The sequence below is a fragment of the Spinacia oleracea genome, chromosome 3 (genome assembly GCF_020520425.1).
Source record: "Spinacia oleracea cultivar Varoflay chromosome 3, BTI_SOV_V1, whole genome shotgun sequence".
Lineage (NCBI taxonomy): Eukaryota > Viridiplantae > Streptophyta > Magnoliopsida > Caryophyllales > Amaranthaceae > Spinacia > Spinacia oleracea.
This window is the reverse complement of record NC_079489.1, coordinates 135,561,500-135,632,629: the sequence shown is the minus strand read 5'-3', so window position 1 is coordinate 135,632,629 and position 71,130 is coordinate 135,561,500. Positions and strand designations below refer to the sequence as shown.

Genomic DNA, 71,130 nt, shown 5'->3' with positions numbered 1-71,130 from the left:
AAATAAAATTCAGTCCTATTAGTTGCACGAGCGAACTGACCACTCTCATTATGCTGACTGCGACTCCTTCTGAAGGGGTTGAAAATTGCAAACTGATTGAGATCTGGAAAGTATTCCCATAAAAGCTTAGGAAAAGGTGACATTAGCATCACTTGTTTTGAAAAATACTTGGCTGATAAAATTGGTTTTCGAGTGTATGCAAATAAATTTATTAGCTGTTTCTCAACTCTCAATATTCCTGGCTCTTTATTTTTATTTTGACAGTCTTGACTCTTGAAGCCTACACGTAAGAATGTTAGAGATCTTAAATATTCATAGCAGACCATGTTACACGAATGTATACCTTAATCCGTATCAAAACCTTCCTGTACTTGCAGGCTGCAACAAAGGCTGGAATGCCTTGTGTGATAACTTACACACCATCCACTGCTAACCAGGTGAGTTAATTGCTTTATAGAAATTTATTGGAATCGGAATCCTAGCTTATAGCTTAATCTTTCCTGCTCTGATAAAAAAAACCATGAGCTGAACTTATCAGTCTTTTTTATCTAACTAGTAACTACAATAAAAATAATTTAACTTACTCCATATTAATTAGAGGCTCCCATCTTGTAGGATTTTACGGATGCAATTGCAACTTACCCTGACTTGAATTCTATAAGGTATGGTGTTCATATAAAATCGAATTAAGTTGAGTGCTTAACAAGTCTCTTCGACACTCATGCATATTACGTGTGCCAACCATACAGATTGAGTGATTTGGAGGCACTGCTGTAAATGTTATTGCAGCTGGCTAGCTATGTAAAAACAAGGGGGCTTGGAAACAGTACATAATGTATGATAAAATTCCAATTGATTATACACGCATTTACTTCAATTCATTACCATATTATTATTTGATTGCGTAAGATGTAAAAAAACGTGTTGTATTTAGTTATTTTGAAAATGTTGCTCAGATTGCTGATTTTCTTCTGCTACTAGCTGCTGATAAGTATTCGGGCAGGGGGGTTGTGGCAGCAGTCTAGCTTAATGCCGTAGGCCCGAAGCCTCAGACGTAAACGGGAACAGACCAAATGATAAATTTAGGCAATATATGTAAGATCAGAACTACAAACAACTCCGTATTAGAAGTAGTAGTAGATGCTACTACTTGTACATAAATGCATAAACTGTTATTGAAGTAGCACTCCATGTCTCCATCTGTATTCCCTTCAGATCGACTCCTTCGTGACTGGTAAACATGTGCATGCATGTGTATAATTAAGGTTAAGTTTCTAGGCAAAGGGTTAGTTGCATTATGCTAAACATCTTGAGAAATGAGTAATTTCCTGATTTTATGTGAATAATAATAACCTGTATTTAGTTTGAAAGAACCCTAAATATTATTCGTCTTCCATATTAACAGAGCACCTGATAAAAAGAGAGTACACCTAATACTTTGTCAACAGGTCATTTCATGAAAGATGAGCAAATTATCCGAACGAAGGATAAAAAATCATTGTCTACATACTCTGGACATCCCAAAATTATACTCATGTTTCCTTATTTGGACATTACTTTTTCCACTTTCCCATACACTTTCCCACTTTCTATACACAATATTCTACTCCCTCCGTTGTTTTTGTTCTTTACGTTTGGCATTTTACACGTTTATTAACGACTAATTAATGTACATTGAGATTACTCTATTTTTTTTATTTAAATAAGAAAAAATACGTTAACTTATAATGTTTTCACTCTTATCAAAATTCAGATATTGGGAAAATGAGAAAATTTTATTGTCCCAATAGAAAACTGTTAGAGATTAAATGACCTAATGAATTTAATTGGTTAAAATAATCGTTTGACACGAATTTTGATAGAATATTAAAACATTTATGTGATAATATAAAGGAAATGTGAAAAAAATATTTTGAGACACTCAAAAGGAAAAATTTAAAGAACAACAAGAAACGGATGGAGTACTTTTTACACTTTCCCCTGCACTATATTCTACTTTTCCACTTTTCCCTACACTGTATTCTACTTTTCCACTTATACACTTTCCCACTTTCTTATACCCTATATTCCACATTTCTTAAAATCCGTTTCTTTAGTCAAACAAGACTATAATTTTGGGTGGGATGGAGTAGTGTTTGTTAGAAAAATGCATTGAACCGGTCACTATATCTTTTAGAAATGAATGACCCAATGGCCAATACAGTTTAGCCTTTTTTTTTTTTTTTTATAATCAAATTAATTCATTGAATCAAATAAAAACTTCCTTTCACCATAGCTTCGATCACAGTATATTAAATAGTATGTATACACTCTTTTATATCGCTGTGATTTACAGCCTTATTCGACGATGGGGTCTATAAATCTATTGTAGTCGTGACAAATATGATTTCTATCTGGTTCGTCTGATTGTAGTCGAAAGATTGACCTCCTCTCCGACCCCGCACAAATCTTTACTAAATAAACAACCTGAACTAAATTAAACACACAAAACTTTACTAGAATCAAACCCACCATCGGGTACTTACTACACTGAAAATATATAGCTTTATTGAGATCTAACGCAAAAAAAAAAAAAAAGGAATTGAAGAGAAAATGGGGGGAAATAACCAAATTTTCGAAGAAATTTGGCTATTTTCTCCCTAGAAAACCCTAATTTTTGTAAACCCTAAAAAGAGATAAGAAAAGAGGGAGAAAGAGGGGAAGAAAATAAAATGCAAGCGCCAATATAGTTTAGCTTATTCTCTTCATTATGGGGACCATACATATCACATTTATTTTTTGCTGACGATGCGATGGTTTTCTTCAAAGCAACTCCTGCCTCACGTGTAAGTGTAAGTTCCATTCTGGGTCGATTCTGCAACGTTTCAGGACAACAACAGAATCTAGAGAAATCTTTTGTCAAGTTCAGCCCAAACACGACACCAAAAAATCAACAGAGTTTTAAAGAAATATTTAGAATGAAACAAGCTAAGTGTCAAACTTCAAGGTACATTTGAGGGCACCGATTCATATTGTGGGAAAGAAATCAACGCATGCATTTTCATTTTCTCATTGACAAGGTTGTTACTCTCCTCACATCTTGGAATATAATTCCTCTGTCCCAACAACATAAGCTGGTTTTGATAAATTCTGTAATCATAGCCATGATTTCCAACATTCTCAGCGGTCTCGAAATTCCTGCAGGAATTGCGAACAAGATTGACTCTATGATTGCTTCTTTCTTCTGGGAAAAACAGGGAGCTAGACGAATGCATTGGGTTCCACGAGATATTATTCACTTACCAAAAGGAATGGGGGGGTTAGGAATTAGAAAGGTATCCGCTTTCAATTCTGCGTTTTTTATGAAACAAGCTTGGTGAATCCAACATCACCCTCAACTTCTGCTTTCGAAAGTTTATCAAGCTACAGGACGGTCTTCGCTTATTTCATGGATTCAGATCCGAATTATTGTCATGATTCGTGGAGTTTTAGAGGGATTATGAAGGCTGGAGAAAAGCTTGTGGAAGGTTGCATTGTGTTTGGAAAATCGGTTCAGGATCAACTATTGTGGCAGGTAGAGATAAATGGGTTGAGGGTCGAACACCAATTTTGTCTTCACATGTGCGATTGAGGGAGGCAAAAAACCTGGAAGGTAAGTGATTTTATGCTCCATGATCCTCGACGATGCGGAGAAAGTTCAGGGGAATATGGAGTGGAAAGATGCTCGGGATATTTTATATATGGAGCTTCCCGAGGACTAAAAATCAAACCGACTTGTTTGGCATGGACGACAATCTGGGCGGTTCATTATTAAATCTGCTTACACTTATTTATGTAGTCTACAGGACACCTCGCTCCCACGCCAAACACCCCAGTTATCAACGAACTTCTTCCCCATGTTATGGTCTCAATATTCTTGCTAAATGAAAATTGTTTCTATGGAAGATTTTGATGCAGGGCTTACCAGTTTCTGCCAGTCTATGTCATAGAGGAATACATGTTGACATCATTTTCTCGCAGTGTGATGCGCAAGAAGAAGACATGCAACATCTATTTCGGTTACGTCCATTGGCACAACAGTTGTGGAGGAGTGGATTTTTAGCAATCCATTCCAATTTTAATGATGATCTTTCCTTGCAAGAATGGATTCTCTATTATGTCCGTTTTTTCATTATCTCAGATGGGAAACACAGGCAAAGAATGCACTTTTTCATCAGTACATTATGGTCTCTTTGGCTTACTAGAAATAATAGGATTTTCAGAGATGCACCTTGGATGTTGGTATTGTTTTTAAACATATTCAAGATGGGTTGGAGTAGTTGGGAATTTTAAAAAAGGTTACAAGCCAGGACCTCCAATTACTGCAATCATCAGGAACTAGTACAGATTATCCACCAGGGTTTTGGGGTGTCAATATTGGAAGACACCGGGAAGGCGAAACATATTTTCATTTACAGGTTGGCGCAGCTGAAGGAAATAATGCCCTTGGTCCAAGTATGCATTCAATGTTAAGTCTAATAAATGCGGTTCAGTATTAATTAACAAGTTAATAATTCAGTGAGATCAAGTGAGCTGAATGCCTAGCTAGAGGCCGCTTCAATTCAAGTGGAATTAATGATATTAATCCACAGCTTACTCTTGACTAAACCCGTAGGGTCACACAAATAGTACGTAAACGGATCAAATATTTAATGGCATTAAATACTCTATCTATGGATATTCGGAATCGACGGATCTTGGTTTCAGTGAGAGCTGAGATCGTCACAAGCAAGAAATGAATACTCCGGAAACGATGATATTGCCGGAAACGGAAATATGGATCGTATCGGAAATATAAATATTATCCAAGTCGTAGATATTGCCGGAAAAGCAAACATGGTATGTATCGGAAAAATATTATCGGAAATGGAAATATTGCCGGAATCGGAAATATTGCCGGAAACGGAAATATTGTCAGAATCGGAAATATTATCGGAATCGGAAAATAGTTCCGGAAACGGAAATATTAAATATTTGTTCGAAACGGAAATTAATTCCGGAATCGGAAATATTAAATATTGTTCGTATCGGAAATGAATTCCGGAACCGGGAATTTAATCGGAAGCGTATCGTACGAATAAGCATCGGACGAGGCCTGCCGGACGAAGGCCCAGCACGAAGCCAGGCCATCGCCCAGCAAGCAAAGACGCGCGCCAACGCCCAGCCCAAGGCAGCGCCAGGCCCACCGCAAGGCAGGACCAGCGCGCCAAGGCAAGGCTGCCCAGCGTGGGCTGCTTGGGCCGAGCGCACGCGTGCGGGCGCCCTCGTGGCTCCGTGCGTGTGTGTTTGTGTCCACGCACAATTCCTAAATCTATTAGGATTTGGTGTATGATTAAACTCCTATTTCTATTAGGATTATTTAATTAATTAGAGTCCTTGTAGGATTCTAAGTTTAATTAAATCGTATCCTACTAGGATTCCAATTCCCTTTCCAAACCTATATAAATAAGGGCCTAGGGTCATAATTTATAAACACGATTGAAGTATTCAAAAGGGTAAGTTTTGAAAGAAAATTCAGCCACACTCTTGCACAATAATAGCCGAAAATTCCTAAGCACCTTAAGGGCGATTCTAGTTGGTCAATCTTGAGGCGGATCCGGACGTACTGTGGACTATCTACGGAGGGACGACACTTGGAGTCCTAAAGACTTGTTCTTGTTCGGTTCGGGCGCAGCTAGGGAAGGCACGCTACAAAGTGTATGCATCTATACTATGCCAAATGATTATGTGTAAATAATATGCTTTCCTGGCTTTATGGTTTTTCCGCATGATTTATGTATTGTCATATGTATCATAACCTAACAGTGGTATCACGAGCCTCTTATTATTTTCATAATCTAAATTGCATAAACATGGTTAAATATTACAAATTTGCAAGAATTAAAAGGGGTGATTAATTTTCGTAATTGTTAATTAATTGCAAATTGCGTTTATTTAATTATATGTACGCAGTTTTTCGGCAGTTTCTTCGTTACTCATCCAAATCGAGTGATTTTTGTGTCAATCGGCATGTAAAAGGCATTCTAAAATTTTGACAAACATAGTATTTTTCGGCCGAACCCAGAATTCTCAAATTCGAAGCCTAACTATGACTTTTCGGAGGTTTTAGTTTTTCGAACGCAAAATTTTGTAAATTTAAGATGTTAAATTAAATATTTGAGATTCTTGTTGATAAATCTTGAATTTTTGATTGACCTACTGTATATGTTTAACAAGTTTGAATGCCTAGCCTTGTTAATTATGCAATCTAATTTGTAATTATGATTAATTTGTTGAAAATTGGAAAAATTTAGAATTAATTTGATTTTCATAATTAGTTAATAATTTAATTAGATACCTATGATTAAAAAACACCATAAAATTGTAAATTTGTGTTAAAATTTAAATTTTTATGACCTAGACTTGAATCCATGTTAATCGGAAATCAATTAATTAATAAATTTTCGATTTTTCGCCCTAAAATTATGAAATTAATATGATTTATTAATTTGTCATTAATTTTGAAAATAAAATTTTAATTTTTATGCGATTCGCTCATATAACTTTCACGCACAAAGCAATGGACGCTACGTGTTACCCTTAAGGGGTGTTGTATAGTGCGGGCATGCGACGACGAGCAAGGGAGCTCGTCGCCCATGCGGTACGAATGCAATGAGCAAGGCTATGGTGCACGAGCACAAGGCAGCATCCCTGCCTTGTGTCGTGTGCTGTGAGCGATGGGCGAGTGGGCAAGGGCGAGAGCAAGGCAGCGAGCAGTCGCGTGCAACGCGCACTGCCTCGCGCAAGCGAGCGATGCCTCGCGCGCAACGAGCGCTGGCTCGCGTGCGACGAGCGCTACGCCCAGCATCGAACGACAGCGCGCAGCGAGCGATGGCTCGCTTGCATCGAGCGCTGGCGCGCAGCGAGCAGTTGCCTCGTGTGCTTCGATGGTATCTTGCGACGGTGTGCAGCGACGAATGCGACGCAACACATAGGCTGCGCGCACATGGCCAGCGATGGCTGCGTGCGTGTGGCCTATGGCTGTGCGTTGCATGATGATGTTGCGCACCTCATGTTACGATTAGATCGTTTTAAAATTTTAATTTGAAAATTTCAGTTTACGTAATTTTAATTAATTTTAAAATTAATAATTTAAATTATTTTCTTGGATTTTAATTTTGAATATTATAATGATAATAAATTTCATTTATTCTAATTATTTTACTAAAATTAAAATCATGAATTAATTTAAATACGACTGAAAATAAATTAAATATGTGGATTCAATTATAAATTTATATGAGCTTTAAATTTTAATTAAATTTGTATGTTTCCGGTTAGACTAGAAATACATTTTTATGTTTAAAATTAGTAAAGCATATGAATTTATTGGTTTAAGTGGGAGCCCTTTTAGTCATAAACTCTTGATTAGGTCTACAAATCCTTAAGGTTAAAACAACTTGATTAGAATTAATAAGGACTGAATAATTTGTAGATTATTGGTGCCCTTGATTAATTGCTGCAAATATTTATGTGATGCATAACGTGTTTTACTAACCAGCTATGTGGGCCATTCATGATAATGAATGGGTGAATGGTATATATTGTATATGTACTGTTTTGCAGGTTATGAAGTGACTAGTATGGCCCAAATAGGATAGAAAATATGGTCTGCGTACCATTAATTTGAATGTAATTGGTCTAAAGTACCAAAATTGTTTTTCAATTCAAATATGGTCTGCGTACCATCAAATAGTTGTAATTAGTTTAATTATTGCTTATCCTATTTGAAGAAAATGGTGCCTCCCACGGAGATTTTCGAGACGGACTTTGAAGTTGAAGCTTCAAGATGAAGTCGGGCCATACTAGATCACATTTATCTTATGCATGCTTTAAGTTATTTATTGCTTTAAATATGTCTTAATTATGCATGAGATTGTGGCTTGATTATGTTGCATGATTAAGGATTTTAGTTCACTTAAAATATAACCAACATAGTAAGAGCCTTAAGTTCCAAACTTAAAAATTGAGTTAAAAGGTGCCATGCCAAAATATACACTTGCTTGGATATCCTTTACATCAATCTAGTAATAGTTTTCGCTCAGCGAGGTGTTACTTATTGGTCCTAAAGGGGCAAGGTACACAAATAATTGTGAGTACATGTTAGTTTTGGTGAAACTCAACGATATAAGTAAGGAGTCATTTTATGTCGTGGCAAAATCGATATGTTTACCTAATAAGTTCTTAGACGTGCCTATCAACCAAGAATAGTTTCTAGACTATTAGCAAAAGGTTTTTTCTTACCTAAGATGTTTTAGGATTGAGTCGACAAACTGTGCTTAATTCTTCAATGGATTTTAGGATCTTGGAATCATTTTATTCACACCTGCCGGAACACATAACTTGAATAAAATGCTTAATGAACATTGAATTATGCATGTATGCTAGAATTTAAGTTTATTAAGAGAAACTGTGAATGGTTATTTATTTGTTTATTCTTTTCAATTGTAGTTTTAATTATGGCAAACAACAATTCATTCAACATACGATCAATTCTCGAAAAGGAGAAGTTGAGCGGGAAAAACTTCCTTGACTGGCAAAGGAACTTGCAAATAGTTCTTATGCAGGAAGAAAAGGAGTATGTCCTGGAAGAGGCGATGCCCGAAGCCGCAGGCGACGGGGTCACTCAGGCAGCCCTCAATCGTTGGATTGATGCCAACAAGGATGTGAAATGTCTAATGCTCGCCACCATGAGTGCAGATCTGCAGAAAACGTTCATCAACTCAGATGCTTTCACGATCATCAGTGAGTTAAAGAACATGTTCCAAGATCTGGCTCGAGTCGAAAGATTCGAGACTCATAGGCAAATTCTTGAGACCAAGCTTAAGAAAGGCGAGCCCGTAAGTCCACATGTTCTCAAAATGATTGGACTCATTGAGAATATGAGTCGGCTGGATCAGTAATTCTCTCAGGAAATGGCTGTAGACACCATCCTCCATTCTCTTCATAACGGGTATGATCAGTTCAAACTGAACTACAGTATGAATAGTCTGGACAAAACTCTCACTGAGCTTCACGGTATGCTGAAGAACGCTGAAAAGACGCTCAAAAGTGATAAGCAAGATGTGCTTATGGTGCGTGGGGGCAAGTTCAAGAAATCTGGAAAGAAGAGGAATGCTAAGAAAGGTGGCAACAAGGCCAGCCCAACTAAGCAAACTGGCGCCAAGTCTGAAAAGAGGAAGGTCCACTAGTAGAAAAAACCCCTGTTGCAGCCCCCTTGTTGCAGCGTACATGTATAAATACGCTTCAACAACCAGTCGGTCAACGCGGGTCAAACCCTTTAAAGGGTTATCGCAGCGTACATTTTAGTTGTTCGCAGCAAATGTGTTTGTTGCAGCGTACAAAATAAAAGCCCGCAGCAACAACCCGACTTTATTGCAGCATACATGTTATTGTCCGCTGCAACAAGTCCGCGTTTCAAATTTTTTTACTTTCCTAGGTTGCAACAAACCGCGCTCAAACGTACGTTGTTCCTTTTCTGCTAGCTCCAAGCTTTTTCCCTTAAACAAATATCCAAGCAAGCCGTCGAACTCAGCCGTCGAACTCAGCCCTGCGTCGCCGTCGAACTCAGCCCTGCGTCGCCGTCGAACCCAAGCGTTGCTCAGCCCTGCGTCGCTGTCTTCGCCGGTGTGTGGTGTTCTCGCCTCATCTCCCCCATCCCGTTCAATTCTCGCGCGGCCTGTCACTGAAAGATATATTCTTGGTCGGCCGGGGGTTCAGCATCTCCCCGTCGCGTCGTGGTTCCGGTGGTTGCTCGGCGTCGTGGTTCCGGTGGTTTCGGTATGGTGTGTTCAATTTTTATTTTCGTTTTTTATTTTCGTTTTCAGATTAGGGTTCAATTTTAGTTTTTGATTTTCGTTTTGATTATTGTTTTTGATTTTCGTTTTTGATTTTCGTTTTGATTTTCGTTTTGATTTTCGTTTTTGATTTTCGTTTTGATTTTCGTTTTTATTTTGATTTTTTTGGCTGTTTTTCAATTATTAAACGATTAAACGGGGTCTTTTAAAATCTACGAAAGAACAAAACTAGGGTTTCTCTGCGATTTAAGCTTTATTTCAAGGTTTATTGCGGCATTCCCTTTGCAAGTTTCACCATTTGATCGATTCCCACAGATCCCTTCTTCGTATTTCCGTCAACATGGTATTTTCCATTTCTCATTCTTCAATTTCCTTTTAATTTGTGTGTGAAATTTCATAATAATTTTGGGTATTGTTGAACAGATCATGACTGAGCAGAACCGCCGTGAGATCAGCAAGTACCTCTTCCAAGGTCATCTCTCTCTTTCTTGATCTAAATTATGGGTTTCCTTTTTGTGTTTGGTGCAATTTTATATGAACAGACTTCCATTTCCCACTTGAATTTAATTTATTTTTATTAGTGAATAATTGATTAGATTATGGCAATATGATATGAATTTCTGGGTTTTTTCCAATGTGGTTGGTTTTAAATTTATATTACGGAGTATTTCATTTTGACAGTTGAAATGTGTTATCTTTCATTTATCCCAAATTTCAATATTGGATTGGGATACTGGGGTATTTAAGGAAGTGGTAACTCTGGGATATATTTACATGTCTGAGTGATAGGTGGAAGTGTGGAACAGTAACTTTTAGCACCAATTTGGTTTAGGCTTTGTCTTTCGTGGTCACAGATAGCCAGAGGTATGATTTGTGAACAACATATCTTAATTAAGAATTGCTTCCCAAGGTGATTAGATTTTACTATCATATAAATGTACGGAGTACAAACCAATGTTCTATTAGCTGCACTAGGTTGAAATCGTTGAATTGTTAATGTTGAATGTGGCTGCACCGCGTTACTGTTGTGACTTGACGGTGATACGGCTTGTGCTACTCCATTATTTGTATCTCATAATCGCATTGAGTTTTGTATGTTATTTGTTTGTAGATTTCCTTTTTAAATTAGCTTTTGTCAGTTATAGACTCATAGTTAATCTTTTGGAGTTCTTTAATCAGAACCATAAGAGATTTTTCTGTTATCAAAGTGATTCAGAAATGCAAGCTTTCTGTACTGATTTAGAACTGGAATGAATTTTGAACAGAGGGAGTTTGCTTTGCAAAGAAAGATTATAACTTGGCAAAGCACCCTGACATTGATGTCCCGAATCTGCAAGTGATCAAGCTGATGCAAAGCTTTAAGTCCAAGGAGTATGTGAGGGAGACCTTTGCTTGGATGCACTACTACTGGTTCTTGACCAACGAGGGTATTGAATTCCTTCGTACTTACCTCAACCTTCCCTCAGAGATTGTCCCTGCTACCTTAAAGAAGCAGATGAAGCCTGCTGGCAGGCCAATGGGCGGCGCACCTGGCCCACGGTAATGGCTTGCTCTTTTTTTTTTATAGTCAAAATGGTTAAGGTTGTCATAATTGTGATTTCCCTTCTGATGGTAAACACAAGTTTAATACGGAGTACAAACTTATCTTATTAGTGGCGCTCTGCTGATATTGTTGTTTTTTCAAATTGGATGTCAGCTTTCTAACTTGGTTGTTATGTTGTTGAATTTTTTACCAGTGGGGGATCGCGATTTGAAGGAGACAGGCCTAGATTTGGTGATAGGGATGGCTACCGTTCTGGACCTCGTGGTGAAGGTGATTCCGGTGACAAGGGCGGTGCTCCTGCTGATTACAGACCATCATTTGGGGTAAGTGTGAAACGTTGATAGTGCTAATTGAGTTTCTTGGGTAGCTTCTGTTTTTTAATAGTCCTAATTGCACTTGGATAGTACTCCGTATTAACTATTAAGACCCTAATATTTATTTTCTTTGATGATCTGAATTTTTATTACAATGTTGTTACGTTACATTCCGGTGATTCAGTGAAGCGAGCTATACCTAGTTATCTACTGAATGATATGCTGTACTACCTTCTGTAACTTAAAACGATGGAACTGATCACATTTGTGAAGAAGATATATGCAATAGAGTGGAATCCTACGTGTCATGTGTTTGTTGCCATTACTTTGGCGTTGTTGAATATCAGTGATGTGTAGAATTTGGATATAAATAATTCTACAATATTCTATGAACCTATTCAAGGGTTATGGATATGAGATTGGATCCTAGGCCCAGTTCAGCTGCTGAGATAGCTTTGTCCAGAATACCGGTACTTAGAAGACTTAGTTGATAATTCTATTTGGATCTGAATTTCCTCTATATAGTAGCATAGTGTTTGCGTGAAAGGTAAATTAATCTGTATGAATACAATGCTATATATTTCCCTTGTCACCTCCTGAAGGATGTGTAAACATGTGGATCATGGATAGAACCAGTATTAGATGGCTGATTTTATATTGCCTAAAACAGGGCTTACTCTTTGTCTGTGGTCGTATAAGGTGTGAGTTTGTGATTGTCTCCCCTCTCCCCATTGTACCAGATTCGTGTTTGATGATACATATTTTATTATTTCACAGGGTTCTTCTAGTGGTAGGTCAGGCTTTGGTCGTGGAGCTGGAAGCTTTGGTGCTGGACCAACAAGTTCAAATCTTTCTTGAAACCATAAACTTCTATGAATAGGACTATTCCAATTTTGAATGTCATGACTGTTTTTGATTGAGTTGAAGAGAAATACAATACAATGTTTTGCAAGAGGCTTCCTTAGACTAACTACATGTACTTTGACTTCTTTAATTTAGTTTTTTTTTCCCTTTGGTTGGTAGATGATGTGAATACTCAAGTGATCATCTGCTTGGCCACCATTTTCAGATTTTGTTTATTGATACCTTTTGCTTCATGGAAAAGTTTACATGTTAGGCTTTGCCATTATCTCCTATTTGTTCCTTGTCTGGTGTGCTGCTAGTACAAACGTGCCCATCTGCCTTAAGCTTCTGTGGCATTTCGGCTCTGTCTGGTGTGCTGCTAGTACAAACGTGCCCATCTATATTTGGTGCAAGGCACTCTAGGTATCCCTAAACAAAATTAGAATTTTCCCGCCAAAAGTGCTTTGTTGCAGCGTACATATATGTTGTACGCTGCAACAAGGGAAAAAAATTTCGCAAAAATTCAGACTTGTTGCAGCGTACAAATAAATGTACGCTGCAAAAAGTTGGGTCTGTTGCAGCGGGCTTTTATATGTACGCTGCAACAAGTCCAAAATTTTGCCAATTTTTTGGCACTTGTTGCAGCGTACATCTAAAAGCCCGCTGCAACAAATCACTTTTTGCAGCGAACATGTACGCTGCAACAAGTTCAGACTTGTTGCAGGCCCCCCAGTTGCAGCATACGATGTACGCTGCAACAGGGGTCTAAAAGCCCGCTGCAATAAGGGTTTTTTCTACTAGTGGTCAGTCAACCCACTTCTGAGTTCGAATGCTTCTACTGCAAGAAGAAGGGGCATTGGAAGAGAGATTGCTTGAAGCTAAAGGAAGATCAGAAGAACGGAACAGTCTTTCCATCTTCAGGTATTTTCGTTATAGACTGTATACTTGCTAATTCAACTTCTTGGGTATTAGATACAAGTTGTGGCTCACACTTATGTTCCAATCCACAGGGACTAAGAAGAAGTAGAAAGTTAAGCAAGGGTGAAGTCGACCTACGAGTGGGAAATGGAGCACGGATTGCTGCATTAGCTGTAGGAACTTATTATTTGTCGTTGCCCTCTGGGCTAGTTTTGGAACTGGAAGAATGTTTCCAGATTCCAAGTTTTACTAAAAACATCATTTCAGTTTCTTGCTTAGATGCTAAGGGATTTTCCTTTTTAATAAAAGACAATAGTTGTTCGTTTTATTTTAAAGAGATGTTTTATGGATCTGCTAGATTAGTCAATGGACTTTATTTATTAGATCACGACAAACAAGTTTATAACATAAATACCAAAAAGGCCAAAAAGGATGATTCAGATCTCACCTATCTGTGGCATTGTCGATTAGGCCATATAAACTTGAAACGCTTAGAAAGACTTCAAAAGGAAGGAATTCTAGAACCATTTGACTTAGAGGATTATGGTAAATGCGAATCATGTTTACTTGGCAAAATGACAAAGCAACCTTTCTCTAAAATAGGAGAAAGAGCAACTGAACTATTGGGTTTAATCCATACAGATGTATGTGGACCAATGAGTACAAATGCTAGAGGTGGTTTCAGCTACTTTATCACTTTTACTGATGACTTCAGTAGATATGGTTATGTCTACCTAATGAAGCACAAGTCTGAATCCTTTGACAAATTCAAGGAATTTCAGAGTGAAGTAGAGAATCAATTAGGCAAGAAGATTAAGGCACTGCGGTCTGATAGAGGCGGTGAATATCTGAGCTATGAATTTGATGACCATCTGAAAGAATGTGGAATTCTGTCAGAATTGACTCCTCCTGGAACACCACAATGGAATGGTGTGTCGGAACGGAGGAACAGAACCTTGCTAGACATGGTCAGGTCAGTGGTGGGTCAGGCCGAACTTCCAATAGAATTTTGGGGACATGCACTAAATACAGCTACACTCACTATAAATAGAGCTCCGTCTAAAGATGTCGAAAAGACTCCATATGAGTTATGGTTTGGAAAGCCTCCAAATGTGTCTTTTCTTAAGATTTGGGGATGTGAAGTATACGTCAAACGATTAATTTCAGACAAACTTCATCCGAAATATGACAAATGTATCCTTGTGGGCTATCCAAAGGAAACAAAGGGGTATTACTTATACAATACATCTGAGAACAAGGTGTTTGTTGCTCGAGATGGTGTCTTTTTGGAGAAAGATCACATTTCCAAAATGACAAGTGGGAGAAAAGTAGACCTCGAAGAAATTCGAGTCGAACAACAAAATCTAGAGAATGCTCAAGATGACATTCAGGATGAAACTCAGAGATCTTTAGAAGAATCTGGTGAGAATCATGGTCAATCTAGAAATGTTACCCCGCGTAGATCGCAAAGATATAGATCTCAACCGGAAAGGTACTTAGGTATCTTGACGAACGAGAGCTATGACGTTCTATTACTTGAAAGTGATGAACCTGCGACTTACAAACAAGCTATGACGAGCCCTAGCTCCAAGCAATGGCAAGAAGCCATGTAATCTGAATTAGACTCCATGTCTGAAAACCAAGTATGGGATTTGGTCGATTTGCGGTTTTCAAACTGAAAAAGGACAAGGATGGGAAACTTGAAGTTTTCAAAGCTAGATTGGTTGCAAAAGGTTACAGGCAAGTCCACGGTGTGGATTACGATGAAACCTTTTCACCAGTTGCAATGCTAAAGTCTATTCGAATAATGTTAGCAATCGCTGCATATTACGATTACGAAATATGGCAGATGGATGTCAAAACCGCTTTCTTAAATGGCGTTTTAACAGAAACTGTGTTCATGACACAGCCTGAAGGTTTTGAGGATCCAAAGAATGCTAAAAAGGTATGCAAGCTAAAGAAATCAATCTACGGATTGAAGCAGGCATCCAGGAGCTGGAATATACGTTTTGATGAAGCAGTCAGTGACTTTGGTTTCATCAAGAACGCAGACGAATCTTGTGTATACAAGAAGGTCAGTGGGATCAAAATTGCTTTCCTAGTATTATATGTCGACGACATATTACTTATCGGAAATGACATTCCTATGTTGAACTCTGTCAAGATTTGGCTTGGGAAATGTTTTTCGATGAAGGATCTAGGAGAAGCACAGTACATATTGGGCATCAAGATTTACAGAGATAGATCTAAAAAGATGATTGGACTTAGTCAAAGCACTTATATCAATAAGGTTCTTGATAGGTTCAAGATGGCAGACTCCAAGCGAGGCTACCTACCCATGTCTCATGGAATAACTCTAAGCAAGACTCAGTGCCCAAAAACACTTGATGAGCGTAGACGAATGAATGGGATTCCATATGCATCATTGATTGGTTCAATAATGTATGCTATGATATGTACACGCCCGGATGTTGCGTACGCACTCAGTGCTACGAGCAGATACCAGTCAGACCTAGGAGAGGCACATTGGACTGCTGCCAAGAATATTCGGAAGTGCCTGAAAAGGCACAAAGATGACTTCCTGGTCTATGGTGGAGATGATGAATTAATTTTTAAAGGCTATACGGACGCAAGTTTCCAAACCGACAAAGATGATTTCAGATCACAGTCTGGGTTTGTCTTCTGCCTCAACGGAGGTGCAGTAAGCTGGAAAAGTGCTAAGCAAAGCACCATTGCGGATTCTACAACTGAAGCGGAGTACATTGCTGCACATGAAGCGGCAAAGGAAGCTATATGGCTAAGGAAGTTCATAGGTGAACTAGGTGTAGTCCCCTCCATTAAAGGACCAATAGCCCTGTATTGTGATAACAACGGAGCTATTGCACAGGCAAAGGAGCCTAGACACCACCAAAGAGTCAAGCATGTACTTCGTAGATTTCACCTTCTACGAGAGTTCGTTGAAAGAAAAGAAGTCGAGATAAGCAAGATTGGAACTGATGACAACATATCAGATCCATTGACTAAACCTCTGCCGCAGGCGAAGCACAACTCGCACACTGCAGCCATGGGAATCAAACATATTGGAGAATGGCTTTGATGTCCTTATTTAATGTTTTAAAGTTTTAGAATTTAAATCTTTGTAAAACATTATTGGTTAATCATTCACAATAAATGAATAGAATTCATTTTTCCATTTAATTGTGGTTTATTAAATGATGAGTCCCTTCAATTTGACGATATATTCAGGATAGACTGTCAGGACAAGTCCTGTGACTAAGAAATGTCTATCAAGTGAACTTGAATGTCAAAAGTTGAAAATGGTCCCTGGTCGAAGTTTTCTATAAAATTGGACGCATAGAAAACATTAGACGACTAGAATGCAAGATGACTAGTAGTTCTGTTTCTTGAACTATGTGGACATGGAAATGTCATAATCATATGCATAGATACTTACTTTGGGAAGACTAGTATCGGACAGACCTATGAAACTTTACTGTAAGAGATGAAAATCTGTCATAAGTAAATTTCATTAAAATTATTAGACACTAAATCCTCAATACTTGAGTGATTTAAGATTACTTGTTTGAGAACTGGTTGCTTTGACGTTGACCAACCGTCGCACCGTAAAAGGAGGCTATAAAGGCAATGCTCAAGTAATCACCTATCAAACGAAGTCTAATCTCAAGATCGCAAGATTGGGATTGTCCTCCCATAAATCGGGATGAGATGCTTAAAAGTTGTACAAGGCCACTCGGAGAGCTAGAAACTGTGAAATGCATGGCCGTGCTCAGATGAATCATAGGCTATGATTATCTGCTTATTTGATCAGTTGAACTCTGAAACCGAGAAACACCTCTGGACATAATAAGGATGACAGCTCTTACCTTATGTTCAAGAGCAAGCATCGAGCGACAAAGGAATTAGGAAATGCACACTTGTCCCTAAGGACAAGTGGGAGACTGAAGGAAATAATGCCCTTGGTCCAAGTATGCATTCAATATTAAGTCTAATAAATGCGGTTCAGTATTAATTAACAAGTTAATAATTCGGTGAGATCAAGTGAGCTGAATGCCTAGCTAGAGGCCGCTTCAGTTCAAGTGGAATTAATGATATTAATCCACAGCTTACTCTTGACTAAACCCGTATGGTCACACAAATAGTACGTAAACGGATCAAGTATTTAATGGCATTAAATACTCTATCTATGGATATTCGGAATCGACGGATCTTGGTTTCAGTGGGAGCTGAGATCGTCACAAGCAAGAAATGAATACTCCGGAAACGATGATATTGCCGGAAACGGAAATATGGATCGTATCGGAAATATAAATATTATCCAAGTCGTAGATGTTGCCGGAAACGGAAACATGGTACGTATCGGAAAATATTATCGGAAATGGAAATATTGCCGGAATCGGAAATATTGCCGGAAACGGAAATATTGTCAGAATCGGAAATATTATCGGAATCGGAAAATAGTTCCGGAAACGGAAATATTAAATATTTGTTCGAAACGGAAATTAATTCCGGAATCGGAAATATTAAATATTGTTCGTATCGGAAATGAATTCTGGAACCGGGAATTTAATCGGAAGCGTATCGTACGAATAAGCATCGGACAAGGCCTGCCGGACGAAGGCCCAGCACGAAGCCAGGCCATCGCCCAGCAAGCAAAGACGCGCGCCAACGCCCAGCCCAAGGCAGCGCCAGGCCCACCGCAAGGCAGGCCCAGCGCGCCAAGGCAAGGCTGCCCAGCGTGGGCTGCGTGGGCCGAGCGCACGCGTGCGGGCGCCCTCGTGGCTCCGTGCGTTTGTGTTTGTGTCCATGCACAATTCCTAAATCTATTAGGATTTGGTGTATGATTAAACTCCTATTTCTATTAGGATTATTTAATTAATTAGAGTCCTTGTGGGATTCTAAGTTTAATTAAATCGTATCCTACTAGGATTCCAATTCCCTTTCCAAACCTCTATAAATAAGGGCCTAGGGTCATAATTTATAAACACGATTGAAGTATTCAAAAGGGTAAGTTTTGAAAGAAAATTCAGCCACACTCTTGCACAATAATAGCCGAAAATTCCTAAGCACCTTAAGGGCGATTCTAGTTGGTCAATCTTGAGGCGGATCCGGACGTACTGTGGACTATCTACGGAGGGACGACACTTGGAGTCCTAATGACTTGTTCTTGTTCGGTTCGGGCGCAGCTAGGGAAGGCACGCTACAAAGTGTATGCATCTATACTATGCTAAATGATTATGTGTAAATAATATGCTTTCCTGGCTTTATGGTTTTTCCGCATGATTTATGTATTGTCATATGTATCATAACCTAACAGCAGCCTGTAGTAAAGATTCTCACCGAACGGGTAAGGGTTGGTCACTTACAACAACTGCCGATATTTCAAGACCTCCCGAAGAAGGGTGTTCGTGAGGCATAGCTAGTTCTTGGGATCATGCAAAGGCTTTAGCATGTTTATATTGAATGAAATGGTCTCTTAGTTGCCGAATAGTCACACTTCTTATTTTCACGGACTCCGCTGTTCTAATCACGTGCTTACAGGGTAAACAACTTCAGGACGTACATCAAGAATTGATTATTGAAATAATAATTAAGGCATACTGGTGAGGATTTCTCGCGTTGTGTAATTTACAAAGTGGACCAAGCTCAAGTTCAGAGGGATCATGATCATGCGAGGAAAACAATTGAAGATGGGTTCGGAACAACAACTTTTGCTAGGGAGCTGGATTAGATCTTTTCCTCTGTTTTTATTTTTTATTTTTTTTCGCGTTGTTTTGTTTGTTTGATGAATGTCAAAAAACAGGTACATTTGCACATGAATTTTAATAATATTGTTCATCAAGGAACCAAAAGGTTGAAGAATTGATCTTATAACTATGACGTGCTATGAGATCCTGCCCTAGTAGTTAAGACAAGGAGATTGTGTATGGTAGGTGCAACAAATAAAGCATCGATGGAAACAAATTTGTTATAAATAAATTTTTATTTAAACGTAGTGTACAATAAATATTTTCTATCGGAGTAAAAGTTAAGTCAAAATATTTAAAATTTACCCCAATGTAATATAAAAGTTTCGGAGTATCTATTTTCTAGTGATAATATTATTCCTTCAAAACACTAATAACGTATAAAAGTAACTATTTAACCCTTTAAAATGTTTATCCGTAAAAGAAAAAGTAATATAAAATGTAATCAAAACGTGTTAAAAATTAACAAAAACTGGTTAAAAGTTACCCAGATGTATAATAAATTTCTAATACACCTAGTGCGTGCATGAGTGCAATGAGCCGATACGTTTGTGAATTACTCGCAAAGAAGCTCGGTCAAAGTTCGTTTAATAAGTTAATAAACAAGATTGAACAAAAAAAATTAAGATCGCGTGTTAAGTAAACGAGTCAAGCTCGAACAACTTCATGTTCGGCTAGTTGATATTCATGAACAACTCGTTTAACCTCTTTTGTAAACATGATAATGTTCGAGTATAAATCGTTAAATCTTTTTAAAACTATTTTAGTTTCTTCCTAAATCTTTTACATGAAATCAAAATTATCAATACGTATAATTTTTTTGCCATACATTGTTATTATAGTATGATTTTTAAAAACGTTAATAAAATTAAATGGATGCATAAACTTTTTTAGTTTTAAAGGTAATTTAAGGTTGTTTTAAGCTTGTTTAAGCTCGAGCTCAAACTCGAAATGCAAATAAGATTGTTCATGAACAAAGCTCGAACAACCTAAATTCTTAACGAGCCAAACTCGAACAAGAATTTCGCAAAGCTAGTTCGAGCTCAAGTTAGAACGAACACTAATAATCCTTATCAAGGTCAACGTAACTCGAACAAGTTAAAAGTCGACTAATTTACCGCCCTATGCATGCAAGATCTTTTATTTTTTAAAAGTGGTAATTGTTTAAACTTAGAGCCTAAATCAAGTGCGCTAATATTTGAAGGGTTCTTTAAATTAAGAGAGTGGGATCTAATTAAGTTTGTAATTGTGCTTAAGCTACGCAACTGGGGATCAAGCTAGCTAAAGTCGTAGCATTAATGAAGTCGTTGTCACGTGGATTTCACCATCTTATTCGCTGCAAGATCGCATCGCATGAAATCCAAGATAACTGAATTTAATGATTGTATTAAATACTGAATGTAGCCACGTACCTTTAACAAGATCCTCTTATGACGGATGACTTTTTCACTCTAACTTTAAGTATGCATTCATATTTAATCACTAATCACTAATCACCCTTTTTTACTATTTCCATCATGTGATTTACTGTATTCACATTTCCATTAGGAGTTTAATTAACCAGTGATTATCTCCCTAGATTGTGATAAAAAGGACAGCGTAACACCATATAAAACATAAAGATATTCGGTTATATTGGTGCAACTTACAGAGTACGTACATTTCTAGAGTGTAAGGAAGTTGGATTGATTGCACAAATATTAATAGAAAAGTTGGTTGAATATAATAAAATATAGATAAAGTAAGAAAAATGTGTAAAAATGTGGGTGAGTGTAAGAAAAAAAAATGAATAAAGTAAGATGAAGCGAGTGGAAAATTGTAAATATTGTGGGGGTAAGAGGGATAAGGTATTAAATTTTCATGTCTAAAAGTAAAATAAAGCTAAGTGTAAATAACATTATGAAACAGACTAAAACAAAAAGTATAAAGATCATCTAAAACGAAGGTAGTATGTTTTAAAACTCGAGATCGAGTCGAGTATACTCCGTAATACCTTAATCCATTTTAATTATCTCAAAAAAGGTAGGATTTGGCAAAATGTGAAATTGTCCTTCAAAATATCAATATAGATACCCTAAGATTCATAAATGGTCAAGGATATACTTCAATATTTTTACATTGGCGTATACTTCCACCATTCGTTTTTACTCGTAATGTTGGTAACTTTCACGCATGTTAATGCATAAGTATGATCAATTAATCATTAATATCTTTAATTTATTTTAAGCAAAAATTATAAAAAAAAAATGGTATTTTAAAAATACACGTTAAGACGAATCTAACAAGATCCACATGATTATGTTTTATCTTACATAGTAGTATAAATTACAAACAATAGCCAAAGTAGAATACTAAAAGTATGTAACAAGGATTAAAAGTCTTAACGTTGGGAGTATTAAAAAACAGAAGAAGTACGTAATAGGTAATACCACATACAAAGTATAACAAAAACAACACGAATACTAGAGAAAGGGATGAAAAATTAACCCAAAGTAAGAATAGTATAGAGAAAGTGAGTAATATGGAGAGCGATGCATGGAAGGAATTTCTCCCATAATATTGTGATTTGTGGATGCCAAGGAAGGAGGGGTTGACCTTGATCCAATTTGTCAGATTTATTTATTTAATTGATCCAATTTGTCAGATTTATTTATTTAATTGATCCAACTTACTAACAATTAACATAACTACGTTTATGTGGAGAAACTTACGACTTGGTTCCCATCATTAATGCTAATCTACAATTCTATATTCTTCTTACTCGAACTTCACTGAGTCCCTCCCTATATATATAGCTTACTCTTCCATTCAATTCCATATCTCACTTCGATCAATTTTATTTCTTCCTTCTAATTAGTTTTTCTTAGCCAATTGCCACTTACAATGGCTTTGAAAACTTCCTTCTTGTTTGCCTGTTTCCTTATCATATCCACTCAGGTATATAGTTTTCCACAATAATAAACGCATATACGTAGTATACATAAATATATATACACTACATCTTTTTTTTTTTACATGGGCATGTTTATAAGTAGTATCTAGTGTAGACATACATTTTATACCATACTCTTTAAATTGTAACCTATTTAGTATTGGCAAACAAGTGCAATGTGCATACATCCATGCAAATGGAAAGTGATTGAAATAGGGAGAAGTTTAATACGTAGTAGTGGTTACACACTTTGTAGTTATGTTAGAATCCTCTCCCTTTAATGTACATAGTACTCAATTGAATCAAAATGAATTACATAAATACTTGTCATGTATTGCGTATGAAATATCTTTCATTTCTCATGTAAACACGTTTTGTTTTCTGAATACTATTTTCATGAGTTGGTTGTTCCTTCTCAAATCTGTTAATTTTTTTGCAGGCATACGCTAATTGTCCTCCCGGCGCTGAAACACCTACCGGTTCTCCGCCAAAGTCTTCTCCTACCACTCCCCCGCCAACTGCTACTCCCCCAACCTACACACCACCAATGACTCCAACCACTCCTCCAACTGCCACTCCTCCAACCGCCACACCCCCATCTGCTACTCCCCCCACTCCGGTCACTCCACCAACAGCCACACCTCCTACCTACACTCCAACAACTCCGCCAACTCCCGTCACTCCGCCAACCGCCACACCCCCAACTCCCGTCACTCCACCAACCGCCACACCCCCAACCTACACCCCCACCACCCCCCCAACTGCTCCCCCAACTCCCGTCACTCCACCAACCGCCACACCCCCAACCTACACCCCCACCACCCCCCCAACTACTCCCCCAACTCCCGCCACTCCACCAACCGCCACACCCCCAACCTACACCCCCACCACCCCCCCAACTACTCCCCCAACTCCTGTCACTCCACCAACCGCCACACCCCCAACCTACACCCCCACCACCCCCCCAACTACTCCCCCAACTCCCGCCACTCCACCAACTGCTACACCCCCAACTCCCGTCAGTCCTCCAACTGCCACTCCCCCAACTTACACTCCAACGACTCCCCCGACTACTCCTCCAACTCCCGCCACTCCACCAACCGCCACACCCCCAACTTACACTCCAACCACTCCCCCAACTACTCCTCCAACTCCCGTTACTCCACCAACTGCCACTCCCCCAGCTACTCCTCCGACCCCCGTTACTCCACCAACTGCCACTCCCCCAACTTACACCCCAACCACACCCCCAACGACTCCTCCAACTCCCGTCACTCCACCAACAGCCACACCCCCAACTTACACTCCAGCAACTCCTCCAACTGCCACCCCACCAACAGCCACTCCCCCAACTTACACTCCAGCGACTCCTCCAACTCCCGTCACTCCACCAACTGCCACCCCACCAACAGCCACTCCCCCAACCTACACTCCACCACAAACTCCCACTACTCCTCCGACCCAACCTCCTTCCACTTATCCACCAACTCCAGAAACTCCTTCCGTACCACCTTACAAGCATGGTACGTTACTTTACAAACTTTTTCTATTTCAATTCGGCACATTTTTGTATTAATTGCTTTTGAAATTTTATTATTTCGGAGAACAAAACATGATTACCTATAATGTTATTACAACATTATGATTTATAGCTATCTACATTGAACATATATTTAAAAACAAAAAAGGTAACATGGACATGTATTTGTGTAATATGTTTAGGGTACTGCGTGGTGGAATGTATGAACAGATGCAGATCTTCACCAGCTTACGTCGGAAGGACAAGAATGTGTGTGAGAATATGCAGTCAATGTTGCAAAGCTAATGACAAGTGTGTTCCCGGCCCTGCCAAAACTTGCCCATCATGGGACTCCATTGTCTACCACGGTTACACCGTCCAGTGTCCTTAAACGCAAACTATTGATTAATTAATCCATCATCGATCACTACTTCATTTGTTTTAATACAAATACGTACTCTGTTGATTAACAACATATTTATGATATCCTTTAATGATATGATGTTTGCTAAGTAGTTAAATTATACTCGATCGGTGATGTTAATCAGGGTGGTGATGATATGTTCCCAAATCCCAATTAGTAATGCTACGGCAGTACGTTGTTACGCCCTTTGCTAGTTTGTTGTACTTGCTAAATTGAAACAATAATTGAATGAAGTGAGGCCCAATGAGGTCATCTTTCCTCATACTCTTGTCCAATTCTTATACTCTTAATATTTTTGTTACTTTTTATTTCATTTTTTCCCTACCTCGCTACGGGAAAACATAACCACAAAGGAATATACTCCATCTGTATTTATTTAAGGTATACACTTGTCTTTTCCGGCCGTATTTATTTAAGAGATACACTTGCCATTTTTAGTAACTTATTAACCCCACCATCTAATTAAATAATATATCTACACCCCACACCCACCTCCCATTCCCTAAAATGACATGGTCCCCACTTATTTTTCTTATTAAAATATCTACTCAACCCCACTTGTTTTATTGCTTTATTTCTTTCAATTCTTTTTCTTAATACCCGTACGCGGCCAAGTGTATCTCTTAAATAAATACGGAGGGAGTACCAAGTATAAAGGATCATGCAATTATAAATGACATTTATAATTTATTGTTCCTGTCGTGGTTCATTCATAATAAAAAATAAAAAATAAATAAAAACTTCGTTTCACAATATGTGTAATATTTCTTTTTGCACGTATTTCAATTTCCAACACACTTTTTTGGACATTAATGAAGTCAGTGGCAGGTTTAGAAATTGTACTAAGTGGGGTCACTATTACAAAATTACTAAAAATTAACTAAATTAGGTACTTTTTAATACGAATTAGTCGAAAATTAACTAAAAAATTATGCAAATCTTTTTGGCCAAGTGGGGTCAAGTGACCACTCTCCCCATACACTGGATCCGCCACTGAATGAAGTATTTCTAAATGCGTATAAGTAAAAATTACAACAAGTTGATGCTTGAAATTCTTGTAATGATACGAATTTAACAAGATCTAACTTGACTGTGTTTTTTCTTAAATAATCGGTCATTAAAAAAAAAGATTGTCGAAGTTGATTGATGAATGATACCCAAGTGAGAAATGATGTATTGCGAAATAGAAGTAGTAAATCTAAAAATAAGATTGATCGAAAATACATACTCCAATCTTAACCACTGTACTAAGAATTCATTAAGTATAGCTCCGTTTCAAACTTGTCTTTCTTTCTATTATTTTCAAAATAAATGTAATCATTGTCCATTATAAATAGCCAATCTAACCAAATGAACTATTCCTTCTAATTAACTTCAATCAAAGCCTTAAAATTGAACATACAAGAATTAAGAGATGGATGAAGCTAATAAAAAAGGGCATGTAGTATGTATAAGTTTCCCAGCACAAGGCCATTTAAATCCCATGATGCAATTCGCGAAGCTTCTCCATTCTAGAGGCTTCTACATCACCTTCGTCAACACCCACTTCAACCACAACCGTCTCATCAGGGCCAAGGCTGCTTCATCATCATCATCATCATCATCATCATCATCATCATCATCATCATCATCATCATCAATTAGCTTCTCCTTTCCAGATTTCAATTTCGAAAGCATGTCTGATGGATTACCACCGTCTGATCGTGATGCTACCCAGGACCCTCCCTCTCTCTGTTATGCTCTCCTTGAGAATTGTTTGCCTGCTTCTCGAGAGCTCTTGGCCAGGATAGGGTCGGCGGACGGTGTTCCGGCGATTACATGCGTGGTTTCCGATGGGTTGATGGGTGGTGCTATGGAAGCTGCTAAGGAGATTGGTGTTCCTGCTGTACAGTTATGGACTGCCTCTGCTTGTGGATTCATGGCTTATTTTCAGTATCCTCAACTTCTTACAAGGGGAATTATACCATTTAAAGGTAATTAAGCTCTGTTTTATGCAATTAATTAAATTTGATTCATTTTAACTTATCTCAACTTAATTAAATTTACTGAATTCATTTTTTCTTGAATAAGTAAACGGACTCTTAATTTTGAGGTTAATTCCATGCTTCTGCTTTTTAAATTCGATGAAAAATGGATACATGTTAGACTTTTAGAGGATGGATGACTCACGCAGATAACATATTCAATCTTGTATTTTGTTGGATAGCGCAATAGTCTTTGCAATTCGATCCACATTCATGATAAGATGCAAATTAAATGGTTTTAATAATAGTATTTGGAAATTTTTAATACTCAACGACTTAAAAGATGATTGCCAATCAATTGATAGAGATTTACCGACTTGGAAGCTTAATTGTAGTTAATTCATGACATATGACTATTAATATGAGAAACAATGTTATAGTGTTATTATGAAATTGACTAAAAAGAAAAATGCAAATGAAGATAGTCCTATTTAATCTAAAGTTGAGAAGGAGTCTTTATGAGACAATACTAGGTAAAGTCTCTAAAGACAATACTAAGCGTAAACCGGTAACTTTAACTCATTTAATAAGTTTGGCTTACCAAAAAAAAAATGCAACAATGACAGAAAACACATATATTTTTTATTTTAATCTTAGTATAATCTTTAAAGACAGTACCTAGTATTGTCTACCACTTCCTGAGTTGAGAAGTATGTAATCTATATGAAATTTATTAGATTTGATAACGAAATATAGACCAATGGTACTATACACTGGGCACTGGCGAATGCAATGTAGAAAGAAAGAGGTCCCTGACCTTACTTGCCAAAATAAATAAATTAGTTTTAGTTAAATTTTCATTCATCTTTTTTAAAACGGATTTTTCATGAAATACTCATGAGGTTTGACTTTATTCACCAAATACCCTCGTAGTTTCAGGTATTTACCATATACCCCTGAGGTTTCATTTTCTTACGTGACGTGACCCTGCCGTTAAGTAGTCGTTAAGTGAATGTTAGAAACTTTCATTTTTTTTACCCTATGCCCCTCTAATATCTAAAACTTTCACCATATACCCTGTTAAGCAACGACTAATTTTTCAAAAAAAAATAAATCTTTAGCCAATATTTCTATAAATTTTGAGAGTCTTAAGTGCTGGATATATTATTATATTTTTATAATATTAAAAAATCTTAGGTGCCTTGAAAAACCTCATTTTTTGTTTGTAAATTCTGAGTTGGCCTCAATCGATCTGCGGGCATTACAGTTAGCAGTTTGCACATCATCAGTATAAGCAAATAAATGTTATAAGCAAGGGATAGAAGGAAAAGGAAAGAAACAAAGAAAAAGAAAAAGAAAATGTTCTATGATGCCATATGTTGTGTTCCGAGTTCTATTAATGGAGGTAAAATTATTATTGATCACAGAGAATATACCTTTCGAATAAGTTCTTTCATGTCTTTACGGAACCTCTCAACTTTGGTGCATTTGCAAAAATTACGCAATCTAACAGCTGGTATAAAAAATAATTCGAAGAAAGCAACATTATAAAAATATATCCAGCGTTTAAGACCCTCAAAATTTATAGAAATATTTTAGAAATATTGGCTAAAGATTTTTTTTTTTTTAATGAAAAACTAGTTGTTGCTTAACAGGGATATATGGTGAAATTTTTAGATACCAAAGAGGCATATAGTGAAAAAAACTAACAGTCACTTAATGATCAGGCTGCGTTCTATTCACCTGATTTCCACTTATTTTTCCTGAACTTATCTTATCTGAACTTATCTGAACTTAATTGAACTTATCTGAACTTATTAGAACTTATCAAAACTTATTTTAGTTATAAATTGTACTTGGCCGACCTTTATTTTTCTTGAACTTATGTTATCTGAACTTATGTGAACTTATTTTTCTTGAAATAAGTGATAATAAGGTAAACAGAACAGCGCCTAAGGGTCACGTCATGCAAGAAAATGAAACCTCGGAGGTATATGGTGAATACATGAAACTACGAAGGTATTTGGTGAATAAAGTCAAATCTCGGGGTATTTCATGAAAAATCCGTTTTTTAAATATACATAGTTTTAGTTAAAGTTTCGTCAATTTTTATAACTTATAGATCCGTTACTAGTCAGATAGTGTTAATAATTTCAATATGTTATGGTTATTATTGTAGATGAAAACTTTGAGCACGACGGGACCTTAAACAAGCTTGTGGATTGGATACCGGGCATGGAAGAGAACATGCGCCTTCGAGACCTTCCTTCTCTTATGAGAATTACAGATCCAAATGAAATCCTTTTCACATTTCAAAGAGATCAACTCCAACATTGTCTTCAAGCATCCGCCATCATATTCAACACTTTCGATTCCATCGAACAAAAAGTATTAGAGGCCATTAAGTCCAATATCTCCCCTCAAATCTACACCGTGGGCCCACTTCATTTACTAGAGGAAAAACACGTTCCCGAAAGCCCATTAAAGTCATTCAGGCCCACTTTATGGAGAGACGACATCTATTGTCTTGAATGGTTGGCCCAAAGAAAGCCCAAGTCAGTAGTATATGTTAACTATGGTAGCGTTACCACAATGTCTAAGGAAAACCTTGTGGAGTTTGCATGGGGATTAGCCAATAGTAAGCACCCATTCTTGTGGGTCCTACGCCCGGATGTTGTCACCGTCGACGACGACGGATCCGATCTTTTGCCTGAAGAATTTAGTGATGAGATAACAGGTAGAGGATTGGTGGTGAGTTGGTGTCCACAAGAGAAAGTGTTGGTTCACCCTAGTGTTGGTGTTTTCTTGACACACTGTGGGTGGAATTCTTTGCTTGAGGGTGTTTGTGGTGGTGGTTTGCCCCTTATTTGTTGGCCGTTCTTTTTTGAGCAACCTACCAATTGTCGGTACGCGTGTTTGGATGATGAGTGGGGGTTTGGGCTTGAGGTGAATCAACAAGTGAAGAGGAAGGAGGTTGAGGATTTGGTTAGAGAGGTGATGGGTGGAGAGAAAGGGGAGAAGTTGAGAAAAAGGGCTTTGAGTTGGCAGCAAAAAGCTGAGGAGGCTACCGATGTTGGTGGTTCATCTTTTGATAATTTAAAAAAATTTCTCAAAGAGATTTTACATTTGTAATGTACTAGTTAGTATTGAATAAGAGGTGGTCAAAATTCGGTCCATCAGGTCGGATTTTACTTAAAAATCTCATATATCCAAACCCGTAAATTAATTGTGTTAGGTTTTTCAACTAGATCCAGTTTAATTTTTGGGTCGAGCTCAGGCCTTAAAACTCTCTTTTTAATTTATAGTTTCCCAAACTTGCCTGTTTTTTCGTGTCTATTCATTGATGATCAACTCTACAATTGACCAATTGGTCAGAAATAATAATGTAACAGGGTGGTAAGCAGCTTGATGTCGCTTAAGGGAGATATCGGGTTCAAGCCTCGCCGTATGCAGAAAATCTTGTTGGGAGACTCACCACCTTAAGCAAGGTGTGCGACACGAGTCGGATCCGAATATAATCGGAGCTAAGCTCCAGTGAACCGGGTGTGCTATGCGAAAAAAAAAAAAAAAAAAAACAACAAAACAAAAAAAAAAAAAAATACCAATGTAACATGGTGGATTGCTGAAAATGTTGATTTGTATCCAATTTTGTAAAATGTGGCTAGAGGGAAGGTATGTAATTTATAGTTTAACGTATAAGATATAATTAAATTTATCACAAGCCTGTAATATACTTCTTGTGATGATGTTAGCACTCAGTTTGAGATAGTTAATATATATACATTTAATAACATCAACAGGGGTGGTGGCGCAGTTGGCTAGCGCGTAGGTCTCATAGCTTCTGAGTAATCCTGAGGTCGAGAGTTCGAGCCTCTCTCACCCCAACTTTTTATTTTATTGTCATCAAGTTAATTTATTTTATTTTTGGCAAATCATCAAGTTGTTCACAAGTTATAATTACCTTATTTGTCTCTCAACTTTTAATTTTATTGTCATCAAGGGTAAGACGTGCCAGCTCGTAACATGTCTCTTCCTATTTAACATTAACATGGTGCCTCATCATCTTTTGATCGACATGCCATTTCTGCATTTAATCTATCATTTTTTATTCTCTGCATGATAACATGATCTATGAGAGGTGAGAGCATTGAGAAAATTACTAGACGTATGTCAAGACTTAAAAAAGTTAGATGGGCACGAAAACATAAAAACTGAAATTTTATTTATACATCTTATTGGTTTCTAAAAAATTTGCAGAAACTTTTCCATGAGACCGCCTCACGGGCGCGTGTAAGAAAGACCGGGTGAGACAACCACGCGCGCGTGGCCTCACGCGCGGTATAAATTGAATTATTTTGTACGGGATTCTCACTTTCCCCTTCTCTCTTCTTAACCTCTTTCTCTCTCCTCCAAAAATCTCTGGATCTCTGCCCCCTCTCTCCTCCAAAACTCAGGAACCTCACCTTCTCGTCGCCGTCCCTCCAAAACCCTAGCCACCTTCATTCTATCTTCTCCTTCCTCGATCTCTCCTCCTCGCTGCCGTTGCAAGATGTGCGACCATGGATTCCGACTATCTCAGCCTCGTAGTCTCCGCCGACAATGGATGCGCGGCCATGGATTCCGCTTGAGGTTTTTAGGTTTTCGGTTTTATTCCTTTGATTTTGTTGAATTTGCGATTTAGGTTTTGATTAATTTGGTTGATATTATTGATGTTTGATTTCATGACAATAGGTGGCGGCCCGTGACGGTGGTGGAGATGCGGCTGGTGCTGCTAGGAAGACGGTGGGTTTCGGTGATATGACAGGGAGATGGTGGAGGTGCGGTAGGATTAAGGATTAGGATTCGCTTCCACCGTGCTATTCAATAACAGCGAGCATATGACGGTGAATTAGGCGGCGGCGAGGAAGTTGATCGGAGGGAGGAATGGAGTTACAAGCCTCAATGTTGATGTATTCCAGTGGATTGCAAAAAAAATTAAGAATAGTTTTGTTTTGTATAGATTTTTGTTTTAGTTATAAATTTTTTATATTTAGTAATGAAATAAAGTGCTTTAGTTACCTTTTTGCATTTTATTTTTGGTTATAAGCAAAAAGTTATCAATGTTTTTTATGTCAGTTTTCTAAATCTGTGAGATTTGATTTAATAGATGAAATTATACACTTATATTAACTAAAACTCAAAAAAATTTAACTAAAATGCAAAATAACGAAACTAAAACCGCTGAATTCTTAACTAAAGCTCAAAAAAATTAACTAATACTCCTTCCGTTCCTAAATTCTTTTAAACTAAAAACATGTAACTAGAACTCAATTTTTTTTGAAATCCTAACTAAAACTTCAAAAGCGATAACTTAAACTCAAAAATTCCTAACTAAAACTCAGAAAATCTTAATTGGTTCAATTTCTTAACTAATTGAATTTCAGGCTTAACTAATTGGTATCATTGCTAACTAATAGGTTACATTACTTGACTAATTGAATTTTAGGTTTAACTAATTAGTTATAGTGCTTAACTAATTGGTTTCATTGCTTCACTAATTAGTTCCATTGCTTAATTAATTGGTTCAATTGTTTAACTAATTGGTTCAGTTGTTTAATTAATTGGTTTCATTGATTAACTAATTGAATTTCAAACTTAACTAATTGGTTCAATTGCTTAACTAATTGAATTTCACGCTTAACCAATGCTTTCTTTATATTTTTAAAGTAATTAGTTCAATTTGAACCAATTATTTTAATTGTTTAACTAATTGGTTTCATTTCTTAAGTAATTGAATTTTAGGCTTAACAAATGCTTTCTTTATATTTGTAAACTAATTGGTTACACTGCTTAAATATTTAGTTTCATTACTTAACTAATTGGTTGCATTGCTTAACTAATTAGTTTCATTGCTTAACTAATTGGTTTCAGTAATTAACTAATTGGTCACGGTGCTTAATTAATTTGTTCTAATGATTAACTAATTGATCATAGTGTTTAACTAATTTATTTCATTGCTTAACTAATTAGTTCCAGTACTTAACTAACTGGTTTCATTGCTTAACTAATTGAATTTCAAATTAACTAAAGAGAAATTATTTTAATTACAACAAAAATTTTCATAACTAAAACGAAAGTATTCTTAACTATAAGAATTGTAATCTTAACTAAAACAAAACTATTCTTAACTAAACTCGTCATAAAATCACAACTATTTTATAAAAAATCATATAAACCTCAAAAATTTATTGTTAACTAAAACAAATTTAATCTTAACTAAAACAACTTTATTCATAACTAAAAAAAGAAATAGTTTCAACTAATACAAATTTAACTTTAACTGCAATAAATTTCTTAACTAAAACGTAATTATTCTTAACTAAAACATAATTATTCTTAACTAAAGAAAAAATTTATAACTACATATTACAAAAGTATTGTTAACTAAAACCAATTTAATCATTTCTAAAATACATAAAATAAATCAAGAACAATGTTGTTAGCTTGGCGGCCTTAATCTCATGCCGTTGAAGTCTGTGACAATAACTCGTGACCTCGATCACCATGTCTTCGCATACATGAAAGGTGCACCTTGAGTACGTGTTGGTTGTGTTTATGAAAACCAATCTTCTACCAGATTTTTCAATTGCTTAAATGAAATGTTGCATTACTTAACTAATTGAAATTCAAACTTAACTAATTTATTCAATTGCTTAACTAATTGAATTTCAGGCTTAACTAATTGGTTTCATTGATTTAACTAAATCGCTCCATTGCTTAACTAATTAGTTCCATTACTTAACTAATTGGATTTCAAACTTTACTAATTGAATTTCAGGCTTAACTAATTGGATTTCAGGCTTAATTTTTTTTTTCGATCCTATTTTTTTTTTCGAAATTAAAATTTTCAATTAACTAAACTAGTGTAAAACATAACTAAAAGTAATAAAAATCATAAATAATTGAATAACAAAATAGTTAAGGTATAAAGACAAATAGTTAAACTTTTGAGTAAAATAGTTATTAATTTTAAACAAACTTATCATTAACTAAAACTCATGAAATCTTAACTAATTAGTTGCAATGCTTAACTAATTGATTTCATTGCTTAACTAATTGGTTTCAGTGCTTAACTAATTAGTTCCGTTGCATAACTAATTGATTTCGTTATTTAACTAATTGAATTTCAAACTTAACTAATTGGCTCTAGTGTCTCACTAATTGATTTCAGTGCTTCACTAATTGCTTCCAGTGCTTCACTAATTGGTTTCATTGCTTCACTAAGTGGTTGTATGGGTTAACTAATTTATTACATTGCTTAACTACTTGGTTCCAAAACTTAACTTATTAGTTTTATTTTATAACTAATCGATTCAATTGCTTATCTAATTGGTTTCAATGCTTAAAATTTTGTATCTTAACTAAAATTCAGAAATTCGTTATCTGAAACTCAAAAAATCTTAACTAAAACCAAGAAAATCGTAACTTAAACTCGTGAAATCATAACTAAAACTCGAAATGTCGTAACTAAAGCACTGAATTGAAAACTCAAAATACGTAACTAAAGCTCAAAAAAACTTAACTAAAACCAAGAAAATCATAACTAAAACTTAAAAAATATTAACTACAACTTATACAATTAAAACCCATAAAATTGTAACTAAATATAACAAAAATGTAACTAAAATGAAATTATTCTTGACTAAATGAAAATTTTTATTTACGTCTACAATATAGATTTAAACTAAATTACAATTCTTTGAATTTTGCCACCCTGCTGTCTGTCTCACTCCTCTCCATGCCGCCCAGCAACACGGCAGCAGAAGCACCAACAAAGCATCCACGGGAAAGACAAGCCTAGCGCCACAAGCAGCAACAACAACAACAACCACCAAACAATCACCAGTTCAACCGCTGCTCCACCACCATCTCCACCGTCAACCGCTTGCAATCCTCCAACATTGCAGCCACCGTCACCAACGCAACAAAACCAAAAACAAAAATCAAAATCAAAAGAATTAATTAAAAAAAAAGAAAACAAAGAAACAGTAAACATTACCTAAACTTACAATTTCAGATAAATCAAATTAAAAGGACAAACTCAAACGATTAACCTTAATTTGACATAAAAAATCATGCGTTCGGCCATACTTAGGGTTTGAGATAGAAATCAATACCTCAGATAAATTACAAACTAAATTATAAAAACTAATTAAAAAAAACTGATTCATTACCTCACTACAAAGACCGCCGCCGTCGATTCATGAACACCTACGAAAACCTCCGCCGATTCCACATTTCGACCATCGCCTTCACCGCGACTAATATCGACCGTAATTTGTGCTAGTTCTTCTGAATGACCGCGGCTCTTCAACTCCGACATAAATCATTCTCTATGACCGCCGCCGCCACCACTTTTTCGGTTTCTAAATCATCAACAACTTAGGTTTTCGGAAATAAAAATTAGAAAGTGAAGATATTCAGAGGAGATGAGTACCAGAGGAGAGCAACGACGACAGTGAGAAGTTGCCGGCATCAAATGCTCAACGACGGCGGCGAGAAGTTGCTGGTGGTAGATGATAAACGACGGCGGCGAAGAGAGAGAATGGAAAACCCTAATCTAATGAAGGAGGAAGAGAGAGAAATTTTTTGGAAGAAATGAAAGTGAAAATGAAAATAAATCATAAAATTGTTATATATATTTTCTTTTATTAATGCTGACGTCAGCAATTTACATGGCAGCTTGTGTGGCAGTCTAGTTGACAACAAGGCGGTCTTTCCCGTAAGACCGTCTTTTACAAAAGTTTGTAAAAAATTTGAGACATAAACAATATGGATTTTATGACACTATAGCAAAATAGATAAATTAAAGAATACTTAAAGCAATGATATTACAATCGAACAAATTCAATTTAAAATACACTCAAATCAAGTTAGTTAATAATCTCATTGATCCATTTTTTTAACTACATGCCAGGAAATCGCCATGCCATAACTAGTTTACTTGAAACTCTGTTTTCTTCACCTTATTTTTATTACTTGTTACTTTCTACTTATTCTTGTTAAAATAAGATCAGGCAATTCGTTGGAGAAAACGTTTATGCTTATCCACTTGATTTTTGTCCAACTTGTAAAATTTAAATAGTGTTGGGGTGTTAAAATGGGCATACCATTTTAACACAAAAGCCAATAAAATTCACTCAAGCCCAATATAACTTAAAATGTCTCAAAGGCCCAACAAGACATTATATATACCCCTCAAGGGGCAAGGTAAAAGAGGTCATTCTCTAACCCTAGAGAAGCCACCCTACTCTCTCTCTCCCCTAAACACTCTCATTTTATACATCGATTGTACTGACTTGAGCGTCGTCGAAGGCTCCGCCTCGGGGACTCCCCTTGGCCCGGAGTTCATCTTGCAGGCACCGTACGTGACCGAAACTCAAGATATGAAGGAAGCTCCTACCATCATTTCAACCCCGGAAGAAATAGTTTGGAAATTAAAGATCCTATTTCATACTTCCCAAAGTTCACTCCATTCAATCCCAATAAATTACTCACCTTAAGGTCCAATCATTCAGGACTTCAGGGTTATGGGAAACTAGATCTACCTGCCCGTCAAAACTAGGAATTAAGAGTTACCATTGAATAATAGAATACAATTTATTTTCCTTCACTTTCCTTCTTTCAGTAATATTATAGTATACCAAACAAAGTGTTAATTTGATAGGACATACAAATCAATTGAAGTTCGGAGCAATATTATCTTATTTCCATATATTTCTAAATAGGAATCAAACTAAAACTCTCTCGCTCTCGTTGTTGGTCTGGTGGTGGCATTTTCAGGTTGTTGACAACACTCGCATGCTCAATGTGCGGGACTACTGGGATGTGATATGCCCTTCGTTGGCTTTGTCGTGTAGCCAAAACTCTTGTTTTAGTATTTGCTTTGTTGTAATATAGCCCGTCTCTTGTGTGACCGGTCACACCATCAACTTAATAGTGAGACACATTCGCATTGAAGATTTATCCCGGGCCAAACAGGTGTGAAACAAATAAATTAAATTAAATATTAAAAAAAAACGCGAAACACATTAAAATGTTGTCGGATATTGGATAAGTAATGAACCTGTGAAGCAAAACCTGGTTTTTGGTTTTCAACCTAAGGTCAATTTTTTTTCTTCTCTTCTTTGTTTAGTAGTTAAACACACTATTCATTTGTTTAAGTATTATATTGATTATAAATTGAGACTTACTATCATACTATTAAGCAGTTCCTTAACATAAAATCTAGAGGTACTTAAGTGAATAAGTAGCTTGATTAAAAGTAAATTTTCTAAAGCTATTATAGTAATTAAGTAAATGAAATTATAAAAAGAAGTAATCAGTTAGTAACTCTACTAATATTTTCTAAAGCTATTAAAGTAATTACTACTAATATTACTATAAAAAAAAGTAACAGATCTAAACTATAGAAGTAACATATCTAAGCTAAAAAGGTACCTCTTCTAAAATTATATAAAAAAAAAGTAACATGTCTAAACTATAGAAGTAACATACCTAAACTAAAAATATACCTCCCCAAAAACTACTCCGTATAAAAAGTAACATGTCTAAATTATATAATTAACATACCTAAACTAAAAAGGTACCTCCCCTAAAACTACTCCGTATAAAAAAAAGTAACATGTCTAAACTATAGAAGTAACATACCTAAACTAAAAAAAGTAACTCCTCTAAAATTATAAAAAAAAGTAAGATGTCTAAATTAACTATAGAAGTAACATACCTAAACTAAAAAGGTACCTCCCATAAAACTACTCCGTATAAAAAAAGTAACATGTCTAAACTATAGAAGTAACATACCTAAACTAAAAAAGTACCTCCTCTAAAATTATAAAAAAAGTAACATGTTTAAAATATAGAAGTAATATACCTAAACTAAAAAGGTACCTGTCCTAAAACTACCCTGTATTATAAAAGTAACATGTCTACTTTTTATTTTTTTTATTTTACAAGTATATGTCTTTCACTTTGTTGTACCAGCCGACCCCTAAGTGTTACTCCTCACTCGAATTCTTGAAGATCATAGCAGATCTTTCATCATATTTTTTGGATTACCCAACATGATATTCAATAAACATATGATTTCGTTGGAGAAGTTACCTATCACTATATTTAAATGTTACTAATTTATTTTTTAAAGAACTTATTAACTTAAATTGAGGTGGGTACAGAGGTGGACAAAGTGAAAAAGCACAAAGGAAGGTATTGGAATAATATTCAATAAACAAATATGAAGCCTCTGCCTTCTCATATCATATGAATAAGTTTTATCGGATTTAAATTGAAGGTACAATGAGAAATTAGTCCATATAATGTGAACACGTCACATCATCAAATGATGGTGTGGGCGGTCTCATACAAGACTTGAGCTGAGGGTTGTAATTTACCTGTTTTAATTTCGTAAATTAGGCTGTATTCTTATTTTGTTGCATGAACTTATTGTAAAAAAAAAAGGCTTCCTAGTAGCAATTTTAATTCGCTACAAAACTTGTGAAAATTATTAGATGCATCTAATGATATTTTTATGCGCATTGGTAATCTCCGTCACATTTTCTCTACACGTATAAGGAGAAATAGCACCGTACACTCATATGCACCTTAAATCTACCGTAAAAATACAAATATTCTCATCAATCTAATGCAAAAACTTACGGAGTAAATATGTTATGTAACACCAAGCAAGACTTGACCTAGTGATAAAGGCTTCAAGGTTATGAGATCAAACCCCACGAAAAATTTCCCCTATAATCTCCCTCACTTCCAATGAATCTGACCTATAAAATTGACATGAAATACCTGCAAAAAAGAAGGAAAAAAAGGGTTATGTAACAAACAAACAATCCATACCCAAAAGGCTACATATACCCCCTGGGTATGGAATAGTACCATACCCTGACTTGTGATTGGTTTAGATTTATAAATTGCATATGGGGTTGTTATTTTAGATTTAAATTTAAATCCAATGGAGGGTTTCTTATGTAAAAACAACCAATGAAAGCCCAATGTATGACACTATTCCATACCCAGGGTATATGTATCAGCTTCCAATCATACGGACTCTTTTGTCAAAAAAAAAAAATAAAAAAAAAATCATACGGACTACTCCGTACTATGGACATTACTTTAGTGAACACTGAACAAGTCGCACTATGGACTGCCGACTATCAAGTACACAAGTGATCTCCACTCTCCAGCAAACCAGCAACAACCAATGTGGATTGTGGAGACACTTCCTGACCTCTTTAACTTCTTTTTAAAAATTTACAGGTTTCTTCTTCTTCTTCTCCATTTCTTCTTACTCATTTGTTTTTTCCATTTCAATCTAAGATCTTGATCCATTTACGAGCTTTCCTTTCTTTCATACTACATCTTTATCCTAATTTCAATCTCTGCAACTTTACTTTCTTCAATCAATTTCGATTCGATCTGCTTTATTACTTGCTTTATTTGATTTGATCTATCTCTTTCTCAATCCCATACTGTCAATTTACTCTCTATCAATTTCCATTTTTGGAATATTCAACTTGTTGCTACAGAATTGCCGTATACTAGTTCAAATTGCCGTATTCTAATTCGAGGCGATTCATAATTTTTCACTATTTTTGATTTGATCTACCTCTACTCAATCGGTCAATCCCATACTGTCATTACTCTTATCAATTTCCATTTTTGGAATATTCTACTTGCCGTATTCTAGTTCAAGGTGATTCATAATACTGAAATCTGTGTTAATAAATCCAACTTGTGAGTTGTAACCTACTCATACAATTTAGGGTTTATCAGCAGATTTATTGAGCAGCTATCTATGCTGAATTACAGGATAATTTACCATATTTTCCCGTCTTTTGTAGCTTTTGGGAGGGTAATCGTCTAATCGAATCCAGTGTGACTGATTATTACTTATTTGGTCTCATTGATTGTTGAACACTGAAGAAGAAGAATGGTAGGACCGCACAATCGAGCTGGATCAAGTGGACGATTACGCGAGGCGGATCTTATTTGTAGCGATTTAGAGAATGATACAGGAAAAAAGAGAGACAAAGAAAAGGACGATTCGTATACTGCAGGAATTTCTGACTATATACGCAATAATACAGTTATTGATCATTGTTTTGGAGTAGACAATGTTAGTGGTGGGAATGGGAAAATGCAGTATAATTGGTTTAGTTTAGTTCTTAAGCTAATAGTGGCAACAACAACCTTCTTTGTGCTTCTTACGTCTCTTAGACGAATGGTCTCTATCACGAAAAAACCATTAGATAGTTTTGTTGGAGGGTCTTGGTGGCTGCCATTGCAAGAACAGCTACTTTCTGACTTTCATGATCTTCAAGAGCTTTCTCTTGGTTCTTCAAGGGTCAAAGAGATTGAGTTTTGCTCTCAGGAATATGAAAACTATGTGCCTTGTTTTAACACATCCATTAATTCTGAGGAATTCCAATTGGATCGTCACTGTGAGAGGGATTCGAGGGTGGGTTGTGTGGTTCTTCCACCCAGGAATTACAAGTTGCCTCTTAGGTGGCCTGCTGGTAGGGATGTGATTTGGTATGCTAATGTTAAGATTTCTGCTCAGGAGGTTTTGGCTTCTGGAGCCGTGACTAAGAGGTTAGTAGGGGAAGAGGAATCTTAATTTGTACATTTTAGGCGTACATTGATTATGATCACACTTTAGCAAAGTATATGAATGTCCTGGAACATGTGTTGCAGGTTGATGATGTTGGAAGACGACCAGATATCATTCCGGTCAGATTCTCTCATGTTTGATGGAGTTGATGACTACTCACATCAAATCGCGGACATGATTGGTCTCAGAAGTGTATCTGATTTCAATCAAGCAGGAGTAAGTTCCAACTATATTCCTCAAAACATAGGAGCTCTCTGAATTTTTGCGTGTGTTTTTTGGCACAACTTCCTCCTAAGGTCCTAAGTCAATTCTACTTGATCAAATTTCTAGGAGGAAATTTTGTTAGTCTGCAACTCTGCAAGGAAGCATAAGCGGAAAGTTGTGATAAGTTTTCTTTTGATGATTCAATATTTGACTTGGGGCTTAATTAGTTAATTTATTGCTGGAATTTGATTTAAAACATTTTTCTTGATGTTCTGGAGAGGTGTACACGTTACACCGCTATATTGAGACCTTTGATCTGTGATTACATCCTGGAAGTATCTAGCAGTATCAGATTTTGAGTCAAGTCCTCATGGTTGCATTTGTTGGATATGGTACCTGTTTTATTGGATACGCTTTTCTGTTTAGGCTTACTTTTTGGCCTATTTTCTGTCTGTAACGCCGTAGTTCCTAATCTAGCTTTACTATGTTATCCTTTTTTCCACAAGATTAATAAAACTTCCTCTCTTTTACCTGAGGACGTAGTTAACGCATTATTAGTGAACCAGGTAAAATCAGTGTGTTCTTATTTGTTGTTTTCGCTTGATCTTTCTCACATCTGATGTCACACAAGACCTCAAATGGATTTGAAACTTTTACTCTATTGTGGAGTAATGTTAATGAATGCTTTGACCGGTAAATGAATGATTTTGAACTGCATACCTGATACCAATACCTTTCCAGCTAATGTATTCACTTCTCTTTCTCAGTGTTGCTGAGGGGAAATTTGAACAGATTCCTGGACTATTTCTTGACTTTTAACAGTTAGTCCAATGTTAACAAATTATTGTCCTGTAGTCTAACTTTTTGTTGTTAATCTTATTTCAATCTTTCAGATAAGATCTGTTTTGGACATTGGGTGTGGCTATGGTAGTTTTGGCGCACATCTCTTCTCCCGAAATTTGTTGACAATGTGTATTGCAAATTATGAACCATCGGGTAGTCAAGTTCAGTTAACACTTGAAAGAGGTCTCCCTGCAATGATTGCTTCCTTCAGTTCAAAGCGGCTGCCTTTCTCATCTCTTTCCTTCGACATGTTGCATTGTGCTAGATGTGGTATTGACTGGGATAAAGAAGGTATAATCATAAATCCACGCCCCCACCCCTTGAAAATAAAATAAATAAATAACAGAGGTGTGCAGTAGAATGAAAAGGATCTAATATGCCTTGTTTTGCAGATGGGATTTTTCTGGTTGAAGCTGACAGACTTCTGAAGCCAGGAGGGTATTTTGTCTGGACTTCACCATTTTCCGGTGTGCGTGGATCACCTGAAATCGATGAAAACCAAAAGAAATGGCAGTTTGTCCAGAAATTTGCAGAAAGTCTATGCTGGGATATGTTGTCGCAGCAAGATGATACAGTTATCTGGAGAAAGACCGCTCACAGGAATTGTTATACTTCTCAGTAAGTTCTTTGTCTTTAAGAATGGTGTTTTTTCACAATTAGTTTGCAGCAAGTAATTGGATTGGAAAACATGATTCTTCTACCGTGTGAAATTGTCATGCTTTAGCTGAAATTTCAATGTTTTTGCCTTGTGTTTCATCAAGGAAGCGTAACTCAATCCCGCCTACCTGTAAGAAGAACTATGATGTTGAATCTCCTTACTATCAACCCCTTCATCTATGCATAAGTGGAACTCATAGTGAAAGATGGATTCCAATTGAACAGCGCACAGCTTGGCCCTCTAGAGCAAATCTAAATTCTAGTGAACTTAGGATATATGGTATGTTTTCTAACTCTTCTTTTCAAAGATATAATCCTTAGGTCAACGCTGCGATGTTTCATCATTGTACATTTTTTGATATGTTAATAACAGGAGTCCCTACCGAAGTATTTTCTGCGGATTCCTTGAAGTGGAAGTTAGCAGTTCAAGAATATTGGTCTCTGTTGTCACCCCAAATATTTTCAGATCATCCAAAGAGACCTGGTGATGAGGATCCTTCCCCACCTTTTAACATGCTTAGAAATGTATTGGATATGAATGCTCAATTTGGTGGGTTCAATCATGCCTTGCTGGAAGCAGGAAAAAGCCTGTGGGTGATGAATGTGGTTCCTACGACTGCACCTAGCTCACTTCCCTTAATCCATGACAGAGGTTTTATAGGCACGTCGCATAATTGGTAGGTCTTAACTTCTGTTATGATGAAATTTTCTTCATTGCTATGCAATAGAAAATCCTCTTCTCTGTTGAAACCATAAGCATAGATAGAACATTTGATAGCGTACCTTGTAATATACTTCCTCTGTTCTTATTTACATGACACAATTGGGTTTTGGACACTATTCACACAAGCTCATTTGACTCATTGTGCAAGTTTATTTGAACTCATCTGATTTGTACATACTGATTTGTGGATGCACTTGTGCAAGTTCATTTGAACTCGTCTGAAAATTCTGACTTTACATAATCAATTTTTTTTTTTTTGTAGGTGTGAAGCTTTTCCATCATACCCAAGAACTTATGATATGATCCATGCTGATGGACTGCTGTCACTTGAGACAGGTCAGCATCAGAAGTGCACAATGCTTGATATCTTCTTAGACATAGATAGACTCCTTCGTCCAGAGGTACGCTGAAAGTACAGACAAATTATGAGTCATTGATTATTATAATTTCTCTTGCTATTTTCTCTAACGTGAAGATTTCGGTCACTGTCCACTGGTATTGAAATTTTCAGGGTTGGGCTATATTCCGTGACACAACTTTGATGATAGAATCAGCTAGAACACTTGCAACGAGATTTAGATGGGATGCTCGAATTGTAGATGTGGAAGCAAACACTGATGAGAGAGTACTCCTATGTCGTAAGCCCTTTCCAGGCGACAAAGTTTGAACATATGATGTTCTGCTTTAAAGCCTCTGATTGTGTCTTGATTATTTGATTATGACGCTGTGGTCACCGAGAACCATATAAAGAAGACAAAGAGATACTGCTGGGCCTCTGTTGGATTTTCTGAACCAGTGTATAGAATTATATACTACAGAGATACTGAACTTGCATTCTCTTTGGGAAATAGGAGATGGGAAACATTCCCCAGAGTTGTGGGAAGACGTCGAATTGCTAATTGATTACATCACACTTCACAGTGCCAACTGCGAGCGGGGAATTCAAACCTTTTTGCTTGAAACATGAAGCTAGATATGTACTGTTGAATAAAAGTACACCAGATATGTTGTATAATGTGTTATTCCTTGTTTAAAACTATATCAAAATTCGAAACAGGTTTCTTCCTTTCCTGTCAGTTTCTTGATGATGTACCCTTTGTTGTCGTACAGAAAGTTTTAATGGATAATGTTCAGGAAATGATGAAGATGGATTCATTTTTGTGAAAAAAATATATGTTGCAACTATATAGAAAATGGAGAAAGTAGTTCGTATGTAAAATAAATAAATAAAAGAGTTGACATTTGAATTGGAGTTAAACGCACTTCATGCAGTGTGGTGGACTGTGGAGAAGAGAAGTAACAGTAGTATAGTATTTGTGATTTGTGAAAGATGATTTCCCCAAAAAGAAACTACCAAATGAAGGGGAAGTCTCTATCAAACTGAGATCAGCTCCCCCACAAGATTAAGACTAACAATCAATTGCCCTTATTCGATTAGTCCACTCCCTAATCTCCCCACATAATGACCCCTGATGTCTCTAAAAGACAATTTTGATTACATTTTTTTCACAAACTCATTTAAATAAATAACTTCCAAAATTAACTGTATTTTATCTTCTCAAAAATCAAATGGAATCCCAAATCCTTGAAAATCAAAATCCCCTTCAAACCCCAATTCACCACAGATTTCCCTACAATTTCTGGGGTACCCTTAAAGAAAACCTTAGTTTCAGGTCAAAATGGGGGGAATTAAACGGTGCAATGGGAGATTTGGGTACTTATATCCCAATAGTGTTGGCCTTAACATTGTCAAGAAATCTTGATTTGGGCACTACCCTAATCTTCACTGGGGTTTACAACGTGGTTACTGGTGCAATTTATGGCATACCGATGCCGGTTCAACCCATGAAATCAATCGCAGCCGTCGCCATTGCTAACCCGGATTTTGGAATTCCCGAGATAATGGCAGCTGGGATTTGCACAGCTGGGATATTGTTTGTTTTGGGTGTCACACAATTGATGCAGCTTGTTTATTTATTGATTCCTTTATCTGTTGTTAGAGGGATTCAGCTTTCACAAGGGCTGGCATTTGCAATGGCTGCAGTTAAGTATATAACAAAAGAGCAGGATTTTGCTAAGTCTAAGAGTTTGGGTGAAAGGTCTTGGTTGGGTTTGGATGGTTTGTTGTTGGCTGTTGTTTGTGCTTGTTTTATCATTCTTGTTAATGGGGCTGGGGAGGATAGACAAAATGATGGATGTGATTTTGGGGCGAGTGGCGGTAGCGGTGGCGGTGAGATGGAGGGGATGAGGAGGGGTTTGGGAAGGAAGGGTTTTAGAAGGGTTTTGTACTCCCTCCCTAGTGCTGTCATGATCTTCATGCTAGGGGTAATTTTGGCAATTATTAGAGGGCCTAAAGAAGTGGTCAATGGTTTCAAATTTGGTCCCTCACCTATTCATGTTATAAACATACCTAAGGAGTCATGGAAGCAAGGGTTCATTAAGGGTACAATTCCACAACTACCCTTATCCGTGCTTAACTCTGTTATCGCGGTGTGTAAGTTGTCATCAGATCTTTTTCCGGGGAAAGATTTCTCAGCGACTTCACTCTCCGTGACAGTTGGGATGATGAACTTAGTTGGGTGTTGGTTCGGTGCTATGCCAACATGTCACGGGGCCGGAGGTCTCGCGGGGCAATATAAGTTTGGGGGAAGAAGTGGCGGGTGTGTTGCCCTTTTAGGCATGGGGAAATTGGTGATTGGTATAGTGTTAGGGAGTTCGATTGTGAAAATATTAGACCAATTTCCCGTGGGAGTATTAGGAGTGTTACTGTTATTTGCTGGCCTAGAGTTAGCTATGGCTTGTAGGGATATGAACACAAAATCGGAGTCCTTTGTGATGCTTTTGGTGACGGGTGTTTCCCTTGTTGGGAAAGGGGCATCACTTGGTTTCTTATGTGGGATCATTGCTCATTTTCTCCTCAAGTTAAGGATTTTGGACAGACCGCAATCGTTTCCTAGATTATGGATGGAACGAAACTCATAATACGATATGGAAAATGGTGAAAATAAGTGAATGAAAATCATAGTTGGTTGATTGAACCTGTATTTTTGTTGCTTTTAATTACTATTATGTAAGATACCAAATGTTCATGGACATCTTTTACTATATGTTTTATGTGCGCGTAAATGTTGTTTTGATTAGGGATTTGTCTTAAATTAGTGTATAACTTCCGCCCTCAATTAGCTCAGTTGGTAGAGCGGAGGACTGTACTCACTGTAGTAGACTAGCAGGTATATCCTGACAGCAGTAGTAAGGAAACTCGGCCATTGTCATCAATTGTTACATGCACACCAGGAAACCAAACAAATTCGCTTCTATCACCAGAAATGTGTAGATTTCATGATTTACTACCGCAAATTCACATAGCTAGGTTGTGATGTACGCTTGATTAAGGTCTCGGATTATGGCTACATGTACTTAAAGATGTCCGTGGGCGGGGGCGGGCCGAGGGCCTAAACGACCAGGCCCAAGCCAGGCCCATTCTGCATGGGCAGGGTCGTAAAGTTCAAAACAGGTCCCAGTGCTCAGGCCCCAGGCTGTCGAGCTGGGCCTTGTCGTTTTTTCAAAAATGCGGCCCAGGCCCAACCCACGACCCACAACTTCATTCTCGTACCAGCCGTGCTTTTTTCGCGCCCATGTCGGGCCGAACATTTTTCGTGCCGGGTCGGTTGGGCCTCGGGGCAGGCCGGCCCACGGCCATCTTTAGTTACATGATGTACTCTGATGAATGGAAACAGACAGTAGGTTTTCCTGCCTCAATCAGCATATTCTGGCTACTGAATGCTGATCCTTGCAATCCGTGGACTATGGACCATGGTGCACATAGAGCATGGTGCACCATGTGCACCAAAAGAACACATGTGCATAAACAAAAGAACGTGACACTACGACAAAAGAACATGCAATATAATGTTTTACTTTTTTGTTATAAAAAATCACAATTTATTAAAAATATAAAAAAATATATGTCGATGTTCTTTTTACGTAACCAGATGTTCTTTTAATTATATACTAATGTTCTTAAGGTTCACCATGCTCTATGTGCACCATGGTCCACCTTCTAAATTGCGCTGATCCTTGTGCCGAAGATACTTCCAGGAATAAGCCAGTTAGTCCAGACTCCAGACTCGCCAATTTTATACATAACAGTATTTTTTTTTTGGTTCTACTACGAGGAGTTCCTACCGCCTTCGGCGAGTGGACTAATCTCCCGCGGGAGTTTGCATGGGTACCTCGATGGGCAGCATCCCTCCCAATTGAGATTTTTTCCATTCCCAAGGCTCGAACCCGAGACCTTGGTTAAGGAGCAAGAGGTCCTTAACCACTCATGCCAACCTCAATAGGTACATAACAGTATTTCGAGCAAAGTTAGTGTATAATACATTAATACACATCCATAACTCTGCATTGCTTCATGAATGGGAAGAATTATACAATAAACAATCCCCTCTTAAATCCAAACTACTTACTAATTGCCGTTACTTTCAGATTTTGTAACCGGATTGAAGAGAAAATCCTTCATGGTCTTGTACAGCACTTTGGGCTTCTCTAAGTTAAGTGCATGCCCTGCTTTCTTGACTATGACTAGTTGCGCGCTTTCACCTATATGCCTACACACCCAGACAAGAAGAAGGGAGACCGCATCAGTAAATCAAACATGTTAACATTCAACATAGATGTTCATCACAATCCCAAGATCAGAATGCATGTATACCTTTTTAATCTGTGAGCAAGTTCTACTGGAAACACCTGATCCTGTTCCCCCCAGATGATCAATGTAGTCTGCACAAACACGAAAATAAAAAATGACACGAGCTTCTTTGATGAATATGTATACAAAGTATACTGTGTTTAATTGGTTTACCTGATTGATCTTAGGAAGGTTAGCGAGTTTTCTATCCTTATGCAGGGCTACAACCAACTGTTTTCTCTCCTCTCGGTTTTCTGTGCACATCACCTGAACAGTAGAAAGGAAATGTAGTTTTAGCTTATCATACATATGAACCAAGCTTTAGCTTTCTAAAATTACTCTGAAAAAGTTTCCGAGAAGATAACTTCACTACTTTAGGCATCAGAAATGATGTTCATATTGATTCACCCTCTATGGATCTCCACAATATAACTAACAAAATATTCTGCGTGCACAAGGTGTACAATAAATTTATTATACACCATGATCACTTCTATTTCAAGCTTATACCTCCTGTCATGGTATGAGCTTAAAATGCATAAGTTTAAGGAAAAATTACATTAAATAATCCAACATTTCAAAGATTTTCTGTTAAATAATCCAATATTTTGATTATTATTTAATAATCCAAACTTTGTACCCTATTCATTTTTATTGATCCCAAATGACCGGGAACCGGCTAGAAATATCTAACTTTTAAATATTCAATTTTTTTTTTGTTTCAACCTCCTTCTTCCTCCTTCCTTCTACTTCCATAGCATTCTTCTTCATTTCTCATCCTTTTTTCTACCTCCCTTCCCGCCCGAATCTACTCCTCAGCAGACCACTTCTTCAACTTCAGACCCTTGAGAGATACTCCTCATTATGCTTAGTATCATTTTTATTACGTATTGAAATGAAAAATAGTTTAGTAAACTTATTAATGGGCTTAATGAATTAATGATAGGAAATGGTTGGCTTTGGAAAAAATTATACAGATCTAGGATTTTGGTAAGTAGATTAATGTATACTTTGTATTAATTTTGAAGACCAACATTGGTCTTGGTAATTTGAACAACTCCATAATCAATACCAAGGCGATTGCAGTAATGTATACTTTGTATTAATTTTGAAGACCCACGAATGAAGGGAAGGAGAAGATATATGCAAGGTGGCTGTTGCAGGTGGTGGACAAAGCCAATAAGATGTGGCGGACGGCGGAAGGGATGGGCAATGGTGGCAGAGAATGTGGCTGTTGCAGAGGTGCCGCGAAGGAGAGAGAAAAGCAGAACATGAGGGGTAAAATGGAAGAAGGAATGAGGAGGAAAAAGTACAGTGTAAAGGGAAGGATGGAAGGCGGGCTGAACAATAGGTGGAGTCTTGTCACCGGTTGGGAGGTAGTGGTGGTTTTCCGGCAGACGGCAGTAGTTCCATGGTGGCGGTGGTTTAAAGCCAAAACAAAAGGAACATAATAAGGAAAGAAAAAATAACCAGAAAAAAAGAATTTTTTATTTAAAAAGGAAAATTATAACGAATGATTGAGTGACACATGTTCAAGTTACTTGTTTTATCGGTTTGGTGACCGGATACGTGCAATAAAAGTTAATGGGATGCAAATGTTAGATTATTATTCCGTAGATAATAATCCAAAGGTTAGATTAATAATGGAAAATCGTCGAAAGGTTGAATTATTTAAAGTAATTTTTCCTAAGTTTAAACCATGGTCAAAATTCTAAATTCATAAGTCTCTAACAAAAAATTTGGAACAATTAACTCAAATTCATTAACATATCAATAAACCCCTAAATAACATAGACTTTTGCATATTAAGCTTGTATAATGGTACAAACTTATGCATTTTGAGCTCCTGCCATGGTACAAGCTATAAACGCATAAGTATGTATCATTGTACAAGCTTAAAATGCATAAGTCTGTGAATTTTTTCGGGGCAAAAAAAGAATCGATGTGATGTCGTCGAGGTTCCACCGGTAGACTCGAACATGTAACCATTGCGACGCATTTTCTCGTCGGCGATGCTAGCCTCGATGCGGTTGTCGGAATGCCATCCGGATGTGGCCGAAATTTGATGGTGGCCGGAATCTTGGGGTGGTCGGAGTTGGTGGTGGTTAGAAATGTGGAGGGAGGTTGGAGGTGGAAGAAGGTAAACTGCGAAAAGGGAGGTAAACACATGAAGGATATATGGGTAAATATTGAGCCCCTTAAATAATTAAAGTAACAGATGATGAACGTGGGATAAGTTTGAATTATATGATTAAATATTACTCCATCCGTCCTTTAATATTCGCACCGCTTTTCTTTTCGGGCCGTCCCTTAATACTTGCACCGTTTCTATAAATTAATTTTTTTTTTTATCAATACTTCGTATTATATTATTTCTCACATTTACATACTAACCCACTTAGACCCCTACTCCCTATAAAAAATCATTTAAAAATTCACACCCCACTCACCACTCTCCATCCCTTACCCATTTCCCACTAACTATATTAAAAAAGTACCCCACTATCAACTAACACCCATAAATTAATACTTCATCCGTCCCAGATTAGTTGTTACACTTTTCTTTTTCGTCCGTCCCAGATTAGTTGTTACACTTCTAAAATAATAATGACCCCACAATTATTATATTGTCTCTTTCTTCCCACAATTTTTTTTCCCCACACTATCTTCAATTCAATTAAAAAATATTCCACTAATTTCTATCACATCTACTTTTTTAATAAAATAACAATTGATAACCAAACAACCACTTATCAGCTAAAACTTTGTGTAAAGGTAAATATAACGACTATTTTGAAACGGAGAAAATAAGTCAATTCAAGTGTCTTAAATTTTGCACCGGTCAAATCGGTGCGAGTATTAAATACATAGGGAGTAGTAGTATGAGTTTTTAGTGTAAGAAAGATACAATAAAATAAGAGGAGAAATTTCGAAAAATAAAAAGCACCAATCATTTATTACGCCGATTAAAAGAAATGCACCAATCAATATCATACGAAGGGGTAGTATTTTAAAAGACTCTCTCTTAAAATCAAAACATTCGATGTTGACAAATTTGCTGTTAGTTTAAAGTAGATCTTGAAAAACTTAACTTTTTGAGATACTTCTCAAAATAACATCAGAAGCATTATTTCCACATTTTCAACCTAACTCCGTCACTGGCCATGTCCAATTGGCCATGTGTTATTGTGGTGTTGGACAGTTCTGAATTCTGATGTTGACATGTAGATCAGTGTAGTAGTTTTAATTCATTACGGAGTGCAACTTACAACTGTAACCAAGTGTGAAATACGGAGTACCAGTACCAACTAATCGGCCAGCGGATATTTTGGCGAAATTGTGTAGAACTTCGGATTGTAATAAGTTAGCCGATTCTATGTTTAACATTTTACCTAATATTTACTGTTAAAAAAAAAAGTATATTTTACCTGATCCTTCAAGATTAGTGTTAGATATAATTGTGGAGGAAAGACCTCCATAGCTCTACTATAGGTATTTTTAAACTTTGTTTTTAATCTATTGCTTTGCATCAAAAAAAACTACCAACTAATCGTAATATTATCACTACCCGGGATTATAATTTATTTATCCTATTTACCGTTTTAGTTCATCTTCAATAAACTACTCCGTATCTCATTACTAAATGGATATAGAAACCCTAACTTTTTATTCTCGTGATATACATTTGGTTTAAGCACTTTTTCTTTCCAAGTTCTTAAAAAAACAATTTAGTACATGGGAAAAAGAATAAGGGAGTAGGAGTACAAAGTACTAGACTAATGCAAAAACATTTGCTGCCACAGTCACACACATCTAATCTCACAAAATGATGAAAAGGGAGCCAAAAGAGATAGTTAAACAAGCCTATATAAAGTAAGATCAATTATATCAATGACATTAAATTAAAGTTAATTTTTTTTTAAAAAAAAGATTAAAAAAAAAACTTACTTGAATAAAATCAGATAGGAAGCAAGAAGGAATAAGGTTGGTGGTAGGTTTGTAAAAAGAAAGGTGCACCAATTCCTTGAGTTTCTTGGGCGTTTGAGGAAGCAAAATGGCGGCAGCATCATCAATACTATTCACTTTAAACATCCCTTGATCCATATCTTTCTCTTCCAAACAAATCCCTGAACTTATTATCACCAATTTCTCCACACAATCTGGGAATTGTACTGCCATACTATATCCCACAAATCCACCATAACTAACCCCACATACACTCATTTTCCTAACCCCAAATCCCTCAATCATCATCCTCATCACACACTGAGCTTGAAAAGACTCGGCCCGTTCGGGCCGGGTCGTGTATGATTCACCAAAGAACAGAAGATCAGGGACATAGACGTTGAATTTGGGGATTAATGGTGAGATGAAGTAATCCCATTGCCACATAGCGTTTGCACCTAACCCATGGAGTAAAACAAGGGTTGGTTTGTTTTGGTTGTGTTTTTTGGGTGACCAACAATGGATTGTTGTTGTGCCTTCTTCTAGATTTGTTGTGCTTGATTTTAATCCTGCGTTTTCGAATGAGTATTTGTAGCATGAATCTCGTGTTGATGTGAAGCTGAAACACTTTCCCATTTTTTTTTCAATTTTTTGAGTGGGCTAATCAACAAACTAATGAGTGTGTTTTTTTTATGCTGGGTTGAGTTCTGACGGGATCAAGTGCAACAGTGCTGGTATTATTGGATTTCAACAAATTGATTAGTGTTAATCAAAGATAATTAATACTGAGGTTAATTGGTAAAGTATTAATTAAATTATTCTGATTTTTGTAAAGGGGGTTTTAAAGACAATATTGCAAGGTTATGGTAAACAGGGGTTGGGTCAAGTAAAGAATGTACTCCGTACTTAAATTATTACTTGGACAGTTGGGAGATGAGATTCAGTGTTTAGATTTTGAAGAGAGAAAAGTGGCACCCAATTGAAGGACAGAGAAATAGGGAGAAGGGAGATACATGCCATTCCCAAAGAACAACTTTTTGGATTTAGGGGACGTTTGGTTGGAGAAGGGGAATGGGAAAGAGAATGGGAATGGAAATCGAGGAGAATGGAATGAAAACCCTTTGTTTAAGAATATAATGTTGTTTGGTTTGTCCATTCTTCTCCCCTCTCTCTCTTCTAAGTAAGATAATAAATAAAAAATAAAAAATAATAAAAAATAATAAAAAATAAAAAATAAAAAATAATAATCAATTATTAATTATTGATTATAAATTATTATTTATTATTTATTATTTATTTATTATTCATTATTTATTATTCATTATTAATTATTAATTATTTATTATTCATTTTTTATATTTATTATTTATTATTAATTATTAATTATTATTTATTGAGAGTGATCAAGGGAAAGGGAATGGCAAACCTTGGGGGTGGTAGGGTATCATTGTAGAGGAATTTGGGGGTAAGTGAAAAAGAAAATAGGGTAAGGGGAATGCCAAAAACCACCAAACAAACAACAACAAATGGAATGAAACCCCATCATTCCCTTTTCCTTTCCTGAAAACCCCCAACCAAACGCCCCCTAATAATATTCCATATACCGGAAACTAATAACCACTCCAAACACGACATTTGTAGTGATACAAACATTTATACAGAGTACTACTCGATAAATGGTCAGGTCACTCATTTGTAATCTAATTTGATCAAACCTGAATACCTGATCAAATGGCGGGCCGAGTCGGGTTTGTGTCGGATTTGTGTCGGGTCGAGGCATAAAAATTCAGCCCACTACGTCGGGTGGGACTAAGGTTCGGGCCAAAAGATTGTGCCCCAAACCACTATTTTGGGCCTAAAATACAGGGTTTTTCGGGCCGGGTCAAAATTATAACTAAAAAGTGTAGTACTCCCTCCGTCCCGGAATACTTGACCTGTTTTCCTTATCGGACCGTCCTTTAATACTTGACCTGTTTCTAAAAATGAAAATATTCTAACAATATTATATTATTTCTCACTCTACCCATATTAACCCACCTACCCCCTACTCCATACAAAAAATAATTAAAAATTCAACCCTTACCCTCCCCCAACCCCACCTCTTAACCCACCTCCCACTAACTACATTAAAATAATACCCCACTATCAACTACTACCTATTAAATTAAATAAGTCAATTCAAGTCCCTTAAACTCTGTGCCGGTCAAACCGGGTCGAGTATTCCGTGACGGATGGAGTATTATATTTCCCAAACCCGTCCAAAAAATTTAAAATTTCGGGCCGGGCCCAAAACCGGGCAGGAAAATTTTGCCCATACCCGCAAAAAATCCCGTCGGGCCGGCGGGCCGGACTCATCTTGATCAGGTCTAAATTTGATTCGTCTTTAAAGAATACGTACTCTTTCCATTTCGATATAATACAAACACTTTGATTTTTGACGCTATTCACAAATTTCAATTTGACTATCATTTGTGATTTATGGGTAAGTTAAAATATAGTCGTGTAGAGTCTTGTTTGATTCGTCTCGATATGTATTTTCGGAATATCAATTTTTTATAAAATTTTACGAATATTAGAGATATGAATGTCCAAACATTTACATTGACAAGCGTGAAAAAATAAACGGTCTCCACTATTTCGAAACGGATGGAGGAGTGTCACATTCGTATAGTTTTACTAACGTATAATGAGACATATTAATCATATATAAGATGTACATAATTAATAAACGTATCTAAAGAAAATGCGAAGATTGTTTAGAAATGGATGGAGTACCAATTTAGAAGCTAGAACCAATATTTATAGTTAGCGACTTAGCGTCTATGGCTCTATCATAACCGGTAACTAAAGATACGAAGTATATGCATAAAAGAAAATACACATGCAAGGAGTTTTTATTGTGTGCCCCTGTGTTATTAAGTTTTCTAAGTTGTACCCTTCGTTTTAAAAGTTACACGTTATACTCATCCAGTGCACCTATTTTATGCACTATAAATTTCCTGTCAATTCCGTGTTTAGTAATTGCATTAGTTAGTTACTATTCATCGACCATCATCTTCCCTTTATCACGACATGCACTATGAGAGTTGACTGTCATGGTGGTGTATTTCCGAGCAGCCATATCGGTGCTAGCTAGGATTAACTTCTAAAAAATAAAAAACTCCTATCATTATCGAATCATTATATAGAGTATTGTTTGTTCAATTGATGTAACTTTTAAAAACAATGGATTATGGATACAACCCTTAGAAACCAAATAACACAAGGGCACCATGTAGACCTGTTAAACGGGTCGGTCGGGTCGGGTTGTAAAAATTTACTTTCGGGTTCAGGTTGAATCGGGTCGGTCAATTTCGGGTTCGGGTTTACAAATGCTTGTTCAAGACCCAGAACTTTCGGGTTCGGGTCGACCCAACGGGTTGAGAGATTTTAAAACGCGCATTATATTTTCATTAATTTAGGTGAAAAATATACAAAATATTGGCACAAGTTAACAAATTTTCCTACGAAAGTTTATATTTTGTCAAATTCAATCATAAAATGGCGTATAATTCAAATTAAAATCATATTACACAGAACAATAGTAAAAACAACGTGTCTTTTATGCTTAAATTTTCTCATAATCTCATTTATTACTATAAATACAATGATTTTCAATCGGTCGGGTCTAAAACGGGTTCGGTCGGGTTTTGACCCATTCCTTTTCGGGTTGTTCGGGTTCGGATAAAATCGGGTTACGGGTCACAAAATCTTGTTCAGGACCCAGTAATTTCGGGTCGGGTTCGGGTCGGTTTTCGGGTCGGGTCGATTTTTGACAGCTCTAGCACCATGTAATGAAAAACAAAAAAGACAGTTGGGGTGAGGGCATTACTTTTTTTTTTTTTTTTGGCAGTAATTACAAACATGCAAAAGAAAAATAAAAATACAACATCTCCCACTACTATCAGCCTACGGCTGATTCATGGAAGATAGCATCCTTGACCTTACTAGCATAATACATAACACAAGACTCGACACTACTAGTACAAGACTCTACAGAACTAGAACAAGACTCTGCATAGCTAATCTGAGACAGGGGGAACTCATCATTATTACAAAGGGGCATAACTAAACATTTCTTCCTTGGACTTTGGAGACTTGCTGGTACAGAGGCATCAATCTTTCTCTTCTTTCCATTTATGTTCCTGCAAACAAAGGGGTAAGTATGGGAGACAGGGGTGACATACCTCCTAGCCGCACGCTTACTCGTGATCTTCTTCCCTGCGCAACGATTAACCTTCTTCCTTGGTCTTACTCCTAAGTTGCACTTCCCATTTTGCTGGATATTTGGTGTTGACTTGAGGCAGACATCATCACTAGACTCATGCTCAACTCCGATCTGATAGTGGTTGTCTATGTTAGTGCTTGAGGCTTCACTTTCTGCATTTCCTTCCTTTGAATCAACTAGCTTATGAACACGACCTGTGTTCACGATCTCCTTTCTTTGCTCGTGTAGCTCTTCATTTTCGCCACTAACTATTTGATTCTTGTTTGACTTATCAACCGTTACAGGGAAATCCAAAGTTTCTTCTTGCCCTTCATGATTCCTGTTCATGATACTCCTTGGTCCACCACCAATTACTCTAACGGTCATAGAAAATCCTTTCTTGGAGTTGAAATATTGAACAGACTTCCCTCTTAGCAACAATTGATAGTCTCTCTTTGCCATGGACAATGAGGAACCCGGCCTTCTTCGGTTAACAAACCGATAATTGGATTCCACCAGCTTGGAATTTTCCAAGTTCGACACACTTGCAACTTCTTCCATCATCTCATCCTTTTCCCCTTTTACTACACAATTCATGCGATCTTTCTTATTAACATTATCATAATCCGACGACCACTTATTTTTCATAACACAACCACCTTCCTCAGCCTCTATATTCTTCAAACTCAACCCAGCATCATACACTACTTTTCTTTCAACACCAATATGATCCTTTTCGTGATCTAAAACTTGTTCCTTGGTATGATCATTCATCGAATCCCTTCTTGCCTTCTTCTTTATTGGAGGCAGACCTAGATTTAATCCAACTGGGACATCCCTTTCAGATTGTTTTTCTGACTCCCCTTTCAAACGGGAGCGCTTTATCTCCTCAAGCTTCCTACACACCTCTGGGTTCTTAGGATCCTTATGGGAAGCCATTAACAAATCCCAATATGCAAAGTCACTTCTTCCTAATTCTAAAGAAGCCATGGCTCTTCTAAACAAAGCTTTAACATTATTCGGGTCGAATTCCAATATAATCGAACAAAGTCTACCTACCATCACAAACTCCCTTTTCTTATTAAAACAAGCTGCTGAATTTAGTAGAATACAATTACCCAGATCAAAAAATTCAAGTCTATCATCATCCTCATCAAACCAAAAGCAACCCAGAATAATTCCAGTATAACCGTACTTCTCCAAAGCTTCCTCTATACTTCCTTGTTTGAAATATTCATTTCCTGCCTCCTTCATATCCTTTACAAGATCCAAAACATCTATAGGGTTTCCCGATTTTGAGATTAATTCAATGAAATATTCATCTTCCTCCATAAGATTATCCCCTTCTGTAAGAATTTGATTAAGCTCCCCCCTAAGTTTGGAATAAACCTCCAAGGAACACATATTGTAGCCCAAAAAAACAACTACTAACTGAAAAACAAAAACTCCCACACAAAGTTCCAAGATTCCAAAACAAACAAAACTCTAATTGCTAGAATGAAATACTAGAAACAAGACTTGAAATTAAACAGGGGAAAAAGAAGAACCTTAATTTATTTTGGATGATGACTATCCCGCTGGTAACTTGCAAGTCCCACCAAGAGTTGTTCAAACTAACTTAAAAAACTGTAAAGTCTAGTTAATCGAAACTCGCCGGAGACTAGATTAGGAATTTTAAGTCCGTCGTCGTCTCCGGCGAGCACAGGCTAAGAATGGGGTTTTGCTAATTTCAAGAAGGTTTTGAGGGCATTACTTATTTGCATGGGACCAGATCATAATATAGTAGGATTATTAGGTGGAAATTTCAGCTAGTGCAGTTGGGGAAGACCAACAACCACGTTTAATAAAAATCAAAATTAGAAGTTTCACTACTTAAAAGAAAAAGAAAAACTAATTTGGAGTCTCCTTTATTTGGGGCGACGTAATAGGTATTTTTTTTATGGGTCGTTTGTTATGGCGGAACCGACTCGGTAGAAGGAACACTCTTTTTGTAAATTGACTTTTAAAACGTTTAATCTCTTTTAGAATATTATTTGCAAAGATCAGTTATGTGTTTGAAATAGTGAAAATTCTTTTCCTTTTATAGAGTAGTTTTACCTAGGGTTGGTTACCCATGTTTCCCTCAACTCCCACTAACTGTTACTGCTCAGTAACTTGGGCATAGTTGGAGAGAAACATGGGAGACCAATTCCAACACTACTTGCACGTTTAAGTGGAAAATACTAGGGAGATTACAATTTGTTCATTCTCTGTAACATCGAGGATCCACATAATATATGAGGATCTCGCCTCAGGAACTCGCCTAAGGATCTCGCCTTTCTAAACTTGCCAAATGATTAATTCTTCAACGTAGTGTCTGACATGGATCAAATAACTTGCATATATTCCACTTTGCTTAGTTTATCCAACTCAGGGTCTCCCTAACTTAGCATTATCCTTCAAAGGATCTCAGGACCTAATTTGCAGCATAACTTAACCAATAGTCAAGAGTTTGTTTTGTCATCATCAAAATTTTAGGTTAACAATATTCCCCCTTTTTGGTGATGACAACAAAAGCAAACTTTTACTAAATATAATTATAATCAATTAGCATAAATTAAAACTTAGAAAATAAAATAAATAAAATAAGTTTAGAAAAAGAATTTAAACAATCGAAAGAAAATTAATTAGGGAAAACAAAATAAACAAAACCAAATTAATTAAAAACGAATATATATTTAATCAGGGAAAACAAAATAAACAAAACCAAAATTTTGTTCTATTTAACTTACATCGAGAAGAGAGTAGTGAGACATGGACTCAAGTGATCAATTGAGAGTGTTTGCATTGATTTCCCCCTGTTGACATTAACAAAAAGTAGAAAAACACAAGACTAATATATACCATTTATAGCGCCCTCCGATCAACGGTTGGCAAACTAAGTTAGCCTCAAAGGTAAGTGTCAACGTACTAAATTTGAATATAAAACATAATAATTAACAAGCCAAGTTTTAGAGATACGATCTTTTAAGAGTTCCACTAAATAAAAGAAATAAAAGTCGTAATGTTTCCCAACAGAGGGTTACATACCCAAAAGAAATAAAAAGCAAAGGAAAAAGTTCCGTCAAATCAAAAGCATAATGTAACACAAATAGATAGGATCAGGGAAGATATATTGGGTAAGAAGCATTCACTTGTTCCTGCAGTTGAAGCACCCTAGCATTTGTAGTTTCCTGAAGAAGCACCATTCGATCCATCTCCTTTCTCAACTGTATCAGTTGTTCCTTGAGATCCTCCTTGGTGTGATCAGGAACTCGAGGAACCAAAAGCTGCAAATCCACCAAAACCAGTAAAGGTTTAAGGAACAGTTGGAGCGGGAGGAATTGAGACAAACCTTGGTGGAGGAACATGGATATCCACCTTTGGTGTAGGAACAGGGGGTGAGATGTTTTCAAGTATAGCATGTTCCATTTCCTCCTTCTCAATTACCACTGCTTCCTCTAATTCTTCTACTTCCTCATCATCATCCTCATTATCACAAGTTATGTCAACAAACAATGGAGGATTGTTCACCTTAGGAGCCTTAGTGGCAATCCTAATGCTCCTACGTTTCCCTTTAGGAACACCCTTAGAAGACACCTTAGGAACCACCTTTTTAACATTTTCTACCTTCTTTAATTTTTTCTCCTTAATAGCTTCTTCTTCCTTCTCACTTTGATTCTCTTCCCTGTTACCCAAGGACCAACACAATCTCCCATTCACCACTTCTAATTTCATGCTTTTCAACAAATCACTTTGAACAATTTGTGCACTTTTGAGAGGCACTTCTCCATAATCACGCAAATCCACAGAAAAACACCGAAACACCAAGGTCAACAAAGAAGCATATCCAACTTTATAATCAAAAGGAACACAATGGGATAAGTGTTTGACCATTAAAGCAGGGAAATTGATTGGAACTTTATGTTCAAGGCAATACATAAGGGAAGCATCATAAACATTTTCCAAAGTTCACTTTTGTGTTCGAGGAACAATCCCTCTCCTAACAAGATTAAAAAGCAGTTTTTGAATAGGGTTTGGGAATTGGTTTTGGTTAGTCAAATAGCACTGTTGTAATACCCCGAAATTTTTAAACTTGATTTATTAAAATTAAAAATATTTATTAGCTTGATTTCATTTTAAATAATTATGAACAATCGAATTTCGTTAATTTAAACGTTTTTACGATTTTTTTTTTTACGATAAGTTTATAAACGATAATTTATTTATTTTTCGTTAACGATATTTATATAAAGAATTATTTTAGTTAAAAATTTCTATTTTTAGTAGTTTCCAAAAATAGCAATAATTTCAGAAATTATGCCTAACTTAGTGAAATTACGAAATTTCCCTCAAGGAACCAAAATTCCATTTTTTGCTCTCTTCCCTTGCTCTCCACGTACAAAGCAGGAAGTGAAGACTTCCATCCTTCCCACAATTCAGTCCAAATTCATATACTTGGACCCCAAGCACACCTCCTTGCTCTTCACTCTTCCTCCATACAAATTCAGAAATTAAGATGAAAATTCCAACAACAAACCAATTTCAATTTCAATCTCACTCTTGATTTTTCTGTGATTTGAACCAACCACCACCATCAACCACCGTCTGCCACCAGAGCAGCCACCGTGCCAACCCCATCGACCACCATCACCACCGACTGCAACCACCACTTATTGCCCGCTGCCTCGCCCACCAACCACCACGGCACGCACCATCCACGCCTCCCCTGCCTCCATCTCTTCCTTCGCCCCACCGTGCCATCTACTCCACACACCAGCCACCACTCCGGCCACCTTCACCCTCTCGTGAACTGACCTCCGCCGCCTACACTCTCCGTCGAGCCACCTCAGCCCACTCCCAAGCACCACCCGCCACCAAACTCCCCTGTTTCCCTCCTCCATTCGCACCTCCCACCCTTTCCCTCGCATCCTGCCGCCACAAACCACCACCACCGTCGCCTTCACCGGCGTTTTTCGGTGGTACCGAGCCGTCCCTAACCTCCCTTCCTCCGCCCAGGACCCCCAAAACTCCCCTGTTTTGTTCACCCATCTCGTACCCTTTCTCTGTCTCCCTCGCTGTCCCGCTGCCACAAATCATCAATCACCACCGCCGCCCTCCGGCGCGCGCAGCCGCGACGTCGAACCACCCAGCCCAACCCCTTCCTCCCTCCTCTTTTCTCCTTCTCTTCGTGCTTCCCCCCCCCTCCTCTGTTTCGTGCGTCCCCTTTCCTAGAAAACCCAAAACCAAAAAAAAAATCAGATTTTAAGAGTTTGTTTTTTTTATTCACCTTAAACCCATACTTGAGTTGGGCTATTTCAACTTGGGCCTATGGTGAGTTAAACTTTGAATTACTATTTCAGATTTCCTAACTATTAAATTTCAGATTCTCTAATTATTAATTTTCATGTTTTAATATTTATTTTATAATATAATTATTTACTAATAAATTGTTATTATTTTTCAGGTTTAATTATCAAATATCGATTTTACTAAAATAAATTATTATCTTGGATTAACAAAAACGGAATTTAAATAAGATTTTCATGAAAATTGGTTTATGAAATAAATATATATTTCGATTAAAAATTTCGATTAATAATATTTTCATTAAATTATGAAATTATATTTATATTAAAATTCGTTATTTCTAAAATTCTTGACTTATAAAGGTTATGATTGATAAAATATTGATTTTAAATTATTTTTCGTTTAGATACTAATTCAATGATTTAATATTTTGAAAGAAATTGGACTCAGAGCTCAGGACGAACGAACCAAGGAAAATCCTTAGCAAATCACGGAAGTGAGATAACGGCTATTGCTAGTACCCGCAATTCCCTTATAAATGTGATTATGAAATTACAACGTATGATTGATTTATTAAATGAATGTTTTGACATGTTTTATGAATTGCGGGAAATGAAATATGATTTTATTGAATAATTTATTATAATATGATTTGATGGAATTATTCCTTATTTTATGATTGATTATAAAATGCTATGATGATTGATTGAATTTCTTATAAAAATTCTGTTTATAAGAAACCAGGAAAGAAAGGATGTTTGATCTTATGATCCAAAAGAATTATGTTACTTCAACTGAAGTAAAAAGACTAAAATGTAAAATTAAACGAAACATGATAAATGAAAGTGAAATTCCTAGTCCGTTTGGCAGTATATGTTCACAGGTTACGATTCTCGGTCATGCATGTACCCATGGGGCATCCGCCCATTGAGCCAAGGCTCTCATGTTTTCGGGCCAAGGCCCCATGTCTATGGACAGCGGTCCATCGTGGAAGACGTTCCACCATGTCATACTTGCCACGACTAGCATGTGCACCCTAAAGTTGAAAATGAATTAAATAAAGGATTTTATAAAATGTTTTACATTATTCTATTCTCCCTGTGTTATTAAATAAAATGAATTGAAATGAATTTACGTTGCTAGAATAGTTCGTTACTGAGTCTTCGGCTCACCGTTATTTTGTTTTCTGTTTTAGGTACCGCTGAGAACGGCGAAAACGAGTAGTGGCGAGGATTTCACTTTAATATTATTCACCTAGTTTATGCTAATGCTTTAATAGTTTAATTAAAGACTTTTAGTAAGTGATGTACCTTAATTTTGGGAATATAAAGGATTATTATATTAATTTGGAGTTTTTAATGGCTTAGAATATGATGGTTGCCTTGTAATTCCCAAGAGGGAGTTACGACAGGTAATGCCCCGACCGAATTAGGTTAATTCCGCTGCTAATTATGCTTTAATAATTGAATTAGAGGTCGGGGTGTTACAACTGTGAAAGATCACCACCAATTGCCTCAACAAGTTGCTCATTAGTTACTACACCAATTTTAATCTTAACAGTTGCCCCCTTAACATACAAATCATAACCTGCATTTGGCACACCCGACAACTTCGCAATATAATCGACATTGAAATCAAATGAAGTTCCATTGACACTACTATAGCACACACCATTAACACACCTAAAATTAGCACGCAATACATTCATAGCTTTGGGAATGATTGCGGTTCTAGAATGGACACAAAAGAGGCTTACCCATTCTTGATGTTTAGAATGTCCATGAGTTCCTCAATATTTGTTTCGTACCAAGTCTGATTAATTGCAAACCCCTTAACCAAATTTGTATCCCTTACCGAAGGAACCCGATTTCGAGTAACTTCCCCCTGTGAACGTGCAATGCCCGCTGTTTTGAGGAACCCACCACCCAACCGCCGCTGCCTTTTCGCGGGTTGGTGGGGCATCTCGATGCTGTGAGGGTCGAGGGTGGTTGGTGGACCAGCGCTGGAGGGTGGTGGGTGGTCCGATGCTGGAGGGTGGAGGGTGTCGGCTGGGCGGGAAGTGGGCACCGCGGGTTTTGGGTCAGCGGCAGCCACCAATGAAGGGAAGTAGGTCATCGTCGCTGGTGGCCCGCGTTTCTTCGAGGGGTGAGGCAGGGCAGCCGGCTCGACAAGGGGAGGAGCGACCGGGCACAGCTGAGAGGAAGGGGCGAGATCGGCCGGTGGGTTACCACAGTCGAGGCCACCGGTCACGGCTGGCCAAGAGGGTCCGCCGGTGATGGTGTTTGATTTTGGGGGTTTTTGATTTTTAGGGTTTCTGGTGTTTGAATTGGTGAGATTTCCATAGGAATAGGTGATGAAGATTTTCTCTTTCTTTTGTGATTTAGATCTATATTCATACATGTTCTCACCATTGATGGAGAATTTGGGGAAGATGAAGGAAGATGAAGGAAGATGAAGAGGAGGGGTTTAGAGGATGAGAGCTTGTTCCTTTGGAATATGTCGTGAGTTTTGAATTTGTGGTGGACTTGGGTATGAGAGATCCATAGGTGTATTTGATCCATTAGCTTTTAATTTTTGGAAAAGATAAAATTTGATGGAATAAATTTTTTTTTGATATATTTATAAAGGAATTGAAAAGCAAATAAAAGATAAGAATAAAAATAATATGTATGGAGAAAATAAATAAAAGATGAGCATAAAAATAAAATTTGTAAAAGAAGAACAAATATATTCATGATCCTCCTATTTTAGTGGAACTACTTTAATTACGTATCTCGTATTATTGACTATTAAATTTATATTTTAATTCTATATTTTTTCGGTTGATCCTTAACAATGGTAAACTTCAACTATGCTTACGCACATGAAATTATAAAGGTATATAGTAGTTATGCATAAATCTATAAAAGTAATACCTTTAGAGGAACTTCTTGCTTACTTATCTCAGCTTGATCATCCCGAGTTCCAATCTCATTTTCTCGTGCTTCTCTCGGCTTAAAGGTTTAGTTAGAATATCTGCAATTTGATTATCAGTTTGACAAATGTCCAACTTAATTAAACCCTTTTTCAACATTATCCTTGAGAAAGTGATGCCTAATATGGATATGCTTAACCCGGGAATGATGTACCGGATCCTTAGAAATGCAGATTGCACTAGTATTATCACTATAAATAGGAACACAATCATATAGATGATACCGAAATCCCGTAACATTTGCATTATCCACTGTATTTGAGAGCGACATGCAGCAACCGTTATGTATTCTGCTTCAGTTGCGGATAAGGCAACGGTATTTTGTTTCTTGGAACCCCAAGAAACCATGCAAGATCCTAGGAATTGAACCATACCTGATGTGCTTTTACGATTCACTAAATCACCAGCATAATCTGCATCTGCATTCCCCTTTAAATCGAAAGTTCCACTTCTAGGATAAAACAGGCATAGATCGTTTGTTCCTTTGAGGTATCTAAATATATTCTTTATAACATTCATGTGGGACTCCTTTGGATTTGATTGAAATCTTGCACACAAGCCTACACTGAATGATATGTCAGGTTTGCTTGCAGATAGGTACAACAATGATCCAATCATTCCTCTATACTATCTTTGATTCACACTTTTGCCTTTGGATCCTCATCTAATCTCGTGGTTGTTCCCATGGGAGTGTGATTCGTCTTTGCTGAATCTAGCTCGTACTTTTTAAGGAGTTCCTTCACATATTTTTGTTGATGGATCATAATTCCTTCCTTAGTTTGTTTGATTTGCAAACCAAGAAAGAAATTGAGTTCCCCCATCATGCTCATTTCGAATTCACTGCTCATTAGATTAGAAAAATCCTTGCACAAATTTTCATTACTTGCACCAAATAATATATCATCAACATAAATTTGTACAACTAATAGGTCAGATCCTTTTGATTTTAAAAATAAAGTTTTATCATTTCTAGCTTCCTCGTTTAAAACCATTTTGTAAAAGAAACTTGGATAATCTCTCGTACCACGATCTTGGAGCCTGCTTTAACCCATAAAGAGCGTTGTCAAGTTTATAGATGTGGTTAGGAAATTCGGGATTCTCAAAACCGGGGGGTTGTTCCACATAGACGTCTTCTTCAAGAAATCCATTTAAGAAAGCACATTTGATATCCATTTGGTACAACTTAAATCCCATAAAGGCTGCAAAAGCAATTAAGATACAAATAGCTTCTAACCTGGCAATAGGAGCAAAAGTTTCTTCAAAATCTATAACTTCTTGTTGATTTTAGCCTTTGACGACTAACCTTGCCTTGTTCATGATGATTGTTGCATGTTTATCGAGCTTGTTCTTGAACACCCATTTCAAACCAATGACCTTCTGATTCTTAGGTTTGGGTTCCAGATGCCACACCTTGTTCCTTTGGAACTCATTTAGCTCATCTTGCATGGCATTGATCCAATAAGCATCTTCCAGAGCCTTAGTGTGGTTCCTTAGCTCGATTATGGAGAGGAATGCATGAAAATCAAAGAAGTTCCTGAGTTGAGACCTTGTTTGAGTTCCTCTCCTAATGTTACTGATGATTAGTTCCATTGGGTGACAACTTTTATGTTTCAATGGCTTAGGTTGAAATTGTGCCACGAGAAGTCTGGAACATCTAAGGTCTCCTCAAATCCTTCTGTTCCATGAGTTCCTTGTTCCTGTTGAATGATATTGGGTTCAACGTGAACATGAACCTCTATTAGTTCCTCTGGTTCAGGTTCCTCAGAATCAATAGTTTCTGATTCTTCTATTGGTTCCTCAGGATCAGGAACTCTTGGATCTCTTCGTTCATGAACTTCTTGATTAGTATCAGTTTCTTGTGTTTGTGGATCTGTAATTCCATTGTGTTGTCTGTCAGGAGATATTTCCTCATCATTATCTGTAAAACGAATTAAGCCAATTTCAACATCTTCCTATTCCTAAATTTCATCAACATTGTTAGCTTCATCAAAAAAAATATGTACACTTTCTTCAACACACATCGACCTCTTATTGTAAACTTTGTAGGCTTTACTGTTTAAGGCGTATCCTAAGAATACGGCCTCATCACTTCTTTCATCGAATTTCCCTAAGTTCCTTTTTGCCATTATAGTGAACAAAACATTTACACCCAAAGGCTCTAAAATAAGAGATATTAGGGAGTCTTGTTTAAAATGACCATGATCATTACTCTATTAATTATATAACAAGCTGTGTTTACTACTTCAGCCCATAAGTTCATTGGTAAGGAACTGGCAATTAACATGGTTCTAGCCATGTTTTCCGAGGTTCTATTTTTCCTTTCAACGACTCCATTTTGTTGTGGAGTCCTAGGTGCAGAAAAGTTATGATCCATACCTTATTCCTTGCAGTATTCATCAAACTTGTGATTCTCAAATTCAGTTCCATGATCTGACCTTATGCGTATTAGTTGACCTGTGGTTCTCTGTATTTTCTTAGCAAAAGCAACAAATTCATTAAACGTTTCATCTTTACTTGCTAGAAAAATAACCCAAGTAAAACGAGAATAATTGTCAACAATAACTAAGACATAACGTTTTCCACTTCTACTTTGAATTCGCATTGGTCCACACAAGTCCATATGAATGAGTTCCAATGGTTTGGTTGTGCTGACCATTTTCTTAGGCTTGAAAGAGCTCCTGACATGCTTTCCTTTGGCATATGCTTCACAAACTTTATCTTTAAGGAACTTTTGTTAGGTTATGATACATATAAATGAATATAAATCATGCGGAAAAACCATAAAAGCCAGGATTCCAAATTAATTTCCACATATCAATTAGCGTAATTTAGGATGCATACTCTTTGTAGCGTGTCCTCCCTTGCTGCGCCCGAACCGAACAAGAACAAGTCTTTAGGACTCTAAGTGTCCTCCTTCCGTAGAAAGTCCACAGCATGTCCGGATCCGCCTTAGGTTTATTAACTAGAATCGCCCCAAAGGTACAATGTATTTTCGGCTATTATGAGGCAAATAAGTGACTGAATTTTATGCCTAAAATTCTCTTGAATACTTAGAAAACTCGTTATAAATTGTGAGCATTGATCACCTATTTATAGGGTATGGAAACGGGTATTAGAATCCTACTAGGAAACGAATTAATTAATCTGAATTTAATTTAATCTCTATTAATTAATTATCTGGTAGATATAGGAATTTAATCTTAAATGAATCCTACATGGTTTAGGTTTCGTACGCAAGCACAAACACACACGAGCATGACCCGCATGAGCGCAGGCCATGCCCGCGCATACGCAAAGCCCACGAGGCTATGAAGCCCACGCGTGTTGTCATTGTGCTCGCATCCTAGGCGCGCTGGGCCTGGCGTGGCCTTGGGCTGTTGTGAGGCGCGCTAGGCTTGCTGGACGTGGGCCTGGCTTCGCGTTGGGCCTTCGTCTAGCAAGCTCGTCCGATGCTAATTCGTACGACGCGCTTTCGATTAATTTCCCGATTTCGGTATTCATTTCTGATACGACAATATTTAACATTTCCGATTCCGGAATTAATTTCCGTTTCGAACAAATGTTTAGTATTTCCGTTTCCGGAATTATTTTCTTATTCCGATAATATTTCCGATTCCGACAATATTTCCGTTTCCGGCAATATTTCCGTTTCCGGCAATATTTCCATTTTCGATAATATTTTCCGATACGTACCATGTTTCCGTTTCCGGCAACATCTACGATTTGGATAATATTTATATTTCCGATACGATCCATATTTCCGTTTCCGGCAATATCATCGTTTCCGAAGTATTCATTATTTGCCTTTGACGATCTCAGCTCCCACTGAAACCAAGATCCGTCAAATCCGAATATTCATAGATGGAGTATTTAATGCCATTAAATACTTGATCCGTTTACGTACTATTTGTGTGACCCTACGGGTTCAGTTAAGAGTAAGCTGTGGATTACTATCATTAATCCACTTGAACTGAAGCGGCCTCTAGCTAGGCATACAGTTCACTTGATCTCACTGAATTATTAACTTGTGTAATTAATACTGAACCGCATTTATTAGACTTATTATTAAATGCATACTTGGACCAAGGGCATTATTTCCTTCAGTCTCCCACTTGTCCTTAGGGACAAGTGTGCATTTCCTAATTCCTTTGTCGCTCGATGCTTTCTCTTGAACATAAGGTAAGAGTTGTCATCCTTATTATTTCCAAAGGTGTTTCTCGGTTTCAGAGTTCAAATGATCAAATAAACAGATAATCATAGCCTATGATTCATCTGAGCACGACCATGCATTTTACATTTTTTTAGCTCTCCGAGTGGCCTTGTACAACTTTCAGCATCTCATCCCGATTTATGGGAGGACAATCCCAATCTTGCGATCTTGATATTAGACTTCGTTTGATAGGTGATTACCCGAGCGTTGCCTTTATAGCCTCCTTTTACGGTGCGACGGTAGACAACGTCAAAGTAAGCAGTTCTCAAACAAGTAATCTCAAATCACTCAGGTGTTGAGGATTAGTGCCTAATAATTTTAATGAAACTTACTTATGACAGATATTCATCTCTTACAGTAAAGTTTCATAGGTCTGTCCGATACTAGTCTTCCCAAAGTAAGTATCTATGCAAATGATTGCGACATTGCCATGTCCACATAGTTTAAGAAACAGAACTACTAGTCATCTTGCATTCTAGTCGTCTAACGTTTTCTATGCGTCCATCTTTATAGAAAACTCCGACCAGAGACCATTTTCAACTTTTGATATTCAAGTTCACTTGATAGACATTTCTTAGTCACAGGACTGGTCCTGACAGTCTATCTTGAATATATCGTCAAATTGAAGGGACTCATCATTTAATAAACCACAAATTAAATGGAAAAATGAATTCTATTAATTTAATGTGAATGGTTAACCAATAATGTTTTACAAAGTATTAAACTCTAAAACTTTAAAACATTAAATAAGGACATCAAAGCCATTCTCCAACATGCTTGATTCCCATAGCTGCAGTGTGCAAGTTGTGCTTCGCCTGCGGCAGATGTTTAGTTAATGGATCTGAGATGTTGTCATCAGTTCCAATCTTTCTTATCTCGACTTCTTTTCTTTCAACGAACTCTCGTAGAAGGTGAAATCTACGAAGTAAATGCTTGACTCTCTGGTGGTGTCTAGGCTCCTTTGCCTGTGCAATAGCTCCATTATTATCACAATATAGAGTTATTGGTCCTTTAATGGAGGGGACTATATAGCTTCCTTTGCTGCTTCATGTACAACAATGTACTCCGCTTCAGTTGTAGAATCCGCAATGGTGCTTTGCTTAGCACTTTTCCAGCTTACTGCACCTCCGTTGAGGCAGAAGACAAACCCAGACTGTGATCTGAAATCATCTTTGTCGGTTTGGAAACTTGCGTCCATATAGCCTTTAACAATTAATTCATCATCTCCACCATAGACCAGGAAATCATCTTTGTGCCTTTTCAGGTACTTCAGAATATTCTTGGCAGGAGTCCAATGTGCCTCTCCTGGGTCTGACTTGTATCTGCTCATAGCACTGAGTGCATACGCAACATCCGGGAGTGTACATATCATAGCATACATTATTGAACCAATCAATGATGCATATGGAATCCCATTCATTCGTCTACGCTCATCTAGTATTTTTGGGCACTGAGTCTTGCTTAGAGTCATTCCATGAGACATGGGTTGGTAGCCTCGCTTGGAGTCTGCCATATTGAACCTTTCAAGCACCTTATTGATATAAGTGCTTTGACTGAGTCCAATCATATTCTTAGATCTATCTCTGTAAATCTTGATGCCCAGTATGTACTGTGCTTCTCCTAAATCCTTCATCGAAAAAAATTTCCCAAGCTAAATCTTGACAGAGTTCAACATAGGAATGTCATTTCCGATAAGTAATATTTCGTCGACATATAATACTAGAAAAGCAATTTTGCTCCCACCGACCTTCTTGTATACACAAGATTCGTCTGCGTTCTTGATGAAACCAAAGTCACTGACTGCTTCATCAAAACGTATATTCCAACTCCTTGATGCCTGCTTCAATCCGTAGATTGATTTCTTAAGCTTGCATACCTTTTTAGCATTCTTTGGATCCTCAAAACCCTCGGGTTGTGTCATAAACACAGTTTCTATTAAAACGCCGTTTAAGAAAGTGGTTTTGACATCCATCTACCATATTTCATAATCGTAACATGCAGCGATTGCTAACATTATCCAAATAGACTTTAGCATTGCAACTGGTGAAAAGATTTCATCGTAATCCACACCGTGGACTTGCATGTAACCTTTTGCAACCAATCTAGCTTTGAAAACTTCAAGTTTCCCATCCTTTTCCTTTTTCAGTTTGAAAACCCATTTGCTTCCTATGGCTTGGTAGCCATCTGGCAAATCGACCAAATCCCAAACTTGGTTTTCAGACATGGAGTCTAATTCAGATCGCATGGCTTCTTGCCATTACTTGGAGCTAGGGCTCGTCATAGCTTGTTTGTAAGTCGCAGGTTCATCACTTTCAAGTAATAGAACTTCATAGCTCTCGTCCGTCAAAATACCTAAGTCCCTTTCCGGTTGAGATCTATATCTCTGTGATCTACGCGGGGTTACATTTCTAGATGGTCCTTGATTCTCACCAGATACTTCTAAAGATCTCTGAGTTTCATCCTGAATGTCATCTTGAGCATTCTTTAGAGTTTGTTGTTCGACTCGAATTTCTTCGAGGTCTACTTTTCTCCCACTTGTCATTTTGGAAATGTGATCTCTTTCCAAAAAGATACCATCTCGAGCAACAAACACCTTGTTCTCAGATGTATTGTAGAAGTAATACCCCTTTGTTTCCTTTGGATAGCCCACAAGGATACATTTGTCAGATTTTGGATGAAGTTTGTATGAAATTAATCGTTTAACGTATACTTCACATCCCCAAATCTTAAGAAAATACACTTTTGGAGGCTTTCCCAACCATAACTCATTTGGAGTCTTTTCAACAGCTTTAGATGGAGCTCTATTTATAGTGAGTGCAGCTGTATTTAGTGCATGTCCCCAAAATTCTATTGGAAGTTCGGCCTAACCCATCATTGATCTAACCATGTCTAGCAAGGTTCTATTCCTCCGTTCCGACACACCGTTCCATTGTGGTGTTCCAGGAGGAGTCAATTCTGATAGAATTCCACATTCTTTCAGATGGCCATCAAATTCATAGCTCAGATATTCACCGCCTCTGTCAGACCGCAGTGCCTTAATCTTCTTGCCTAATTGATTCTCTACTTCACTCTGAAATTCCTTGAATTTGTCAAAGGATTCAGACTTATGCTTCATTAGGTAGACATAACCATATCTACTGAAGTCATCAGTGAAAGTGATAAAGTAGCTGAAACCATCTCTAGCATTTGTACTCATTGGTCTACATACATCTGTATGGATTAAACCCAATAGTTCAGTTGCTCTTTCTCCTATTTTAGAGAAAGGTTGCTTTGTCGATTTGCCAAGTAAACATGATTCGCATTTACCATAATCCTCTAAGTCAAATGGTTCTAGAATTCCTTCCTTTTGAAGTCTTTCTAAGCGTTTCAAGTTTATATGGCCTAATCGACAATGCCACAGATAGGTGAGATCCGAATCATCCTTTTTGGCCTTTTTGGTATTTATGTTATAAACTTGTTTGTCGTGATCTAATAAATAAAGTCCATTGACTAATCTAGCAGATCCATAAAACATCTCTTTAAAATAAAACGAACAACTATTATCTTTTATTAAAAAGGAAAATCCCTTAG

At 37.0% G+C, this 71,130-nt stretch overlaps 7 protein-coding genes and 1 non-coding gene across 13 annotated transcripts in view; 7 read left to right on the top strand and 1 right to left on the bottom strand.

Annotated features, from left to right (window-relative positions):
• Window positions 1–1,373, top strand: part of LOC110793917 (haloacid dehalogenase-like hydrolase domain-containing protein At4g39970) — a 5,532-nt gene extending 4,159 nt beyond the window's left edge. Inside the window, exons 9-12 of one of the 4 annotated variants that reach the window (XR_002534834.2) lie at window positions 378–437; window positions 616–662; window positions 750–835; window positions 1,004–1,373. Coding sequence is in view for 1 of the 4 variants with exons in the window: in XM_021998855.2 (XP_021854547.1) it covers window positions 378–437; window positions 616–662; window positions 750–777 (135 nt within the window). In the remaining 3 variants the exon portion in view is untranslated. The other 3 variants (XR_002534832.2, XR_002534833.2, XM_021998855.2) reach the window with 3 other exon arrangements.
• An 8,044-nt stretch (window positions 1,374–9,417) lies between these two features.
• LOC130470534 (40S ribosomal protein S10-3-like) lies at window positions 9,418–12,847 on the top strand. Of its 2 annotated transcripts, none has more exons than XM_056840827.1 (5): window positions 9,418–9,837; window positions 10,278–10,326; window positions 11,120–11,393; window positions 11,591–11,720; window positions 12,489–12,847. In XM_056840827.1, the coding sequence occupies exons 2-5, from the start codon at window positions 10,281–10,283 to the stop codon at window positions 12,567–12,569; spliced, it is 531 nt and encodes a 176-aa protein (XP_056696805.1). In that variant the 5' UTR covers window positions 9,418–9,837; window positions 10,278–10,280; the 3' UTR covers window positions 12,570–12,847. The 2 variants fall into 2 exon arrangements, with proteins under 2 accessions (XP_056696805.1, XP_056696804.1); XM_056840826.1 differs by lacking the exon at window positions 9,418–9,837 and adding an exon at window positions 9,935–10,197.
• Window positions 12,848–22,017: 9,170 nt separating this feature from the next.
• LOC110793915 (extensin-like) lies at window positions 22,018–24,387 on the top strand. Its single transcript, XM_056838729.1, has 3 exons — window positions 22,018–22,174; window positions 22,609–23,692; window positions 23,892–24,387. The coding sequence occupies exons 1-3, from the start codon at window positions 22,121–22,123 to the stop codon at window positions 24,077–24,079; spliced, it is 1,326 nt and encodes a 441-aa protein (XP_056694707.1). The 5' UTR covers window positions 22,018–22,120; the 3' UTR covers window positions 24,080–24,387.
• Window positions 24,388–25,357: 970 nt separating this feature from the next.
• On the top strand, window positions 25,358–29,320 carry LOC110793918 (linamarin synthase 2). The gene is made up of 2 exons (XM_021998856.2): window positions 25,358–26,085; window positions 28,256–29,320. Exons 1-2 carry the CDS (start codon window positions 25,527–25,529, stop codon window positions 29,206–29,208), a joined length of 1,512 nt encoding a protein of 503 aa, XP_021854548.1. The 5' UTR covers window positions 25,358–25,526; the 3' UTR covers window positions 29,209–29,320.
• Window positions 29,321–29,875: 555 nt separating this feature from the next.
• On the top strand, window positions 29,876–29,960 carry TRNAM-CAU (transfer RNA methionine (anticodon CAU)). The gene is given in 2 exon segments: window positions 29,876–29,913; window positions 29,925–29,960. It is a non-coding gene; the product is annotated as a tRNA-Met (tRNA).
• Window positions 29,961–38,250: 8,290 nt separating this feature from the next.
• Window positions 38,251–43,243, top strand: LOC110793919 (probable pectin methyltransferase QUA2). 2 transcript variants are annotated; one of them, XM_056840825.1, is made up of 9 exons: window positions 38,251–38,385; window positions 38,970–39,720; window positions 39,823–39,955; window positions 40,837–41,077; window positions 41,179–41,404; window positions 41,548–41,723; window positions 41,817–42,120; window positions 42,430–42,568; window positions 42,679–43,243. In XM_056840825.1, the coding sequence occupies exons 2-9, from the start codon at window positions 39,059–39,061 to the stop codon at window positions 42,832–42,834; spliced, it is 2,037 nt and encodes a 678-aa protein (XP_056696803.1). In that variant the 5' UTR covers window positions 38,251–38,385; window positions 38,970–39,058; the 3' UTR covers window positions 42,835–43,243. The 2 variants fall into 2 exon arrangements, with proteins under 2 accessions (XP_056696803.1, XP_021854549.1); XM_021998857.2 differs by having other exon boundaries at window positions 38,264–39,720.
• Window positions 43,244–43,462: 219 nt separating this feature from the next.
• On the top strand, window positions 43,463–45,260 carry LOC110793916 (molybdate transporter 1). Its single transcript, XM_021998853.2, has one exon. It carries the CDS (start codon window positions 43,737–43,739, stop codon window positions 45,147–45,149), a length of 1,413 nt encoding a protein of 470 aa, XP_021854545.1. The 5' UTR covers window positions 43,463–43,736; the 3' UTR covers window positions 45,150–45,260.
• Window positions 45,261–46,259: 999 nt separating this feature from the next.
• On the bottom strand, window positions 46,260–51,789 carry LOC110793920 (uncharacterized). The gene is made up of 4 exons (XM_021998858.2): window positions 50,806–51,789; window positions 47,032–47,124; window positions 46,882–46,949; window positions 46,260–46,777 (listed from the first exon to the last, which is right to left on the bottom strand). Exons 1-4 carry the CDS (start codon window positions 51,436–51,438, stop codon window positions 46,636–46,638), a joined length of 936 nt encoding a protein of 311 aa, XP_021854550.1. The 5' UTR covers window positions 51,439–51,789; the 3' UTR covers window positions 46,260–46,635.
• Between the last annotated feature and the right edge of the window lie 19,341 nt (window positions 51,790–71,130).

Excerpts from the sequence above, each read along its gene's own strand:
- LOC130470534 (XM_056840826.1), top strand. Across the intron at positions 10,327-11,119 it reads CAGCAAGTACCTCTTCCAAG|AGGGAGTTTGCTTTGCAAAG; the intron begins GTCATCTCTCTC and ends AATTTTGAACAG. Across the intron at positions 11,721-12,488 it reads ATTACAGACCATCATTTGGG|GGTTCTTCTAGTGGTAGGTC; the intron begins GTAAGTGTGAAA and ends ATTATTTCACAG.
- LOC110793915 (XM_056838729.1), top strand. The coding sequence starts at position 22,121 with ATGGCTTTGAAAACTTCCTTCTTGTTTGCCTGTTTCCTTATCATATCC. Across the intron at positions 22,175-22,608 it reads TCCTTATCATATCCACTCAG|GCATACGCTAATTGTCCTCC; the intron begins GTATATAGTTTT and ends ATTTTTTTGCAG. Across the intron at positions 23,693-23,891 it reads CGTACCACCTTACAAGCATG|GGTACTGCGTGGTGGAATGT; the intron begins GTACGTTACTTT and ends TAATATGTTTAG.
- LOC110793918 (XM_021998856.2), top strand. The coding sequence starts at position 25,527 with ATGGATGAAGCTAATAAAAAAGGGCATGTAGTATGTATAAGTTTCCCA. Across the intron at positions 26,086-28,255 it reads GGGAATTATACCATTTAAAG|ATGAAAACTTTGAGCACGAC; the intron begins GTAATTAAGCTC and ends TTATTATTGTAG.
- LOC110793919 (XM_056840825.1), top strand. The coding sequence starts at position 39,059 with ATGGTAGGACCGCACAATCGAGCTGGATCAAGTGGACGATTACGCGAG. Across the intron at positions 41,078-41,178 it reads TATTGACTGGGATAAAGAAG|ATGGGATTTTTCTGGTTGAA; the intron begins GTATAATCATAA and ends CTTGTTTTGCAG. Across the intron at positions 42,569-42,678 it reads ATAGACTCCTTCGTCCAGAG|GGTTGGGCTATATTCCGTGA; the intron begins GTACGCTGAAAG and ends TGAAATTTTCAG.
- LOC110793916 (XM_021998853.2), top strand. The coding sequence starts at position 43,737 with ATGGAATCCCAAATCCTTGAAAATCAAAATCCCCTTCAAACCCCAATT.
- LOC110793920 (XM_021998858.2), bottom strand. The coding sequence starts at position 51,438 with ATGGGAAAGTGTTTCAGCTTCACATCAACACGAGATTCATGCTACAAA. Across the intron at positions 47,125-50,805 it reads TCCTATCTGATTTTATTCAA|GTGATGTGCACAGAAAACCG; the intron begins GTAAGTTTTTTT and ends TCTACTGTTCAG. Across the intron at positions 46,778-46,881 it reads CTTGCTCACAGATTAAAAAG|GCATATAGGTGAAAGCGCGC; the intron begins GTATACATGCAT and ends CTGGGTGTGTAG.